The sequence below is a fragment of the Primulina tabacum genome, chromosome 1 (assembly GCF_025594145.1).
Source record: "Primulina tabacum isolate GXHZ01 chromosome 1, ASM2559414v2, whole genome shotgun sequence".
NCBI classification, from domain to species: Eukaryota; Viridiplantae; Streptophyta; class Magnoliopsida; order Lamiales; family Gesneriaceae; genus Primulina; species Primulina tabacum.
The window spans coordinates 36,260,470-36,332,558 of record NC_134550.1 but is presented as its reverse complement, the minus strand read 5'-3'; the positions used below and the strand labels follow the sequence as shown (position 1 = coordinate 36,332,558).

At 36.1% G+C, this 72,089-nt stretch overlaps 2 protein-coding genes, 2 long non-coding RNA genes and 1 pseudogene across 4 annotated transcripts; 3 read left to right on the top strand and 2 right to left on the bottom strand.

The window, feature by feature from the left end:
• Positions 1-13,058: 13,058 nt before the first annotated feature.
• LOC142508640 (uncharacterized) lies at positions 13,059-31,430 on the bottom strand (annotated as a pseudogene).
• Positions 31,431-39,896: 8,466 nt separating this feature from the next.
• Positions 39,897-41,710, top strand: LOC142518829 (uncharacterized). Its single transcript, XR_012813656.1, has 3 exons — positions 39,897-40,387; positions 40,470-40,545; positions 41,524-41,710. It is a non-coding gene; the product is annotated as an uncharacterized LOC142518829 (long non-coding RNA).
• An 18,943-nt stretch (positions 41,711-60,653) lies between these two features.
• Positions 60,654-62,265, top strand: LOC142543995 (sulfate transporter 1.3-like). Its single transcript, XM_075651167.1, has 6 exons — positions 60,654-60,933; positions 61,008-61,182; positions 61,351-61,416; positions 61,536-61,649; positions 61,731-61,847; positions 61,941-62,265. Exons 1-6 carry the CDS (start codon positions 60,761-60,763, stop codon positions 62,217-62,219), a joined length of 924 nt encoding a protein of 307 aa, XP_075507282.1. The 5' UTR covers positions 60,654-60,760; the 3' UTR covers positions 62,220-62,265.
• LOC142544011 (uncharacterized) lies at positions 61,021-65,130 on the bottom strand. The gene is made up of 4 exons (XR_012819984.1): positions 64,625-65,130; positions 63,493-63,874; positions 61,713-61,845; positions 61,021-61,156 (listed from the first exon to the last, which is right to left on the bottom strand). It is a non-coding gene; the product is annotated as an uncharacterized LOC142544011 (long non-coding RNA).
• Positions 62,458-63,498, top strand: LOC142520862 (high affinity sulfate transporter 1-like). The gene is made up of 3 exons (XM_075624015.1): positions 62,458-62,462; positions 62,608-62,980; positions 63,079-63,498. The coding sequence occupies exons 1-3, from the start codon at positions 62,458-62,460 to the stop codon at positions 63,298-63,300; spliced, it is 600 nt and encodes a 199-aa protein (XP_075480130.1). The 3' UTR covers positions 63,301-63,498.
• Positions 65,131-72,089: the final 6,959 nt, after the last annotated feature.

Sequence of the window (72,089 nt, the reverse complement as noted above, 5' to 3'; positions counted from 1 at the left end):
TGTGACTCAATCACACAAAGTCTTCAACATTAAAAATATTCTTCAGTAATCTCTGTAAAAGGACTATGCACTAAGTCCACGAAAAACCACGCAGAGATCACACACGAGAAAGCTCACGAAGACACAAAAGAACACTCTTCCTGCAACCCCACGAAAATCTTTTCTCTCTCAAAACTTCTTTTATCTCAAAAGCTCATTCTCTCTCCAAGAACTCTTAGTACGGCTGTAGGACTATTTATCTTTATATCAATGGCTTGACCTAAAAGATATTCTATAGAAGAGTCCTACAAAATATGGAAAAAGAATTTAATTGGATATAAAACTCTTTTTAACAAGGATAAAATATCTTGGAGATAAAAATCATATTAAAAACAAATCCTATAATATCTAAATATAAATCAAAATCTTATCATCTAAAAATAAATCAAGCAAAATATTATAATCTAGAAATAAATCAAATAAAATCTTTTAGTCTAGAAAGGCAAAATCTTAAATTGATATTATCAATTTAACAAAATAATAAAGGAATAAAATATTCCTTTCAATCTCCCCCTTTTTGCCTTTCTGGACAAAACATCCAAAAATGATAATCTTGGTAAGCATCGCAATCAGTTAAGCTTCCCCTGCATTAGAGTGTGTCTCCCCCTGAGTCAAAGTTCATCTCCCCCTGAATTGAACATGTTAGAGCACTGGTGTTGTTGACAGTGTTGTCAACACCATCATTAGAACACCTGAAAACATAAGGAGACATACGAAAGAAAAATTCAATAATCACGCAAACAAATATAAGAGAGACCCAACATTACAGACAGAACATAAGTATTCATCCTTTATCTTCTTATGTGTCATTTTTGGTTCTCCTACTCCCCCTTTTTGGCCAGAATGTAAGCCAACTTCCAAAAGCATCATCTACTCAGCCACTTGTAGAATATGAGAGAAAATTATAGAGGTATATCAGGAGTTACGCACAAAAACGCACAAAGAAATCACAAGAGTAAAAAAATTGCAAGGGTAAATGAGAACAAGCAAGAGTAATTACCAAAATCAAACAGTAAAATTGATTCAAACTCGTGTTACGAAGATTTCAAAAGAATATCCAGTAAAACCCACGTCGATTATAACTCACTGACACAAGTATACACATAAATTCAAAATCTAGGTAATCAAGGTTTTTATCAACTGTCATAGGTCAACACTGATATGTCACTGCACATGATGAATTCACGAAACAAAAATCAATATGCATGTCCTAAATATGCCTCCAATATGATGAATTATCAAAATGTCAAGCAATGTATAAACTGTGATGTGTCATAATTTGGTGTTGGCAACACCAAATTATGCCTTTTTCAACCAAATCTCGAATAAAGTGATGGCTTATGTCTATGTGTTTTGTTCGAGAGTGTTGAACAGGATTCGTAGAAATGTCTATAACACTTGAGTTATCACAATATACCATCATGTAATTGCTTAACTTGCAATCCAAGAAAGAAAGTTAGTTCTCCTACCATGCTCGTTTCGAATTGAGATGACATGCAATCCACAGAGTTATTCACAAGCATTTGAGATGAAGCACTGAAAATAATATCATCTACATACACTTGACAGATCAAAATATCATATTTCAGTTTTTGAATGAAAAGAGTTTTGTCAATCTCACCTTGTTTGAAGCCCAAGTTTATCAGATTGTCAGCTAACCTACCGTACCATGCCCGTGGAGCCTGTTTCACTTCATACAGGGCCTTCTTCAATTTGTAGACATGGTCCACGTGGTGAGGATCTTCAAATCCCTTAGGTTGACTGACATAGGCTTCCTCATTCAAAATGCCATTATTATTATTATTGGGTTCAATTTGAGACACAAAACACGAGTGACTTACCTGGGAAAACGTAGAGCTCATGCAGATTAGTCCAATCATCTTTCGGTAGTCAACCTTCTCTTTTTTTCTAGTTTGCACACCTTCATGTAGTTCACTAATGATTTGTGATGATGGGTGATTCTTCTGAATTTTGCTGGGAATTTCTTTTCCACCATTGATTACCACATCATCATCATCATCGTTATCATTATCCACAATTTCTGTTTGGTTCAGAGGCGGTGTTGTGCTTGGTGTTGCTTCACTGGTCTCAACACCAGACTCAACACTGTTTCTGGTCAAGTGCCTCACTTATATCCAGCAATTCTTCTACATCAGCCTCCGGTGTTTTAACTGTCAGATCTGCAAGATCATCAAACACAACGTTAATTGATTCCATTGTAGTCCTAGTTCTCAGATTAAATACACGATAAGCACGACCATTAGTAGAGTATCCAAGAAAAAGACATTTAACACTTTTTGAATCAAATTTAGCTAGATGATCTCTATCATTCAGCACATAACATACACATCCAAAAATATGAAAATATTTAAGGTTTGGTCTTCTTCCCATGATAATCTCATATGAAGTCATTGTAGAACCACTCCTTAAATAAACGCGGTTGGAAATGTGACATGCCGTATTTAAAGCTTCGGCCCAAAAACATTTTGACACATTCTTGGAACTAAGCATGATCCGAGCCATTTCTAGGAGGGTTCGATTTTTCCTTTCAGCTATGCCGATTTTTTGAGGGGTCTTCGGAGATGAATATTCATGAGTGATACCTTTCTTATGGCACAAAAAAATAAAATGAGAATTTTTGAACTCCTCACCATGATCGGTTCTTATTTTAACCACCCTCATATCATACAGATTTGTTATCCTAGCATGCAACTTCTTAAAAGCATCAAATGTATCAGATTTTTCTCTAAGAAAAATTACCCAAGTAAAATGCGAAAAATCATCAACACAAACAAACTGAATATTTCTTACCACCCAAGTTCTCAATTTCCATCTGACCCATTAGATCCATATGCAAGAGTTCAAGGCACCGTGTTGTCCCAAAGTGTTGCAACACCGGGTGCGCAACACGGATTTGTTTACCTTTCTGACATGGTCCACATACATAAGTATTAATTGAACTCAAATTTGGCATACCTCTCACAGCATCAAACTTACACAGATTTTTCAAAGTCTTGAAGCTCACATGTCCCAGTTTTTGATGCCATAGGTCTAAATCACTCACCTTGGCACTTAGGCAACCATCACCTTCTCCCAATTGATAGCGATTGTCAGCAGAGCGAGTACCTGACATTACACAAACATTGACATCATTTAAAACTTCACAATTATTTTTATTGAACTTAACATGGAAATCATTGTCACAAAGTTGACTTATGCTTATTAAGTTTGAGTTAAGTCCTTCAACGTGTATAACATTATGAAGTTCAGGAAGTCCGTCAACATTCAGGGTTCCTTTGCCTACAATTCTTCCTTTGGCACCACCACCATAGGTTACACGCCCACTTTTTACTTCAAGATAATCCGTGAGGTGTTCTTTAGATCCGGTCATGTGGTGCGAGCACCCACTGTCAAAGTACCATGCACCTGCAATGTTAGTTTTTAAAGAAGTATAAATTACATTGTAATGAATAACAGCTTTTGGTACCCAAACTTTCTTCACAGAGGTTTCTTGACTGTTGTGTTGCGCCTGGTGTTGGGCAACACCAGATTTGCATGCCAGTTCATATAGTCATTTCTCAGTTTAAAACAGAAAGGTCTGATGTGACCTGGCTTATGACAGTAGTGGCAAATAAAATGTCGCTTCCTTTGTTTCGGCTTTTGCATCTTGGTTGGGAGAGTTTTCACCACAAGATCAATCTTTGAAGGGATCGGATCGATTTTCCTTTCCCTATTGAAAGCAGTTGATTGTGATCCGGATTTGGAATTTCTCCATGTTCATATGTGTTTTTCACGTATCCAAGACCAGCTCTACTGTCATTTCCCATCATTAGCATCGAGTCAAGTTTTGTTGAACTGGAGTTCAATTTTCCAAGAGTTTTTGAGGCTTTCTCAAGATCATCCTTGACACTACGAAGCTCAAGATCCTTCTTTCTAAGCACAGCTTCAAGTCGAGACACACATTCTTTCAGATCTGTATTCTCCTTAGAGAGCATAGAATTTGTTTCATTTCTTTTGATCCAATCTTCGTATAGCTCTTCATACATAGCCTGCACACATTCAAATGTGAGTTCATCAGAATCAGTATCCTAGATTTCATGATTACCTGAGTCATTGTGAGATTTAGCATTGAAACACAAGGATTTTGAAGTGGTGTTGCGGCCCGGTGTTGCAACACCAGAGGCAACACTGTGCGGGTTGACTTGCAGCCAGCATTTTTCCTTCAAAACAGCAGTGTTTGTAGACAGTACGTCCATTGGGATTCTGTAAAATTTCCTGCAAACAAAAACAACAAAAAACCAGAATCAATCACTTAGTGTATCAAGCGTTGGCTCTGATACCACTTGAAAAGAATTGTTGCGCATAAACGTACAGGAAATTAATTAAACTATTATAATATGTGTATCAGAAGTTAGTGTTGTGTTCTGGTGTTGTTAACACAAGCACACAACATGCAGCGGAAATTAAGTATTTAACACACAAATATAACTTTAATAAATTAACACCAGATTTAAATTATGCACAAGTATGAATACTTGTGCGATGCCTCATGGCAAAAAATTCAATAGAAAAATTATGTAAATCGTTTACACCAAAACAATACTAGTGAGAAAACAAAACCAAATTCCTTGACACTCCAAGGAATTAAAAATGCATCAAAATAAACCACAGAAAAACTAGATGCATAAAACAAAAAGGCGTGTTGCTTAAAACCAAACGAAGACACTCTTCGATCAACACTCTGCGTCAGTGTTGTTCTTGAGTGTTGGCAACGCAATCGGCAACACGACAAAGTCTGTGACTCAATCACACAAAGTCTTCAACATTAAAAATATTCTTCAGTAATCTCTGTAAAAGTACTATGCACTAAGTCCACGAAAAACCACGCAGAGATCACACACGAGAAAGCTCACGAAGACACAAAAGAACACTCTTCCTGCAACCCCACGAAAATCTTTTCTCTCTCAAAACTTCTTTTCTCTCAAAAGCCCATTCTCTCTCCAAGAATTCTTAGTAACGGCTGTAGGACTATTTATTTTTATATCAATGGCTTGACCTAAAAGATATTCCATAGAAGAGTCCTACAAAATATGGAAAAAGAATTTAATTGGATATAAAACTCTTTTTAACAAGGATAAAATATCTTGGATATAAAAATCATATTAAAAACAAATCATATAATATCTAGATATAAATCAAGATCTTATCATGTAGAAATAAATCAAGCAAATCAAGTAAAATCTTTTAGTCTAGAAAGTCAAAATCTTAAACTGATATTATCAATTTAACAAAATAATAAATAAATAAAATATTCCTTTCGAAGCTATTTGTAGCTTTATATGTTCTGCGATGAAATTATGATTTTCAAAGCCCAACGGCATTTCACGATAATGCCATATTCACTCAACTTTCAAATTATTTAAGGACTTTGGAGTGTCATGTCTCCTGCATTGAGAATACTTTGAGCGAGGATGCAGTTGTTGGGATTCCTGAGCAATTCAAAGTTAAGCCATTTGAGGAACGGACCAAATCCCCTCCCAGGGATATGGTATCAAGTACTCCTACACAATCCTCTGTACATACTGCTACTGTTATTGCAATGAATAAGAAGATGTGATCAATTCCATAGCCCAAGAAGACTCTTCCCAAGTAACTACTGTTGATCCTGCTCTTACCTTGATTGAAACTTTAGAATCCATTGATTCATCCTCTGTTATTATTTCAAAAGAGAATATTGTTGTTGTGCTCACATTTCATCAGTCCACGAATCTGTGATTCCTGATCTTGAGATGTTCTAATTTGAACATCAACAAAAAATGGGGGAAATTTCGTTTTCCGTTCAGGAATCCAGTCAACTTGTGACTACTAAAATTGTTCCAATACTTTTTGAACTAGAACCTCTTATTGATCCATTTTCTGCACCGATTACATTTACTGGGAATTCGGTAGACATCTCAGCTGCTCAGACCGAATGTTTTGATCGACTTCTTCATATCAAAGATCTCATGAGAACAGAATCTCCTTTTGCTGAGATTCAATCAGTTTTAGAAGTTGGAATTGAAGAAGTACAATGTAGCTGCGCGAAACTGACAGAGATCACCTAAACTATATTTTTTTAACATACCGATACAAAAGCATTATTTGAATTATTTAAAGAATGTTTAATTGAATAAGTCATCCATAATTATGAGGATGTTTCTCGTATGTCTGTTCAGCTCACTCTTTGCAAAACTAACTTTGCATAGATATAGTCATGGGGATATCATTGTTTCTCAAACAGAACTGACCTCTTCTGCTAACACTCATGCTGACTCCTTTCGCTTCCTTAGTTCCAAAGTTGATTCTCTAGATGAATAAAGTGACTAATCAATCCCAATCTCGAGATTGGGACAATAAAGCTAGTAGCATTAACGAAAACTTGTCTGATTTCATTCATTGTGTTAAATCGTGTGCTGTCAAAAATGGGGAAGAAGATGTTAGGGAAAGAGCATAACCAAGCAATAGATAGATGCTATGGAAATATCATAACCAGGCAATAGATCAGAAGCAGTACCTTGAAGTGAATGTGATGAGATCAGAGAAATAAATATTGATGAGGAAGAGCACATAACAGAATCAGAACTCTTTTGATTTCCATATTTTATGAACTGATTTTGACAAAAAAATTGCTCTTATCTTAGTCTTAATGTTATTTACTTTGATTATCTATGCTCTTATGTTGTTTATCAGTTTTTCACTTTTCTGGTTTTGGCATCACAGAAAAGGAGAAATTTCTAGGAATGTCTTAATTCTGGTGATTTGAATGACTTAAGAAAAACTATAATTCTTTGATAACTTAAAAAAACAGAACATGTCAGAAGAATAAAATAATAGAATATTTCTGCATGCTTATGTTTCAGTAGTACTTAACCAGAAGAAACAGTAGTCCTTATGATGCTTATGTTTTAGTAGTACTTAATCAGAAGAAACATCAGCTGTAGATCCCAAATTCAGTACACGTAGAACCCATGCATTTATTAAATTGTCAAATTGTTTATTTAAGTTTAAAATGATTTATAGCGATGCATGATCTATTTAATTTGTATTATTTTAAATTATTTATGTTTATGTGATGCACGTTAAATGTTTTCTTGAGTTTCATGTTTTAGGCGATTATTCGATGCGGGATCGGGGAAAAGAGACCGGCGACGATTTTAGCAATTTTAAAATGTGGTATTTTATTTTTTTAGTTAGGGTTGGGGCATTTTAAAAGATTTATTAAATTTTTAGCACTTTAAAAGCCTAATTTATCTATTAGGTGATTTTTATGATTTTAAACTTTTAAAGATTTAGTACATGTGCATTTTATTTTAATTAAGGGATTTTTAGTAAAGTTAGGATTTGATTATCAATTAATTAGTGGTTAATTATGTAATTAAGCAAATTTTACTCTCCCTGATTACCTAACACACGCACACGCACACGCACACCCCTTACACACAGTACTTATCACGTTGCACACACACACACCTCACTTCCACTCCATTTTTTTTAAGTAAAAACCTAGGGTTCTTATTGCCAAGAGCAGCCGCCCCTTCCTCTGATTTTTTTTCAGCAAGTTTTCGTTGATCTCCTTGCAAGAAAATCGTTCCACGATCGTCCCGGATCAACCTCACTTCTTTCCCGCTTCGGTATCATCGGTTCGGTAAATTTTAATATCAAAAGGCATGTATATTCTTTCGTTTTTGCATTGATCTTGTCATAGTAATGATTTTTATGTTTATTATATGAAAAACATGTGTATGTTATGTAGAAGTTTGAGCAAATATGGTTGAATCACTTTTGAAACTGTTTTTGGATCTCAAAACACGAATTTGCTGTCATTTTAATTACTGTGATTTTTCGGTCGGTTTTCTGGAAAAACTTTCAATATATAAAACGTAGAAATTTTTGATATCTTCGATTTGTCAGTAAATTCGAAATATTTGGATAAGGATTGAGTGTTTTATGATTGTTCTCGTGGGACTGCTCAAACTGCGTTTTCTGATAAATGCGTTCTTGATGTGTTCTTGAAGTTTTATTGTCGCAGGCTTTGTTGGGGATCGGCGGGTGATCGCTGCTGCGTTTAGGTATATCGAGAATGATGTTGGGGTGATTGTTGGTGTTTCGATTAGTGTAGTTAGGCATTTGGTTGAATTAGAAATCGTAGGAATGGTTTTGGCATGCTTGTGATGCGTAGTTGTTTTGGGGCATTTGTATAGGCTTGATTCAGTGCTATAGTATCTAGGATGGGTCGCGAGGTGTCGATTCAAGGTCGTATTGATCGAGTTAGGGAGACTAAGTCACATGCACAAGAATTTTCGTTGGTTTGCTTCTCCCGCAGGTACACGGACCCGGGGCCGGACCCTTACACGGGGTCCGTGCCCTTGTTTCCTTCGAGGTGTCATAATGCAGAGACTACACGGACCCTTAGACGGTCCCTGAAACGGGGTCCATGTCCTTACTTCTTTTCGGGTATAGTGTTACAGAGCCTACACGGACCCATAGTCGGACCTGGGCACGGGGTCCGTGTACTTCTTTTTTTAGGAAAAATATTTTGTTGCTTTGGGATTCGATGTCTTTGTTTAGTGCGATGAGTAAACGAGGTCAAGTCCCGAGTGATCTAAAATGTTATAAGCTATTTATTTACTTCGGTAGTGAGCACGAGTACCTACGTCTAAGCTATGAAAGATAAGGATTTGAACTCATGTTAATATGCGCAGCAGTGGCCCCAAGCGAGATCCAACGAATCCCTCAACGCCATGTAAGTATGTTCGACGTGCAAAAAAAAAATACTTTTAAGTTTTTGAGATATGCTAAATGTCTTGTGACCAAATTATGAATGGGTTTGGAAGTCGATGAACGTGGTCGAGGACCTCTCTACCCCGGTAAAGCATGACCGAGTTTATATCAGGATTGGAAAGCGGTAAAGTATGACCAGGGACCAATCCACCCGTTAAAGCATGAACGGGGATCTCATGTATGTGGTAGTAGACTTTCCCTGCCAGCCCAGTACTGTGGTTTAGTCTGATCATGTGTATTTATGTATGGGTCACTTTCTTTGAAACATATCTCTACGCAAAATGATGAAGTTCATGTATGTTCAAGTATGTATGTTGCAAGCATGTTTCAGAAAAGTTTCACGTTATGGCACGTCTATGTTATGTATGTAAGTTCAAGCTTTTACAGGCATGTTCAAGTTTCAAATATGTACGCCCTATTTTAAAGATGCATGTGGTTTTATTACGTATTACTTGTTAATTCCAGTTTATGCATGTTGATTCTTTAGACTCACTAGACTTGATCGATGCAGGTGAGGATGAATTTGAGAGGAGACGAGGGGTGAGGACCAGTGAGCTGGCTTGGACTAAGCGGGAGGCTAAACTCGAGGACCGCCCATGTTTTTAAGATTTTATCACGACAATTTTTATTACTCTAATCTCATGTTATGGTTTACGATGATTAAACAAGAATTTTTATCAAACTTTATTCGCGATTTTTTTATTTCAATTATTTTTGGATGAACAATTTATTTTAAATCGAAGTGTGAAGGTTTATTTCTTAATTAAGAAAAATTTTATTTTTCCGCAAATTTCAAGTAGTTCAAAATACATTATGTTACATCAGCCATTATGATTAGAAAACAGAAGTATTAGTCATATTGGTTGTCGTTTATGATGACCCAGAGATTATACCAAATCTTATAATCGCTTTGTTCAGAGATTGTTTCTATTTATTACGACTATTTAAATCAATAGTACACTTCATTAAATGCTATTTAATGAACCTTACTGATCATTTATTACTTCTACCATATTTGGGTATAAAAAAAATAACAAGTTTAAAATTGATTCAAGTACTCTCAAAGGAAAATAGAGTCGTTCTTATCCGAATCTTGAAAGACTATATAAGTATTTTCGAGTGATTCACAAAGTGCAAGCTATCTATATGGTCTCTTTATCGAAAAGAAATTATTCAGTCACTCTCGTACTTGAGCCTTACATATATTCAATATCTGAAAATCCAGTATACGCTTAAAGTTTCTATCTGTTTCAGAAGATCACTTGTGCTATTATTGTTCACACTTATTCTTAATCATCTACTATAAAGTGTGAAACATTTGTAATATGTGGAAAGAATATTTACCATAACCATATTTTAATAACTGTTGAGTTGTAATACTAAGAGTTTCAATAGGCAAAGTTAAGTTATACTTAAGTGGTTTTGTACATGAGTGTATTAATCAAAGTCTTTTATTGATACCTTCTGGAAACACAAGAAGGGATACATAGAAGGGATTATCCTTCGAACGTCTAGAAACGAGCCTTATCTTTTTTTATTATCTACTGCTTTACTGTTTCACGAAGTGAAGTGGACTGTTTTCCCCACTTATAATAGTGTAATGCTGTAAGGCCCTGGCCCTGTCCTCAGACCCTGCAATCACAGTTCCTGGACACAGACCAGCAGCTCAAGTGGTTACCAGGATTGTAGCCAATATACCTATATGCCAGGAGGTTGAGGGGTCGAATCCTGGGAAGGCACAAACTCCACTTTCCTGGCGTGGAGAAGTCCGATGAGTAAGTGCAAGCTGGTCTGAGTTCAAGAACTGTGATTGCAGGGTCTGAGGACAGGTTCAGGGCCTTACAATAAAAGGCGTATGGCTGAACTTAATGGCCTATTATGATAACATAATAGACCAAAATCGTAAAATCTCATATACGGAAAATCAATTATCCCAATTTTTCGTGTAATATGTATGGCTGAACTTAATGGCCTCCACCCAACTCATTGAACTTGCAAGTCTTATTGCTTTCATGGTGGTCCTCAAGTGGTAGGCCAAAAATTTATATCAATTATTGATTTTTTGTATTTTAGGTAATTAACGGTTATGCTTTAAATTAATTTATACATGATTTTTTCTTTAAAAAATAAATTCGTGAACATATATTATATTGTGCTACTTTGAGAGAGAAAAACAACTTTCCCAATTTTTTTCGTGTCTGGATTGAATGACCAAAATTCTATTTCTGCAAGAATTTACACCGAAATAATCCAATTTATGAACCCGACACAAAATTGTTATTTTATTTTTACATTATTTAATTCAAAATAATTAATTCATGTCAGTTAAATGATAAAATAAATTTGCAATATAATTAATTTACTTTCTTAATTTAGTGATGTATTTAATTCAAGTCTTCCCTTTCAAATATTGTAAATAGGTCTGTCACACCATAAAACCACACCAGATATCATAATTTCATGCACTTATTTACAGTTTGATGTATATTTTCAGTCCCCATCCTCAATTAATTGCATGCAGTAATTATAAATTTAAACCAGGTGACTCATCAGCATCATTACAGTATTATTTTAATCAAAATATAGTGTTCAATTATCACTTTGATCTGTGAATATATAATGTTTTATTTTTCGAATTTATTTTAGGTTTGGTGAGATTTACATATTATTTTTCGAATTTATTTTACGTTTGGTGAGATTTACATATTATATATATAGTATAACATTTTGAAATATATGAATCTCATGTTCAATATGTGGGAGATCCATATATGAATCAGTAATATTTGCAGTATAGGACATATCACGACGAATATTGAAACTTCTACTGCTTAAAATTCTACCGAAATATGTTTTTTTTTTAAATGGTGACCAAAAGTACACACACACTCATAAACATTTAAATAAGTTAATCATGCGTTTTAAAATTCATCCAAACACTAAACAAAGAATAACTGTAATTACACGAAATCTTAAAATATGACATAATCGAGGAATTACTGTTTAACAAAAAGAACACCAACGAATATCTAAAATTATGGCCATCACCAAAGCAAAAAAGAAAATCATAAGCATGTGGAACTAATGTTTAAAACCCCTGACTCGTAAACATAATATGCGGAAGAATGCAAGGTCCTCGAATTACATGCGCCCCCCCAACTTCGTATACTCAGTCTTCAACGCCTCCAGTGTCCACATCCTCATGATCACCTGCATCGATCACACATAGTGAGTCTAAAGACTCAACACTCCTGAACCGTGATAACAAGTACATATACATATCAAGCAACAGTGAAAAAATACTGTAATGAACATAAGTTTCATGGTATTCAAAAGTATAAACATATGCGTAAACATATTTCTTTCAAATCATGTCATATCGTATCAACTTATATGTATTCATTTTTCCTTATTGAATTTAGATCATTAGTTGTGACTTTCGTATCAGCACTCGATGGATCCATCTACGTATAACCGCGATACCTTGCGGCAGGAACATCAGAGACAGTTTTACCCGTCCACTGAGCCTTGGCCTTACATATTCATGTTAGTGTTCGTATTAGTCACAACCAACTCACTTTCTTCAAAAACATGTCATCATAATCATCACTTGTAAAAGTCATACATACAATACATAAACATTTTCTTAAAACCAAGCATGCAACGTGTTTCTAACATTAACATAAAAATCCATGTTCAATATCAACATTTACATTTTAAATATGCATAAACAGCAGTTAGGGCACTGCCAAGACTGCTAACATACTCTGTTGCAAAAATGACATGTTCCCAATCACACTTATCGAACGCCTTAAAAACATATTTGTAACCATTTCTTAGACGTAAGCTCGAGCTCTAACCTTATCTTCTATAATTCGTTTAAAACTTAGACCGGAGTCCTCGTTTTAGTCTGAACTTATCCAAACTTAAACAATATTTCAAAGGCTCCTAACCAAACCCTGTATGACCCTATTAAACCATCAACTAACTTTAACAAATTGACATAACAACACCCAAAATGAACCATGCTCATCAAAATCAAAAACTCTTAAGTGCACGACTAGCGCCCAAAATCAAAAACTCTTAAGTGCAGGACAGCGCGGCGATGCCAATCCTGTGGGGACAAAGCCTACATTTTCACCTCGAAGCCAAGCCTTCCTACGCTCCCTCGGCCCGGACTAGGCTCGAACCAACCTATCCTAGACCACAACCAAACCTTCCTGCACTGACTTAGCCATGACCTTCAATCCAATGCTCCCGAATACACGTGAACCACCCGAACTCTCCCAAAGCGAGCACAACCATGAGAATCGATCGGCCTCATACCTAGAAACATTTCATATAAGGTCCAGGAAATTTAAAGTACGTAACCTCAATGCATGCAATCTATAGTTTTATTTAAATCCGGTATTTATTCATTTTATGCATTTAATTCATAATTATTGCACAATTAGGATTTATTTCACGATATTTTTAAAAGTTCACGCATTAGGGTTTCTAGATGCATTTCGTGCTCGGACGAGGAACGAAGATGTAACGTCCCGAAAATTTAAAGGTTCACGTAAACCACATGCATGCAATTATTAAATTCCCTTGTATTTTAGTTAATTGTTTTAATTGCATTAAATTAATTATGTTGTGCATATTTGTATGTTTAAAATATATTTTTCTTCATGGTTGCATTAAAATGTATTTTAAAAGGGATATTCGAGTTGCGATCGAGGAACGGAGATCGAGGGCTGAAAAATAGAAAATATTTTTATTGGTTATATGTTTTTAATTATTTAAAATATGGGTGATGCTTTTTCTTATTTTTGAAAATATGGGGTTTTGAGGTGATTTTATACTCCGGGACGTAAATTTTATCGTGGTTGGTTTTTCAACAAAAATTCAAACGTTTTAGCAACCCGGCTAATAAATTCACAAACTTATTTAAACAAAACTATTATCATATTTTAACTAAATCCTAATTAAACACTAATGGGCCTAATTATATGCTTAATGGGCCTAAGCCTAATTAGTTATTAATTAGCTATTATTTAAAGTTAAACCCCACCCCATAATCCCTAGAAACACACGCTCACCTCCCCCAATTATACAATCAAAACTCTCCCCTTCCCCACAAACCACACCACACGTTAATTTTCTAGGGAAGCCACTAAAATATTGAGGAAAATTCAGCAAGCCTCTCCGTCGTCGTCCCTCGAATCGCTGCAACGTTTTCGTGCGTATTATACGTAAAGGCACGCCATATTCTCCTTTTACTCATCTTTCACACCATATTATTTGTTTGATACATGATTGCATGCAAAACATGATACAACTTTTACATTTTCGTTTTTATGGTTATACATACAGTAATACGTCTTATTTAAAGATTAATTTAAAAGTCCTCGATTTATGCTAAATAAAAATATGAAAAAATTCAAGTAGGCTTATATAATTATTTGGGACATGTTATAGTCAATGAAATTAAGAAAAAGTCGAAAACGTAAAATTTCGAGCCCAGGGGTAAAACGATCTTTTCACACCTAGAAATTAGCATAGGTCATGGCAGTGCCCTAAATGCTATTTTTATGATATTATGATTATTTTTAAATGTTTATGAAATGTTCTTGATTAAATTATGATTTTTAAATGTTTAAGGGATTTTATGATTTAAGGAAGACATTTAAAAGACATATTGCATGCTTGGTTTCAAAAACAAAATGTTATGTCATGCATGATTTTTATAAAGTGGTGATAACGTAAATGTTGAAGGAAGTGAAGTGATTGTGACTAATTCGTTAATGATGGTGATGTCGTGAGGGTGATGGTCCCAGTGGGAGCCCGACGATCGTGTTTCCATTATTGCGAATATGAGTTTATGAGGATATGAGGTTTGAGTTAAGAATGGGAATGTCGTGAGGGGAGAAGGCCCCAGAGGGAGCCCATTTATGGGAGAAGGCCCCAGAGGGAGCCCCGACGATCGTATTTCTATTCGATCATGATAGGCCAAGGCTCAGTTGACCGGTGAGAGTGTCGCTGATGTCCCCGCCGCCCAGTACTGTGGTTATATGTAGATGGATCCATCGATTTTCATGTCATGTTGAGGAAAGTCACAATTAACGATCTGAATTCAACAAAGGAAAAAATGGAAATGTTCATGATTATGTTTAAGGTTTTATGTCATGTCATGTTGAGGAAAAGGAAATTCATGTTTGCATGTCATGAAAATGGTTATGTTTAAAGTTTTATGCATCATGAAAATGTTTACGAAAATGTTTATGCATCTTCATGAAAACGATATTTTAAGTACAAGTATTTTTCACCGTTATATGTTGACTGTATTACGTATTACTCGTTATAAAGATTATGGTGTGTTGAGTCTTTAGACTCACTAGGTGTGATGGATGCAGGTGAGTTTGAGGGAGGACTTGATGGGTGATTTGACTGGACTGAAGGCGCACACAACCCGAGGACCAGCGCTTCTACTTTTTCCACATTATGACTTTTGACTCATGCTTTATGATTAAAGATTTTTAAGATTATTTATTTATGCATTTGAGAGATTTTTGAGAGGTTTAGTATGAGCTATTCTTTTCAAATTATTGCTTTTTAGGTTTGGTAAAACAGTAGACGATTTCATTTTATGACTAGTGCACTTGATTTTAAAAATGCTAGTGGGTGATGTTTTATATGCAAAATATTTTATAAAAATATTTATATGTGAGGACCGAAAATTAGAAAAAAAAAATTCTAGTACTTTTAAAGCAATAAAAAGGGCAGGACGTTTCAGTTGGTATCAGAGCAAAGGTCCTGTAAAGGGTTGTGCCACCATCAGCGCCAGAAAGATCAGTCGTCAAGCCTCAAAGTTGTAAGTTTTTACATGCTTTATATGATTTATATGTTGTCACCTGCATGACGTTTCAGAAGATCTAGGATTATCAGGAAAAATACTTTTATTACATGAATAATTTTAATTAATTAATATGAGTTCTTTTTAAGGGTGTTTCCGAAAAATGGGCCTTTGTGGGTATTTTTACTCGTCATATTATATTTTTAACCGGTACACAAATTTTAACAATTCAGATGACTTTTTGAGGGCTCGGGCAATATTTTCAAAAACGTACCTAAACGAGATATTTTTCGGGAGTATGTCTGGATTTGATGCACTTATTTTTAAGCTTAATCAGCTCAAAACCCTTTTAATCCTTTTTTTAAATCAAATTTAGGGCTCATTAGCAATTGGATATCTATTTAAATACTTCAATAATCCACCCTAAACCTAACCGTAGACCTAGCAGCCGCCCACCCCTCTCCCTCAGTAGCATTCCACGTGAAATCCAGCAGAACCTTGCTGTAAAATTCGGGCCCTTCATTTTCTTTCAAGCAAGTTCCCTCCCCGCTCCTCCGGTGCTTCCCCGACGCGCTTTTCTTCAAGCTTTAGATCATAAAATCATCAAGGCACGCTATGTATCTTCTTTTTCAACATTAACGTCGTATTTATACGCTGTTGTGTGTGATTTTTATGTTTATTTCTCGGCCCCTGCATGTTCTCACGTTTATGTCTTCGATTTTTCATGGTTCACGCATGCATCTTTTTGGCATCTAACATTTTTGTTGCCTTGTGTAGGGAGGTGGCTAGGGTTCCTTGTTACTTCCGGGCGTTTGGGCGTGCAGGGTACGTCGTCTGGCTTAGGGTTGGTCCAGTGGGGGTCCTACGTGGTTGGTCTTGGTCCTAGGGTAGGCTGGTTCGATGCTGGTCCAGCGTCGTGTGGGCTAGGGTCGAAAGTCGATGGGCTAAGGCGCTAGGGTTTGTGTAGCGGCTAGGGAAAAATATTTCATTGATGGTTTGGGGCTGTTCGAGGGACATAAACGATCTGGTCTTTGTTGTTTAGGGGTTGGTGGGGTAGGTTTAAGTCATATTCTAAGTTGAGAAAAGTTTGGTAGAAATTCGGGTTGATTCGGGTTAAAATCGAGACACCGGTCCAAGTTTTAAAACGAATCGTCTAAGTTTTGAAACGAGCTCCAATTTAAGTCTACGAAATAATTATAAATATTTGGGATGTTTTAAGGAGTTCGGTAAGCTTCGAATCGAAATTTAGAGATCCAGGGGTAAAATGGTCATTTTGGGTTTCAGGGGCAAAATGACCATTTTGCACTTGAGTTGAGATTTTAGTCCTGACAGCGCCCTACGCACGATTTTACATGTCTTTAAATGGTTATGCATCATGTATATGATTTTTACGTAATTATGAAAAATACGGTGTATGCTTGGTTTTAAGGCAAATTTACGTATATTCATATTTTTATCATGTGATGAATATGATGACACGTTTTGAAGGATGGAGTTGGTTGTGACTAATATGATTATATGAGATATTATGAGCTGAAGCAAAGGCTCAGTGGACGGGTAATGATAACGCTGATGTCCTACCACTTGGTGCCGCGGTTGTATTATATGGATCCATCGAATAGGGCTGATACGAATGTCACAACTAATGAACTGAATTTAAATAAAATAAAATGTATAAATATATGATGATATGTTGAGGCATGTTGACACGTTATGATATTATACGACACGTTTACGTTTATGCTTTTAGGATCATGAAATATATGTTGATTACAGTATTTTTCACTGCTGTGTGCTATGTATATGTATTTGTTATCACAATACATATGTGTTGAGTCTTTAGACTCACTATGCATATGTGATGGAGGTGAGCATTTGGATGAAGAGACTGGAGGTGCCGAACTCTGAGTAGGCAGAGCTGCATGTGTGCAGACGACCCGAGCACCACACTTTTCCGCACATCGCGATTTTATGATCTTTAAGTAGACACGATCAGTTTTACACGTTATTATGATGATGTGGATTTTCAGTATTTTACTCGATTTAATTTCGTTCATGCATAGTTAAGGGCCGAGTTGGAAAATTTTAAACTACAGTATTTCATTTGTCGATTGTTTACGACTATTTTTAAATGAAATATTTTCAGTAGGGTTGCATGCATGCAAAATATTTGAATTTTTATTTTCAAAAAAAAATAAAATTAACAGCATTTTAAATTAGTAGACGTTACAGTTCATTTTGCCCCTGAGTTGTGATTTTAGTCCTCTCAGCGCCTGAAGCACGATTTTCCATGTCTTTAAATGGTTATGAATCATGTATATGATTTTTACTTAATTATGAAAAATTCGGTGAATGATTGGTTTTAAGAAAAATTTACCTGTATGCATATTTGTATCAAGTGATGAATATGATAAAACGTTTTGAAGGATGAGAGTTGGTTGTGACTAATATGATTATATGAGATATTATGAGCTGAGGCCAAGGCTTAGTGGCCAGGTAATGATGTCGCTGATGTCCCCGCCGCCAGGTACAGCGGTTATATCATATGGATCCATCGAATAGAACTGATACGATAGAGCTGATACGAAACTCACAACTAATGAATTGAATTCAAATGAAATAAAATGTATACGTATAAGATGATTTGTTGAGATATGTTGACACGTTATGATATTGTACGACACGTTTACGTTTATGCTTTTAAGATCATGAAATGTATGTTGATTACATTATATTTCACTGTTGTGTGCTATGTATATGTATTTGTTATCACGGTACAGATGTGTTGAGTCTTTAGACTCACTAGGCGTGTGTGATGCAGGTGAACATTTGGATGAGGAGACTGGAGGTGCCAAACTCTGAGTAGGCAGGGTTGGATGTGCGCACACGACCCAAGGACCACACTTTTCTGCAAATCACGATTTTATGAGCTTTGAGTAGACATGATCAATTTTACACGTTATTATGTTATGATGTGGATTTTCAGTATTTTACTCGTTTTAATTTCGTTCATGCATGGTTAAGAGTCGAGTTGGCAAATTTTAAACTACAGTATTTCATTTGTCGATTATTTACGACTATTTTTAAATGACATATTTTTAGTAGGGTTGCATGCATGCAAAATATTTGAATGTTTATTTTTGAAAAAAATTATCTTGTAAAAAAAATTAGCAGCATTTTAAATTAGTAGACGTTTAAGTTTGTATCAGAGCAAGGGTCTTGCATAGGGTTGTGCCACCGCCATCTACTGCAGCTCAGTTTTAACGCCTCAACTTTGTAAGATTTTATGTTTTAAATGAATTACTGCTATCACCTGCATGTTTACATGATATACGTTTTGCAATGATTTACGTTGAATGTTTAGCTACTTTCATGGTTAAATATTTTAAAAACTAGATTAATTTGCATGAGGGGTCACGTTTAGAATTTGGACTGTATTCAGATATCATGCCTCCTAGACGCGACCTCAGCGTAGGAAGACAGGACGATATTCCTGCAGGTGGCAGAAGCCCTCCACCACCACCATGGCCTATGGATGCAGCTACCCATGTACTGAAGGTTATGACTAGGATATTGGAGCAAGTGTAGCAGGCTCCCCGACCTCAGACCGATATTCTTGAGCAGTATATACGGCTCAACCCGAAGGAGTTCGAGGGTACCACAGATCCATTCTTGACAGAGGGATGGATTCGATCGCTGGAGCTGTATTTTGAGTATTTGCATATGAGAGATAACGACCGGGTCAGGTGCGCCACATATATTTTGAGGGATGATACAACCCTATGGTGGGAGGGAGCCGCGCATGCCGTGGACTTGGCTCTTCTCACCTGAGACAAGTTCAAAGAGGTATTCTACTACAAGTGTTTTCCAGCTGATTTCAGGGGCCGCATGACGAGGGAGTTCATGAGTCTCCGACAGAGGGACTTATATGTGGCGGAGTGTTGCGACTTTGATTGTTGCACTCCCAAGAGCAGGTTGTCCACAAGTAGTATAATTCGATGAGTTCGAATATCGTATCCACGAGGAAGCTAAGGTAATTACAAGTCCACTACAATGTCTTTTTATTTTTATTTTTTTTAGTTGTTTGAATCTTTAATTGGTAATTTTTAATTGTTCAAATTTTAATTAAGTAGTTGAGATTAAATGATCCACTTTTGGTATTTTAATAAAGTTAACATTAACGAACATTATTGAAATCCACTTAATAAAATGGTTCCAATTTATTAAATAATCAAATTTATATTATGTTATATATTATTATCTTATAAGTATATAATATATACCAAAACTTATAAATGTGTCAAAGTATTTATTGTGCTATATATATATTTGTAAACACTAAATCAAGGTTCCAACTTTAAATGGTTGGTAAAACCAAACTAACATTTAAATGGTACCAAGAAATTAATATTATGATATATTTATATATAGTAAATCAAGGTTCCCACTTTAAATGGTTGGTAAAACCAAACAAACATTTAAATGGTTCCAAGAATTTAATATTATAATATATTCATATATAAAAAATCAAGGCATCCACTTTAAATGGTTGGTAATACCAAACTAACATTTAAATGGTTCCAAGGATTTAGTGTAACATATAGCTACAATAAATCAAAACTCCCACTTATAAGTAGGGTATAAAAATGCTTAAATAAATAAATATAACATAAACAATAAATAATGATTAAATAATATAAAACATAGATTCTTACCTTTTAGTAACTTTATTATCATGCCAAGAGGTTCACCTTTTCATCTCAACTTTAGGAAGTTAGCTATTCATTATTCAAAGTGTAAAACTTTGAATATGAAATTAACATGCTAATTATATTTAAATGAAGAAATAAAGGAAAAATATAGAGAGAAATATTATGAACTCAAAGGTTTGTTCATAGAATGAGGGATATCTCAATACATTACAATGCACCCCTATTTATAGCCAAATTTGGGGAGACAAACACAAATAAAATATTATTTTTTTACACATAAGTCTTCATTAGTGTTCCAAGACATTATATTATATTACACATCACTTTTGAAAATCTTCTTCTCCGAATTTGCTTCTACACATAAAAAGAAACATGTGGATAATTGAGTTGTCTAGTTGTGGTATTTTTTTCAAACCATTGGACCAAGTAATTTGAGAGATATGGTAAAAATACTAGAGCATGGTAAAATTGTCACTCCTTTGGTAACTTTATTTGTTGCTTAATTTGATCCCAATTGTGAGAGGATTTTTATCTCATGCTTGCCACCAATATTTTAGATATTAACATCAACTTTCTACAGGTCCAAGAATCATCTTAATCTCATTTGCAACGCCAAGTTTATTATTGTTTTATCGAACCTGTAAAAAATATTAAAAACTTGTAATTACACAACAACTTATATTTTATACAATTTATTATAAAACATATAATATTTAAACATTTAATAAAGCAAAAACTATATATTTATATTATAAAACATTTAATTAATGTACAATTTTTATGTTTATCACACCTCCCAACCAGCTTATTGCTAGTCCCTAGCAATTTAAGCGTTAATAGCAATACAAAACATATTGATTAATTTAAATAGAAATGTAATCAAAACTATCTAAGTGTTTAAATTAAATTTGAAAACTGTCAAGGTTATATCAAGATCATCATAATTATAATTTATGAAATAATTTGAGATGATCAATTCAAAGCTTATTTCAGGTAGTTAAATGTACACGGCCTTCAGAAATTCCTAGTAAGAGTTTCAACTTCATATCCTCACATGTTAATAAATGTTTCAATTTATGGCAACGATTTCTCTCATGGAGTTGGAATACAGATAAATGCTCAGGAAAAATGGTTTACAGAATGCAGACAGACAAACAAGCCAAACTAATCAAAAGATAGAAAATCCATTGATTCAAAATCTAGTTGTTCTTATTATATATTTTTTCCTATTATATATTTCATAACATCATGGAATCAGACTAAGTTTATGCTTCTTGACCACATATTTATTTAATTTGTACAATAAATTTCTCTCTTTTTTTTTTTATGAGAGATATATGGGTCGTAGCATATAACTTAAAAATTACATAGATCTTCAATATCTTTCTTTTTGTATTTTTCTCCCTTTTTTTTCAGGAAATATCATTTTTTTTTTTCAAAATAAGAACTCAAGATCTAAACAATAGATAGTCTCTCTCATGATCAATAAAGGCTCGAAGGCTGTTTTCTCAGTCCTCTCCACTCATTCACAAAATATGTGTGAGTTTAAAATTTTAGGCACTCTTATAAGGTATATCTTGGGCCATATACTTTAATACCTGATTTTATCACAATGGTTACTCACTGAAAAGGATTTCATAAATCATATTTTTATATTGATCAGAATATTAAAATTGAATTTTTTTTCAAATAAAAATTTAAACATTCTTAAATAGATTAATGCATGTTCTAATTTAAATCTTTCAAACATGTAATGTATGACATTTTTGCAAAAATTACTAAGATACAAACAATAAACATGATTTTATTTTAAATTTTTTAAATTTTTTATTTTAAATTTTTTTAATTTTTTTTATAAGTTTGTTCTCCCCCCAATCAGAATATGACATTGTCCCTAATGTCAAAATAACTATTAATAAAGAGTACATAATGAAAGAGATATCATCTGGAATTTTATTGAAGATAACAAAATAAAACAAACGCAAACCAATCCACGACTTTTGAATCAATGATCCAACTTCTTTTTCTTACTGCTTGATTGCGACCAATTGATCTTTGTTATCATCGGATCAGGCTTATGAACAAAAGCTTCCAAATCATCAATTAATTGGTCGGCAGTCGAAGCACAGATGAGCATCCGTCGTGAATTTTCTGAAATGAAATTCTGTTCCACAGCTTTATCAAGAAATGTCAACAAACTGTCATAATAATTATTGATATTCAACAAGCCCACAGGTTTATTATGGATATTAAGTTGTGCCCAAGAAACAGTGTGAAAAATTTCTTATAATGTACCAAAACCACCTGGTAGTGCGATAAAAACATCAGAATTTTCAATCATTTTGGTGATTCTTTCATATATAGAAAAAACTTTTAATTCATCCCCAATCGTAACACCTGTAATATTTCCTTCAGCTAAAGCTGTAGGAATAATACCCAAAACCTGACTACCTCCAAGATGAGCAGATGTTGAAACAGATCCCATTAACCCGATATTACCTCCCCCATATACCAAGTGAATTTTTATCTCAGCCAATATCTTTCCAAGATTATTCGCTGCTTCTACAAACACTTCATTTTTTCCAGGACTCGACCCACAAAATACATAAATATTTTTCAATGTTTGTGCAGATGATCCAGCCATGTTTTTATTTTCTTTTTTTTGTCTGCGAAAATAGAGAGAAAGATGAGAGATTTTATAGGGGTAATATGTTATCATGACAAAACTATGAGTCACAGCTGTAAACAGAATAAATAGTAAAAACAATAATGACACACATGCATATAAACAGTAGTGTGATTGTGGCTCACAATTTTCCTCTGGTTTTACGTCCAGAAACGGCTTCAACGCCTTCTATGAATCGAGGATATGCTTCCCATCCAGTTTTCTTATAAATTGGCAAACAGGGTCTTTTTTAGTCGGATTCCCAAGACTATGACGCTCATCTTGGAATTGTTTCCATAAACGGAGAAGTTCAATATGCACATGTCCACTAGAATGCGTCTCAAGAGTCAATAAGATGTTATCTAAAGACTCCTTACTCAGCCCATTCTTAATGAAACAATTTTATCTTCTCTGTTATTGGAAACACATCCCAAAGATCTGCATCGTTTGTCACAAGTCCATCTTGCACACTTATGACAAACCCCTAAAATTTTGGCCCTTCGTTTTTTCACATAAGTACTTTTTCCTAATCCAGGAAAATACGGAATGAGCAATGATTGTGGAAATTCTCCTCCTAATCGGACCTTAGCTTCTATTACAAGACGAATATTTTCTGGAATTTGTTTTTGCATTAGCAATCTCAATCTTTCACATCTTCCTGCATGAATTTTTCTTAGAACATTTTCAGAAACAGAGGGAAAATATTTACAAATTTTTGAGAGAATTTCATCCATTTTGAAAAGAAAAGAAATGATTTTTTTTATTTTTGTATCAGCAATTGTGGGAAACTGATTTAACCGACTATGAGAGTCACGGAGTACCGTTATCCGTCATTTAACCGGAAAAATAAAAAGATTAAGAAAACCTGAAATAAAAACAAACAAACTTAAATGCAACACCAAAAAAATAAAAAAATCAAGGATCAGAAAGGTAAATAAACTCTTCTTGAAAGATTTCATTTTCTAAAAATGGTTTAAGCCTTTGTCCATTTACTTTAAAAATATCACCATTTTTAAGATTTTCAATATCCACAGCTCCATAAGTATACACATGCTTTACAACATATGGGCCTGTCCATCTTGATCGTAATTTTCCTGGAAATATGTGAAGTCGAGAATTATAAAGCAAAACTTTTTTACCAATCTCAAAAGATTTTCTAAGAATTGTTTTATCATGAAATGATTTGATTTTTGCTTTATAAATCCTTGAATTCTCATACGCGTCATTTCTGAGTTCATCAAGTTCATTAAGTTGCAATTTACGCAATTTTTTGGCATCATCCATGCTTAAATTTAAAGTTTTGATCGCCCAATAAGCTTTATATTACAATTCCACAGGCAAATGACAATGTTTTCCATAAACCAACCTATAGGGAGACATATTCAACTATGTATTAAAAGCTGTTCGATATGCCCAAAGTGCATCATTAAGTCGGAGAGACCAATCTTTTCTATTCGAGTTAACAGTTTTTTCTAAAATTTGCTTTATCTCCCTATTAGCTAATTCAACTTGTCCATTTGTTTGAGGATGATAAGGAGTAGTTACTTTATGAGTAATACCATATTTTTTCATTAATGAAGCAAATTGTTTATTAACAAAGTGAGTTCCCTCATCACTTATCATGGCTCGAGGAATTCCAAATCTACTAAAAATATTTTCTTTTAAAAATTTGATGACGATTTTATGATCATTTGTTCGACATGGAATTGCCTTTATCCATTTGGAAACATAATCAACTGCAACTAAAATATACAAGTATCCAAACGACGGTGGAAAAGGTCCCATAAAATCTATTCCTCAACAATCAAAGATTTCAATTTCAATAATAGGATTCAAAGGCATCATGTTTCTTTTTGAAATCGCACTCAATTTTTGACAATTTTCACAGATCTTGCAGATTTCGTGGGTGTCTTTAAACAAAGTGGGTCAATAAAATCCACACTGCAAGATTTTTGCAGTTGTTTTCTTTGAAGAAAAATGTCCTCCGCATGCTTCTGAATGACAAAATTTAATGACACTACTTACCTCATTGTCGGGTATGCAACGTCGAAAAATTTGATCCGGACAATACTTGAACAGATACGGATCATCCCAATAAAAGTTTTTTACCTCATTCAAAAATTTTCTTTTATCTTGAGAACTCCATTGCGGTGGCATTTTTTCTGTCACAAGAAAATTTACTATGTTAGCAAACCAAGGTGTAGTAGTAACTGAAAATAGATGTTCATCAGGAAAATTATCGTTAATTGGTGTCATTTCACAAGATGATCTTGTTACTAGTCTCGATAAATGATCGGCTACGACGTTCTCGGTTCCTTTTTTATCTTTGATCACAATTTCAAATTCTTGGAGCATCAAAATCCATCGTATCAGTCGTGGCTTTGCATCCTGTTTGGTCAAAAAATATCTAATAGTAGAATGATCAGTAAACACAATAGTCGTTGATCCAATCAAATAAGAACAAAATTTATCTAATGCAAATATTACAGCAAGTAGTTCTTTTTCAGTTGTGGAGTAATTTATTTGAGCATTGTTTAAAGTTCTACTTGCATAATATATCACATAAGGCTTACCATTTCTTCTTTGACCCAATACTGCACCGATTGCATAATCACTCGCATCGCACATGATTTCAAATGGTAAAGACCAATCAGGAGGTTGCATGATAGGAGCTGATGTTAAATGTCGAATGATTTTATCAAAAGCATTTTGACATTCTTGAGTCCACTCAAATGCAGTGTCTTTTGTTAAGAGGTTACAAATGGGTTTAGAGATTAAACTAAAGTCCTTTATAAACCTCCTATAAAATACAGCATGTCCCAAAAATGAGCGAATTTCTTTAATGGTTTTTGGATGGGGTAAATTGGCAATGACATCAACTTTTGCTTTATCAACTTCAATTCCATGAGATGACACGACATGTCGCAAAACAATTCCAGAAGTAATCATGTAATGACATTTTTTCCAATTTAAAATAAGACCTTTTTCCTCGCATCTTTTTAAAACTTTTTCCAAATTTTCAAGACAATTATCAAATGTATTCCCAAAGACAGTTAAATCATCCATGAAAATTTCCAAACAATTTTCAACCATGTCGCAAAAAATGCTTAGCATACATCTTTGAAATGTTGCTGGGGCATTGCATAATCCAAATGGCATCCTTCTAAATGCAAATGTTCCAAAAATATATGTGAATGTAGTTTTATCTTGATCTTCGAGTGCAATGGGAATTTGATAATAACCTGAATATCCATCAAGAAAACAGTAGTATGGATGACCTGCTACTCTTTCTAAAATTTGATCCAAAAATGGTAATGGAAATGATCTTTTCTAGTGGCGTCATTTAATTTTCTATAATTAATACACATCCGCCAACTAGATGGGACTCGACTTGTTAACAATTTACCTTTTTCATTTTTTATCACTGTGATGCCAGATTTTTTTGGAACTACTTGTGTTGGGCTTACCCACTTACTATCAGAAATAGGGTAGATAATCCCAACATCAAGTAGTTTGAGAACTTCAGTTTTCACAACATCTTTCATGTGTGGATTTAATCTCCTTTGTGGTTGTTGAGATGTTTTAGCATTTTCTTCTAAATGAATTTTGTGTGTGCAAATTAGTGGATTAAAGCCCTTGAGATCTTTTAGTGTCCAACCAATTGCATTTTTATGTCTTTTAAGCATATCAACTAATTTACCTTCTTGATCACTTTCTAGTTTGGAAGAAATTACCACCAGATATGTTTCATCTTCTCCAAGAAATGCATACTTCAATTCTTCTGGCAAGGGTTTTAACTCCAATATGGGTGGTTCGTCTTTGTTCTCATATTTTGCATCAAATTCTTTCTCTGATCCTGGTAACGAGTGATACCTGATAAAATCATCAAGATCAATTTCAATATTTTCTTTAACAGTTTCAATTGAACAAATATCTAATTGATCACGAGTACTCCCTTCTTGAATGTTTTCTTCCAAAAGAGTTTCAATAAGATTTTCATCTTCACTTTCATCTCCTTTGTCATGTGGTTGCTTACAAAGATTAAAAACATTGAGCTCTAAGGTCATGTTACCAAATGACAACTTCAGTATTCCATTCCTGCAATTTATAAGAGCATTAGAAGTTGCTAAAAATGGACGACCCAGAATTACAAGAATTGCATTACAAGCTTCGATAGGTTGTGTATCTAAAACTATGAAATCGACAGGATATACAAAGTTATCAACTTGGACCAATACGTCTTCTACCATACCTCTTGGCACCTTAACAGATCTATCGGCAAGTAAAAGTGTTACCGAAGTAGGTTTTAACTAGCCTAGATTGAGTTCTTGATAAACTGAATATGGAAGTAAATTCACATAGCTCCAAGATCAAGCAAAGCTTTTTTAATCTTTCGGTCTCCAATAATGCATGAAATAGTAGGACAACCAGGGTATTTGTATTTCAAAGTATTATTATTTTGAATGATTGCACATACTTGTTCGGCTAAAAATGCTTTCTTTTTCACATTCAATTTTCTTTTCACAGTGCACAAGTCTTTCAAAAATTTGGCATATGATGGTACCTGTTTTATTGCATCTAATAAAGGAATATTAACTTTTACTTGTTTAAAAATATCATATATATCAGAATTCAAATCTGATTTTTTTGTATTTTTCAATGCATGAGGGAATGGTGGTGACACTGTCTGTTGAACCTCCTCTTCGCAAGTTATGGGTTCCACTTCCTTACCCTTTGGAGTTGATTTATCATCATCTTCACAAGGTTCAAGAATGGATTTTTCCACAACCTTACCACTTCGACGGGTAATAACAGATTTTACCTGATCCATCGGTTGAGTTCCAGAAGTTCCAGTTTGTGAATGATGATCCTTGGGATTAGGCAGAGGTTGTGAAGGAAATTTACCTTTTTCATGAACATTAAATGCAGATGCAAATTTAGCAAGAGTATCTTTCAAATCTGTCATGGTTTGAGCAGTTTGAGTATTGATAGACTCTTGCTTTGCAATGAAAGAATTCAATGTATCTTCCAAATTTCTTTTAGGTGGAGGAACATAAGGTGCATAATTTTGAAAATTTTGTTGATTTTGGAAATATGGTTGTGAAAATTGTGCAGCATTATCATTCCTCCAACTAAAATTTGGATGATTTCGCCAACCTGGATTGTAATTTTGAGAAAATGGTTCAAAATTTGGCCTTTTGAAATTGTTCAAAACATTGGCTTGTTCATGGAGACATTCTTTAAAAGAGGGAAAAGTGGGACAATCTTTTGTAAAATGATCACTTGTATCACAGATGTGACACGCATTTTCTTGAACAGATTTTAATTGACCATTCTTTTTCAATTCAAGTGCCTCAACTTTTCTTGCCAAAGAAGTAAATCTAGCTTGAAGATCATGTTCATCTTTGAGAGTGTACATACCTCCACCACATGTAGGAGATTGAATCTTGTTTGATGGTTCGATTGTACCTATAGTGTCCCAATTTTGAGCATTTTCAGCTAATGAATCGAGATACTCAATTGCCTCGTTTGGATCTTTATCTTCAAATGTTCCATTACACATAAATTCAACCATTTGCCTATCTTTAGGTGTTAAGCCTTCATAAAATTGAGAAACAACTCTCCAAATTTCAAAGCCATGATGTGGACAAAGATTAAGCAATTCTTTGTATCTATCCCAACACTGATAAAAAGTTTCTCCTTGTTTTTGAGTGAAAGTGATGATTTGCCTTTTGAAAGAATTTGTTCTATGAGATGGAAAAAATTTTTTCAAAAATTGTTGTTGCAATTCATCCCAAGTTCGAATGGATCCCGATCTAAGATTTTGTAACCAAGTTTTAGCTTTATCTTTTAAAGAAAAAGGAAAAAACTTAATTCGAATGGTGTTCATGCTACAATTTAGATCATTATATGTGTTGCACACTTCTTCAAATTCTCGTAAATGCATGTATGGATTTTCAGAATTTAAGCCATGAAAATTGGGTAAAAGTTGGATAATACCAGGCTTAAAATTGAAATGAGATGCATCAGGGGGAAAAACTAGACATGAAGGTGCACTAGTACGTGTAGGATTCATGTGATCTCTAAGTGTTCTTCGTCTATCATGATCATGTTGAGATTAAATTTCATCTTCATTTTCTTGGATGGGTTCTTCCGCCATGTTTTGTAAAAATAAAGGGTTATTTCGAATGAGACGACCACTAAGTGTACGTGACCAAATGCTCATGCAAATGCAAATGCAAATGCAAAAGAATAAAAACACACAAAAGCAATAAAAATTCAAATAAAGAAAAATAAACTATAAACAAAATTAAATAGACTTGAAATTAAATTATACTTCCCCGGCAACGGAGCCAAAAACTTGTTGCGACTTTGATTGTTGCACTCCCAAGAGCAAGTTGTCCACAAGTAGTATAATTCGATGAGTTCGAATATCGTATCCACGAGGAAGCTAAGGTAATTACAAGTCCACTACAATGTCTTTTTATTTTTATTTTTTTTTTAGTTGTTTGAATATTTAATTGGTAATTTTTAATTGTTCAAATTTTAATTAAGTAGTTGAGATTAAATGATCCACTCTTGGTATTTTAATAAAGCTAACATTAACGAATATTATTGAAATCCACTTAATAAAACGGTTCCAATATATTAAATAATCATATTTATATTATGTTATATATTATTATCTTATAAGTATATAATATATACCAACACTTATAAATGTGTCAAAGTATTTATTGTGCTATATATATATTTGTAAACACTAAATCAAGGTTCCCACTTTAAATGGTTAGTAAAACCAAACTAACATTTAAATGGTACCAAGAAATTAATATTATGATATATTTATATATAGTAAATCAAGGTTCCCACTTTAAATGGTTGGTAAAACCAAACAAACATTTAAATGGTTCCAAAAATTTAATATTATAATATATTCATATATAATAAATCAAGGCATCCATTTTAAATGGTTGGTAATACCAAACTAACATTTAAATGGTTCCATGAATTTAGTGTAACATATAGCAACAATAAATCAAAACTCCCACTTATAAGTAGGGTATAAAAATGCTTAAAGAAATAAATATAACATAAACAATAAATAATGATTAAATAATATAAAACATAGATTCTTACCTTTTAGTAACTTTATTATCATGCCAAGAGTTTCACATTTTCATCTCAACTTTAGGAAGTTAGCTATTCATTATTCAAAGTGTAAAACTTTGAATATGAAATTAACATGCTAATTATATTTAAATGAAAAATAAAGGAAAAATATAGAGAGAAATATTATGAACTCAAAGGTTTGTTCATAGAATGAGGGATATCTCAATACATTACAATGCACCCCTATTTATAGCCAAATTTGGGGAGACAACCACAAATAAAATATTATTTTTTTTACACATAAGTCTTCATTGGTGTTCCAAGATATTATATTATATTACACATCACTTTTGAAAATCTTCTTCTCCGAATTTGCTTCTTCACATAAAAAGAAACATGTGGATAATTGAGTTGTCTAGTTGTGATATTTTTTTCAAACCATTTGACCAAGTAATTTGAGAGATATGGTCAAAATACTAGAGCATGGTAAAACTTCCACTCCTTTGGTAACTTTATTTGTTGCTTAATTTGATCTCAATTGTGAGAGGATTTTTATCTCATGCTTGCCGCCAATATTGTAGATATTAACATCAACTTTCTACAGGTCCAAGAATCATCTTAATCCCATTTGCAACGCCAAATTTATTCTTATTTTATCGAACCTGTAAAAAATAGTAAAAACTTGTCATACACAACAACTTATAATTTATACAATTTATTTTAAAACATATAATATTTAAACATTTAATAAAACAAAAACTATATATTTATATTATAAAACATTTAATTAATGTACAATTTTTATGTGTATCACGGAGTTTATCCGGAAGTTTGACAGGGGCTGCCATTTCGTGCCCATGGTCGCTAGAGATGCCGCTCAGAATTTGAGGCATTTTATGGACGGATTGAGACCCACCCTGCGCCGAGATGTTATGCTGATGAAACCGGTGAGCTATAATGAGGCCACAACCTGTGCTTTTCAGGCGGAGCAGGCGCTACGAGACATCGATTTTTGAGATACATTGGAAGAGACAGCAGACTCAGTCTAGTTCCCAGCCGAGGCAGCAGGGGCAGTTTACTCGGCCACCGAGGCAGCAGGAAGCAGCAGAAGCCCCAGGGACAGGTTAGGAGGCCCTAGCAGCAGAGACTCCCTGGCGCCAAAGCCAGAGGAGGGACAACCTTGCAGACAATGTAACAGGTTCAATTTCCGCAAGTGCATGTGGGGAACCTTTAAATGCTTCATTTACGGACAAGAGGGCCATAAGGCATCAGAGTGCCCTAGGAACAAGGGCCCCACTACTGGCCGAGCATATGTGATGCATGGTGAGGAGGCCGAGGCAGAGCCAGATTCGATCCTGATTACTGGAATGATATATATTTCAGGTGTAGCAACGCATACATTGCTAGATTCAAGGGCAAAACATTCGTTTATATCCGAGTCTTTTTTCAACGACTAGGAATCATACGAGTGGTGCTGGGTTGAGGGTTCAGAGTATCGATTCCATCCAGAGATCAAATGTTCACTTCTCAGATAGTGAAGGGATTGGAGCTTCGGTTACAGAAATATATGGTGCATGCAGATTTGATAGAGCTACCATTGCCGGAGTTCGATATTATTTTGGGTATGGACAGGTTTTCGTTGAACGGAGCTGTCATAGATTTTTGACACAGATCAGTATCTGTCCGAACTCCCAGCAGTAAGCCGTTCATTTTTGTGGTAGCGAGACATCAGCAGATGTCCCACATCATTTCTTGCATGTGTGCGATGAAGCTTATGAAGAGAGGCTGCCAGGAGTTTTTGGCCAGTATTGTATCAGTGTCTGAGCCAGATAGTCAGAGGCTAGAGGACGTTGATGTGGTCAAAGAGTTCTCCATTGTTCTTCCTAACGATGGTTCAGGCATGCCACCAGACAGAGAGGTGGAATTTTCTACTGAGCTCGTGCTAGGTACAATGCCGATTTCTAAGGCACCCTACTATCTAGCATCGGCTGAGATGAAAGAACTGATTGCTAGATAAGGGATTCATTTGCTCTAGCTTTTCTCCATGGGGCGCTCCAGTACTATTCGCTAAAAAGAAGGATGGCAGGATGAGGATTTGCATTGACTACCGAGAACTGAACAAGGTCACAGTCAAGAACAAGTATCTGTTGCCGAGGATCGAGTATTTGTTTGATCAGCTTCAGGGAGCATCAGCGTTCTCGAAGATAGACTTTCGATCCGGATACCATCAGCTGAAGGTGAGAGAGTCTGATGTGCATAAGATAGCCTTCCGGACGCGTTATGGGTACTATGAGTTTTTGGTGATGCCCTTCGGTTTGACGAACGCGTCAGCGATCTTCATGGATCTCATGAATTGCATGTTTCGGCCTTATTTAGATCATTTCAGCATAGTTTTCATTGAAGATATCCTGATCTATTCGAAGATCAGGGAGGAGCACAGTCAGCATCTGAGGACCGTACTGCAGATTCTACAAGATAGACGGATGTATCCCACGTTGAGTAAGTGGGAGTTCTGGCTTGATAGAGTTGTATTCTTGGGCCTTATTGTATCTCGAGTTGGGATTGAGGTTAACCCCAGTAAGTTCGAGGCAGTCAGAGATTGGTCAGTGCCTAAGAGCATGACAAAGATCCGTAGCTTCTTGAGTTTGGCTGGGTACTACAAGAAATTCATTCAGGGCTTCTATTCCATTGCGATGCCTTTTACTGCCTTGACGAAGAAAAATGCCAAGTTTATTTGGGGATTTGAGTGCCAGGAGAGCTTTGAAAGATTGAAGCAAGAATTGACCAATGCACCAGTTCTAGCTGTGCCATCGGGGCAAGGAGAGTTCGTGGTTCATACAGATGCTTCAAAGCTCGGTTTGGTCGTGGTTCTGATGCAGCATGACAGAGTTATAGTTTATGCATCCAGAAAGCTTAAGTTCTATGAGAAGAATTATCTGACTCATGACCTCGAGCTAGCAGCAGTGGTATTTGTCCTGAAGATTTGAAGACACTATCTGTATGGGGAGAAGTGCATGATTTTTACTTATAACAAGAGCCTGAAGTACTTCTTCACATAGAAAGAGCTGAACATGAGACAGAAGAGATTACTAGAGATAGTGAAGGACTATGACTGTGACATTAGCTACCATCCGGGTAAGGCTAATGTGGTTGCAGACTCTCTGAGCAGGAAGCACGCAGTGATTGCTCATTTGTCGATACAGAGACCGCTACAGACGGAGATTCGGATATTTGATCTTGCAGTTTATGACAGGGGCGATGCCCCAAATCTTGCTACTCTGAGAGTACAGCCGACATTGAGAGATAGAATTCGGGTAGGGCAGATTTCTGACGAGCAATTGCAGAAGTGGAGACAGAGAGACGAGGCTAAGTGCCAGAGACTGTATACAGTTGTGGATGATATAGTCAGATATAGTGACAGTCTATGGGTTCTTGACAGTGATTCCCTTAGAGCAGATATCTTGAGCGAGGCCCACAGCACCCCGTACGCCATCCATCCTAGGAGTACGAAGATATATAAGGATCTGCAGACTCTTTATTGGTGGCCGGGCATGAAGCGAGATATTCTGCGATTCGTCTCTGAGTGTTTGACATGTCAACAGGTCAAGGAAGAGCATCAGAGACCTGCTGGGAAGCTGAGACCACTCCTTATTTCCGAGTGGAAATGAGAGAACATCACCATGGACTTTGTCACAAGGCTTCCGAGGACTACTGGGAATATAATGCCATTTGGGTGATAGTTGATCGACTCACTAAATCAGCTCACTTTCTACCGATCAAGAAGACTTTCACCATGACTCAGTGCGCAGAGCTGTACATCAGATAGATAGTCAGACTGCATGGGATTCCAGTGTCCATCGTGTCAGACATGGATCAGAGGTTCATGTCTACGTTCTAGAAGAGTCTATGCCAGACATTGGGTACTAAGATGTTGTTCAGCACTGCCTTTCATCCTCAAACAGATGGACAGTCAGAGAGGATGATTCAAATTCTGGAGGACCAACTCCGAGCTTGCATGATCGACTTCTAGGACAGCTGGGAGCCGAAGTTACCTCTTGTGGAGTTCACATACAACAACAGTTATCAGGCTTCGGTATTTTTGGCTCCATACGAGGCACTGTACAAAAGGAAGTATAGGTCGCCAATGTATTGGGATGAGGTAGGAGAGCGAGCAGAGTTGGGTCCGGATATTGTCAGGCAGACAACAAAGTTAGTGGTCAGGATTCGAGACATGATGAGGATCGCTCAGAGCCATCAAAAAAGTTATGTAGATAAGAGGCGCATAGATCTCGAGTTCGCAGTAGGGGATCACGATTTTGTGAAAGTCACGCCGATGAAGGGTGTGATGAGATTTGGGAAGAAGGACAAGCTTAGCCCTAGATTCATCGGACCATTCGAGATCCTAGAGAGAGTTGGGACACTCGCTTACAGAGTTGCCTTACCGTCGAATCTGACGAGAGTTCATAATGTGTTCCACGTCTCTATGATGCGGAAGTACATGTCGAATGCTTCACATGTGCTGAACTATGACTCACTTTAGCTGACACCGCATCGCGCCTGTCATTCGAGGAGAGACCCACTCAGATACTGGACAGACAGGAGAGGAGGCTCTGGAACAAGGTGATCTACATGGTCAAAGTCAAGTGGCTGAATCATTCCGAGGAGGAGGCTACTTGGGAAACTAAGGCCGAAATGAGGAGTCGCTACCCGGAGTTATTCGGTATGTTTTAAATTTCGAGGACAAAATTTTATTTTAAGGGGGGGAGAGTTGTATGTAAGGTCCAGGAAATTTAAAGTACGTAACCTGAATACATGCAATTTAGAGTTTTATTTAAATCAGGTGTTTATTTATTTTATGCATTTAATGCATAATTATTGAACGATTAGGATTTAGTTCACGATATTTTTTAAGTTTCACGCATTAGGGTTTCTAGATTCATATCGCGCTCGGACGAGAAACGAAAACCGGGGATTATCAGAAAAAATATTTTTATTACATGACTAATTTTAATTAATTAATATGAGTTTTTTTAAGGGTGTTTTTGAAAAATGGGCCTAGGTGGGTATTTTTACTCGCTGAATTATATTTTTAACCGGTAAACAAAATTTAACAATTCGGAGGACTTTTTGAGGGCTTGGCCAATATTTTCAAAAACGTACCTAAACGAAATATTTTTTGAGAGTGTGTTTGGACTTGATGGACTTATTTTTAAACTTAATGGGCTCAAAACCCTTTTAATCCTTTTTTAAATCAAATTTAGGGCTCATTAGCAATTGGATATCTATATAAATACTACAATATTCCACCCTAAACCTAACCTAAACCTAGCAGCCGCCCACCCCTCTCCCTCAGCAGCATTCCACGTGAAATCCAGCAGAACCTTGCTGTAAAATTTGGGCCCTTCATTCTCTTTCAAGCAAGTTCCCTCCCGGCTCCTCCGGTGCTTTCCCGACGCACTTTTCTTCAAGATTTCGATCATAAAACCATCAATGCACGCTATGTATCTTCGTTTCCAACATTCACGTCGTATTTATATGTTGTCGTGTGTGATTTGTATGTTTATTTCTCGGCCCCTGCATGTTCTCACGTTTATGGCTTTGATTTTTCATGGTTCACGCATGCATCTTTTTGACAGCTCACGTTTTTGTTAACTTGTATAAGGGGTTGCTGAACGAGGGTCCTAGAGGGCTGGATATGTCGGGAATTATGGTGTCACTAGGCTGGTCGTGAACGATGAAGGCCGAGAAGTGAAGGGAGGTGGCTAGGGTTTCTTGTTACTTCCGGGCGTGCAGGGTACGTCGTCTGGCTTAGGGTTGGTCCAGTGGGGGTCCTACGTGGTTGGTCTTGGTCCTAGGGTAGGCTGGTCCGATGCTGGTCCGACGTCATGTGGGCCAGGGTCGTAAAGCCATGGGCTAAGGCGCTAAGGTTTGTGTAGCGGCTAATGCAGAAAATTTAAGTGATGTTTCGGGGCTGTTCGAGGGACATAAACGATCTGGTCTTTGTTGTTTAGGGGCTGGTTGCATAGGTTTAAGTAATATTTTAAGTTGAGAAAAGTTTGGTTGAAATTCGAGTTGATTCGGGTTAAAACCGGGACACCGATCCAAGTTTTAAAACGAATCGTTTAAATATTGAAACAAGCTCGAGTTTACGTCTAAGAAATAGTTATAAATATGTTTTGGGATGTTTCAAGGAGTTCGGAAAGCTTCAGGTCGAAATTTAGAGGTCCAGGGGTAAAATTGTCATTTTGGGGTTCAGGTGCAAAAATTTTTGCACTTGAGTTGAGATTTTTAGTCCTGGCAGCGCCCTAAGCACAAATTTACATGTCTTTAAATAGTTATGCATCATGTATATGATTTTTACATAATTATGTAAAATACAGTGCATGCTTGGTTTTAAGAAAAATTTACGTATATGCATATTTTTATCAAGTGATGAATATGATGACGTTTTGAAGGATAAGATTTGGTTTTTTGATTAATACGATTATATGAGGTATTATGAGCTGAGGCCAAGGCTCAGTGGACGAGTAATTCTGTCGCTGATGTCCCCACCGTCGGGTATCGTGGCTATATTAGATGGATCCTTCGAATAGACCTGATACGATAGAGCTGATACAAAATTCACAACTAATGAACTTATGTTGAGGCATGTTGACACGTTAAGATATTATACGACACGTTTACGTTTATGCTTTTAAGATCATGAAATGTATGTTGATTACAATATTTTTCATTATGTGTGCTATGTATATGTATTTATTATCACGGTACAGCTGTTGAGTCTTTAGACTCATTAGGCATGTGTGATGTAGGTGAGCATTTGGATGAGGAGACTGGAGGTGCCGAACTCTGAGTAATCATGGTTGGATGTGCGCAGACGACCGGAGGACCACACTTTTTCGCACATCACGATTTTATGAGTTTTGAGTAGACATGATCAGTTTTGCACGTTATTATGTTATGATGTGGATTTTCGGTATTTTACTCGTTTTAATTTCGTTCATGCATGGTTAAGGGTCGAGTTGGCAAATTTTAAACTACAGTTTTTTTTTATTTGTCGATTGTGTCCGACTATTTTTAAATGAAATAATTTCAGCAGAGTTGCATGCATGCAAAATATTTGATTGTTTATTTTCGAAAAAAAATGTGCTTGTAAAAAAAATTAGCAGCATTTTCAATTAGTAGACGTTACATTCCAAGACCAAAATCTTCACCTAAACCTACTCCCAACCTCAAGAAAAATGTTCCCAACTTACAAGAACCGGCAGCCCCCTTCAACCATAACAAAACGCGAGTCAATATATCATAAAAACCAAGTTTTCTCATAATATACCCGGAAAAACGTGAAAGAGACATGAAATCTGCCATGGATCGTGCATAAACATTCAACAACACATATCATTGTGTGAAAGATGAGAAAGCAAATGTATAGGTTGTGCCTTTTGTATTTACGCCCAAAAAACTCAATTAACGAGGTGAGGGACGAACACTGGGGGAACGAGACGACTTTCTCTAAGAAAATTCTTGCAAAAACCCACTACAAATCTTCTGCTGGATGAGGAGAAGCTGTTGGAGAGGCTGCTAGGGTTGAGGGTGTCATTCATTTAGTGTAGAAGAAAAGAAAAATTTTAGGGTTTTGGGCTCAGGTTTAAACCAAAAAAAAGTGTAGGATTCTAGGTCGAAAGTATGTTAAAATAGGCCCATCAAGCCCAAAAACACGCTCGTAAAATGTTTCGTCTAAATTTGATTACAAAAATATTACCCAAACCCTCAAAAAGTCATCCGCTTTGACAAAAATCGCCTATCTGTTTAAAAAATATCTCAACATGTAAAAATACTGCAAATGGTCTATTTTCGAAATTTTCATATCAAATACATCATATATTAAATAATTATTTTTAATTATTTAATAAAAACATTGCTTCAAACTCTCCCCGGTCTCCATTCCTCGTTCGAACGTAAAATACTACTAAAAGCCTAATTAAATCCAATCCACTAATTCATGAAATAAAATCACATATTCATGTCATAAATATGCATTTAAAAATCATTAAATAAGCATTTTAATAAAACTCTAGATTCGCATGCAGTCAGGTTACGTCGTTTGAATTTCTGAACCTTACAAATATAATATATTTCTGGAAAAAATTTAAGTTAAAAATATACTAGATATTTTGATCATCCTGTTATATGAGTTTTGATATGATTCACATTCACTGTGCATATATATGTGAGCATCGAGAAGATATCACTTACCTATTGGATGTACAATTTTGATATGTATCATTATATCTTATAGTGAGTGTCACTCATTGATGTTCATATAAGTATACATGATGAACGTACAGTATAACAAAACTATCATTATATAATTAAAAATAATTATTTTTATTATCTCATAGTATCCTGCTATTTTGGGTAATCATGATGATGAAAATATCTTATAATACAAAAAATATCATATTTTTCAAATTTAATTGACAAATAATTTTTAAAACAAGATCTTATATTTACAAATTGTTAAAATATAAAAATTATTTAGAATAAATTGAATTAAACAAACTATTATTGAATGAACTTTTCCAATTCTAATTAATATGGTTGACTAGCTATCAGATAGAATCGCATTAACTTTGTATTTACTTAGGCTACGTTTGGTTGGAAGAATATGATAAACTAATGATTAGTATATAAATGATGAAGAAAATGATTGTGGTAGGATTGTAATATATGGTGTAAAATAATATTATGTTTGGTAAGATTTTTAAATGTAGGATAATTTTGAATTTTTTGATGAAAAGACAAAATTGCCCTTCCCCTTAACGGCGGCGGCGACGGCGACAGTGGCGGCGAGGGCTGGCGGCCGGCCGGCCGGAAACGGCTGACGGGGGCGGCGGCCGGAAACGGCCAGCCGGAAAAATCGGCCGGCGCCGGTGGGTGGCCGTCGGCGGCGGTCGGTGGCGGAAAGTGGTGGTGAGTTTGAATATAATAGAGGGGTAAAATTGAAAAAATAGGAGGTATTAAGAGTTGAATAAATAATCCTAGGGGGTGAGGAGGTATTATTTTAACCTACCTAATATAACATAATCATTCATAGGAGGGATTGACTTGGTTAAATAATCACGCGTACCAAACAACTGATTAGGCAGGATAAAAAAAATAATACCCCCTGATCCTGCCAAACAAACACTCCCTTATGGGGGGCAATCACATATTTGAATAAAATATCTTCAATTTTAATTTATATTTACACTTTTTAAATACTTTGCAAAAAAAAATAATAATAATAATAATAACTCGTGCCATTCTTTTATATATATAAATATATATATATATATATATATATATGATAGTTTGTAAATATATTTTCTATTCCACTTAGCTTTACTTTTTTGACAAAAATTTGTGTGAAACGATCGGATCGTATTTTGTGAGACGAATCTCTTATTTGGATCATCCATGAAAAAATATTATTTTTTATGCTAAGAGTATTACTTTTTATTGTGAATATCGGTAGGATTGACCCGTCTCACAGATACAGATTCGTGAGACCGTCTCACAAAAAACATACTCTTCTTTTTTTTCTTTCTAATTTCTTGTTAAGATATATTAATTTAAATATAATTTATTAGAATAATTTAAAAAAAATAGCATTTCTCCACCACAACACCCGTACAAAAGACCATATAATTGGGCAATCGCTTTATTCGAAAGAATTTTAACAAGCATTCGTACCCTCAAACAATTACTACTTTCAATAATTCTCCGACAAATTCCTCTACAAATACACCACATCACCAGACAAAATCACACTCATTGGCCTAAAAGACGACGAGCAAAAAGTACTCTGACCTGAAAACTTGCGAATTCGTGTATATATTCGGATAAACATACAAGAAAAAGAGAGAAAGAATGGTCACAAACATGAAGAAAATGAAGGGTTTCATGTGCCATACTCCAGCTTCCACCGCAGTGTGCATGGCTCACGATTATCGGTCCGTAAGCCTCCCCCGGAGACCGGACACGTCGCTGTTCCCTCAACCAAGACCGATCAACCATTCGAAATACATCCGACTTGGTGGAAAACAGGCTATTTCGGCTGCTGTAAGATCATATCCCGTTTCATCTGTGAAAAAAGATATAAAAAACCGGACCGATCAAGTTATACAATCTCTTGCATTATCTGATCAAGTGTTCCAGGTTTAATTATTATTATTATAATTATTATTATTTGGGATGAGTACCGGACGAGGACTTTAAGGTTTGATTTTGGTGACAGCAGGTAGTTGTAATGAGAGTGTCTCTTCACTGTCAAGCTTGTGCTGGTAAAGTGAAGAAACATCTAGCAAAAATGGAAGGTAATTTCTTTGATTATGGCTAATTAATTAAAATTACTTCTCATTATGGTAATTTCTTTGATTATGACTTTTAAATGGAAAAAAAGTCTCACCAACACATCACTGACGGGCTAAGCATTAATTAAGAGTACAGATATAATTTTCGATTATAATTTCTACTCGATTACATATTATTTGGAGAAAAAAAAAATGTTCCATTTAGTTAAATATACAAAAAATATTAAAATCAATTTCATGTTTTTCTTTTACAAAAGTATCTTTCATATGGACAATATATTGAAGAAAAGTTCGATAAAATAGTTTTATTCGAATGTGTATAATAATATATTAGTTTAAAATAGCATTGATCGAAATAAATTAGTTTTTTTTAAGAATAAATAAAGATTATGTGAGATAAATTGATTCGAATGTGTATAATAATATCTAATCTTCCAATTAATCAATTTTGAAAGCCAAATATAAATTCTATTGTCAACTATAAATTTGATTTTTTTTTTTATAAACTTTAATATACTTATTACCTAAAACAAATAATTACAGATGCAATCATTATTAGTTGGAGATGGTTATTTTAATTTATAGTTATATATTAAAATTCCCTCATTATAATTTGTTTTGAAAAAAATATAAATAAAAAGTCTCAATTATAGTAATAGAAAAGCGCAATTTTGAATATACTCCAATTTTAAAATAAATACATTCAAATTCAATTACAAATTACAAGACAATATGAAAAATTTGAAAGTAGTGTATAATTAAATGGAAATAAAAATAATAAATAACTCTCTTTTTTTGTTTAGCAAAAATATCTACAATAATTAATTCCAACTTTTGCAAAGTTAAAACCGTTTAAATAGTACACAAATATTTTAATATGATAAATAAATCGTAAAATTATTATAATATGTCCGATGAGTTTTATAAAATTATATTTAAATTAAATAAAAGAATAATATCACTCAAAGATGGTTGCCGCAGGGGTGACGTCATTCAGCATCGATCTTGAGGCCAAGAGAGTTACTGTCATGGGACACGTGTCACCATCTTGTGTGCTGGAGAGCATAGCAAAAGTGAAGAAGGCGGAATTTTGGCCTGATTGTTGAGGCTTAATTGTTGTAATTGAAATTATAATTCTCCGATCGTACTTAATTTACCATTTGCTAAAGAAATATGTATTAAATTATTACATATATAGTCAGAACAAGTCGAAATGGGTCATATGTTGGGAATGACCCTGAAGCGATGCAGATTACAATGATAATATAGTACCAAAAAAATTGCGGAATAAGATAACCAACAAGAACACAAAGATTTACGTGGTTCACCCAATATAGGCTACGTCCACGGAGCACTGCAACTTTTATAACCGGAAAAAATATTACAACAAGTTTATACACCAATACACTTAATATTTCTCACACTCCCAAACCCGAGTATACCGAGAAAATAATTTCTCTAATTCACACAAGAGAATTCTCGCACTCAATAAAAAAATACTCTTTTTTTTTATGCACTCTTTTTATCAAAGCTGAAAAGCTTTTGATTTTGGTATACAATAACTGAAGGAGTTGAGCTCTATTTATAACTAATTCTTTCATTCAGTTTTATAAGTTTTCTGATGTGGGATATGATTTTCTGAATTTTTAATTCAGCGTGGGCCCCACTTCATTAAAAATCTCACCTAACAATTCTCTCACTTGAAGACTTGATTTCAATCATGTCTTCACACCATCATTGCAGCAGCTCATATATCTCCATTTATACTTGCAGTCCGACTGAAGTTGAACACAACTTCAGTTTGTCAATGGTTACTGTCTTTGTGAGAATATCGGCTGGATTCTTACTTCCAGGAATCTTCTCCAGCATCAAGATTCCATCTTCCAGCACTGATCTGATGAAATGGTACCTAACCTGTATATGCTTTGTCCTAGCATGATAAACAGGATTTTTCGCTAAATGAATAGCACTCTGACTGTCACAATGTAATGTGCTATCTTCAAGCTTCTGACCCAATTCTTCTAGAAAGGATTTCAACCATATCATCTCCTTGCTAGCTTCTGTTACAGCAACGTACTCAGCCTCAGTAGTTGAAAGCGCAACTATCTTTTTCAGTTTAGACACCCAGCTTACGACTGTACCACCTAATGTGAACACATACCCAGTAGTACTTTTTCTGCCATCCAGGTCACCACCCATGTCGGCATCGACAAAACCTTGTAAGCCCAAAATTGACCTTCTGAAGCACAAAGATAAACTAGCAGTACCTTTCAAATACCTCATAATCCATTTAACTACTTCCCAGTGATGTTTCCCTGGATTGTTCATAAACCTGCTCACAACTCCCACTGCATGTTCTGTGTCTGGTCTACTGCACATCATTGCATACATGAGGCTTCCGACAGCAGAAGCATAAGGAACCTTATTCATATAAGCCTGCTCCTGCTCCGTCGATGGTGATTGTGCTTTGGTTAGTTTGAAATGACTAGCCAAAGGAGTACTCACAGATTTAGCTTCATCCATATTAAATCTGCTAACCACCTTTTTCACGTACTCTTCTTGAGATAACTTCAAGAATCCATTCACCCGGTCTCTTAAGATCCTCATTCCAAGGATTTGCTTTGCAGCACCCAAATCCTTCATGACAAATTCATTTGATAAATCTTTCTTCAGTTTATCAATTTCTTCCAGACAAGCTCCAGCTATCAGCATATCATCTACATATAGCAGTAGTATGATATAAGAACCGTCAAACTTTTTCACATAACAGCAGTGATCAGCTTGACATCTTAGGAAACCATTATTACTCATTAATCCGTCAACCTTCTTGTACCACTGTCTTGGAGCTTGTTTGAGACCATACAAGCTCTTCTGAAGTTTGCACACCATTTTTTTTTTCCCCGTACTTCAAATCCCTGTGGCTGCTTCATATAAATTTCTTCATCTAGATCACCATGAAGAAACGCAGTCTTTACATCCAACTGCTCCAAATGTAAGTCTTCCTTCGCCACTAGTCCAAGTACAGTCCTGATAGTGGTTTATTTAACCACCGGAGAGAAAATCTCGGTGTAATCAATTCCTTCTCTTTGTTGGAAGCCTTTTACAACAAGTCTTGCCTTGTACCACTTGCTACCATCATGCTCTTCTTTTAATCGGTACACCCACTTGTTATGTAACACCTTTTTGCCTTGCGGAAGTTCTGTCAACTCCCACGTCTGATTGGATGACAGTGAATCCATCTCATCTTTCATGGCCAACTCCCACTTGGTTGAATCATCATTTTGCATTGCCTCTTCATAGGTCTCCGGTTCACCTTTGTCTGTCAGCAAAATATAGTGAAGTGCGGGGAGAGTATCTTTCAGGTGGTCTAATGGTTCTCAAAGATCTCCCGAGTTCAATCACCGGAGTTTGTGGGTCATCATCTTGTGCAATTTCTTCTTCATCTTCATGGTTACTGATTTTCGATTCATTCACAGGAATATGTGTCAATGTCACTTCATCAGTCTTCTCGACTTCAGGACATTCATCTCCAGTTCCAATGTCTGCTTTGTCCTTTGTGGGGACCCGAACCTAATCCATCTTCTTAATCATTATTAGGATCATTTAATTAATTTGGGTCTAAATTTTTTTTTTAAATACAAATGCGGAAACGTAAAGAAATCAATCTGATATAAATATCAACATAAAGTTCAAATCATGTACAACATATGTTTATCGCAACTAGAGTTCAGCCACTACATCAAGTACTGAAAGTCAAGCTATTCTAAGTCCGGATCTCCACGCTAATCCTGAATCTCTCATTCTCTTCATGACCCTGATCCTGTCCCACCTGTTGTCATGCACACATACAAACAAGACAACAGCCGGATAACTCCGGTGAGAAATACATCCCAGTATAAACAATGAATACATGCAATCATATAACAAATATAAAAGCATGAAACAAATATCAATAGCATGTATCAAATTTGAAAAACATGTATCGATATAAAGCTATAAATACAACTCTGGACTCGTCATGTCAGACTCGACTCATTTCTAATCTAGGGATCTCGGTTGAATAAGAACGCAACGTTCTCCCACCTGTTTTCCCCAGCCAGATGGTGGTACGTTCTTATTCCCAGACTTTGGCTATCTATATCGAATACCTGCAATAGAAATCGATCTACTCTTAAGCACATCGATATGTACCCAAAAGTCCAGTGACTTGGCGGTTTTGCCAAAGACCAGGCATATCTGCCCAAGACACTATCTTATGCTTTGCTATAAATCAATAGAATAAGCATATCAATATCAAGAATTGCAAATATCAATGCAATAATCATTCAGTATGTGATTTTGGGAAACTCAAGTTAATCTAACTCGAGTTGTGCAATTCCGAATCAACATTGATTTATATATTTCTTTCTTTCAATCTGAATCTGTCGAAGTCTCGGAATCAAATCTGTCAATACTCAATCTGGCAATGACAATAACGAGGGTATTGTATCAATATGCACTCAAAGCACTACTAGATATAATCAGAACTGAATCAAATTCTGTTTCAACAGCATAACTGTACATTCTCAATATACCCAGCAATACAATCAATAGATATCAATTCCCACAACTCATAATCATTAACGACACAATTCTGATATCATCTCTCAATCCAATCAACTCTGAATATCATAACAATTCTATACGGTATCTGTTCTTCAATCCGGTTTCGATTATACGATGTCTAATACATCAAGAACATCATATATGAATCATATCTGATTCCTTCAATATCACAATTTCAAACGGTATCAAAACATAAGAAAACTTACGTCCAGTTGAAGCTCTCGTCGATAGAAACACAGTACTGAAGTCGGATTACAAATTAGATGGACGGATTGAAATATAAAAGCGTAAGGATTTCTGAAGCTTTTCCTTGTTTTTTCCTTTCTTCGTTTCTGTATTTCTGAATGAAGGAACATATATGTGAGGCCCGGGGCCGAAGAGGGCGGGGGGTGATCGCCGGTGCCATCAGTTGCACGGACAATGAGCGGCTCCTGGCAAGCTTCTAGGTGGAGGGAACATGAATGAACCGATCCCACACCGGAATGAGAGATTCCGAGACTGTTCAATGTAATGGACTGCACAGTTGAAGAGGGCTTAAAAGATTTGATTGGTACTACTCATATCACGAAGGTGCATCTTCTTTTCGATAGCTCATCACATAAAAACTCCAAAACTTAAGCGTGCTTGACTTGGGGCAATTTTGGGATAGGTGACCTCCTGGGAAGTTTCCTAGGGTGCGTGTGAGTGAGGACATAAGCACGCTGGAAAGACTCGTCTTGGTACAGTGAGGACAGTCGTCGAATCTGGGGCGTTACAGTTGGTATCAGAGCCGACCTCTCTTAGTACGGTATGGTTCGGGGACGAACCAAGCGGAAGCTGGTGGGCATGTGAGGCCCGGGGTCGAAGAGGGCGGGGGGTGATCGCCGGTGCCATCAGTTGCACAGACAATGAGCGGCTCCTGGCAGGCTTCTAGGTGGAGAGAACATGAATGAACTGATCCCACACCGGAATGAGAGAGATTCCGAGACTGTTCAATGTAATGGACTGCACAGTTGAAGAGGGCTTAAAAGATTTGATTTGTACTACTCATATCACGAAGGTGCATCTTCTTTTCGGTGGCTCATCACATAAAAACTCCAAAAGTTAAGCGTGCTTGACTTGGGGCAATTTTGGGATGGGTGACCTCCTGAGAAGTTTCCTAGGGTGCGTGTGAGTGAGGACATAAGCACGCTGGAAAGACTCGTCTTGGTACAGTGAGGACAGTCGTCGAATCTGGGGCGTTACAATATATATATCTCAACTTGCATGTAAAGAAACGTGTCTCATTCTTCTTTCATCTCAATCGGCGCTCGGCGATCGAGAATTACCGCCCGGGCGCGGAATGTTCTGCCCAAGCTCTTTCGGATTGTACATTGGCGCTCGGGGGGTCACAAACTACCGCCCGGGCGCCGCACCTTCTGCCTGAACACTTAACTTGTTATGCACTGGCGCTCGTGTTGTAAAAAACTACCGCTCGGGTGCCAGACTCTCAGTCCAAAATCCATTCTTGTGATGCATTGGCGCTCGGGCGGCCCTTTTCTACCGCTCGGGCGCCAACAGTTCTGTACAAAATATGCACCCTTCATATGCTTTGGCCAATCTGGTATCGGAATAGCCCGTCTATAATCATATCAGTTCAAAATCAATCATATCAGATTACAGTAATCAAATTCTCGGGCATTACATCCTTGTACAAAAGTTTCTCATTAAAGATTACATCACTGCTCCGAATGATCTTCCTTTAATCCTGGTAGCTTTCCTTTTGACACCAACATCTTCATTCCCTTCTCACTCATATTTCCAAGTCTATAATGCCATAGACTTGAATTGGCTCCAGCATCCACAGATGCTAATGTGTCTCTGCAACGGGAAGTCATATACAATGTTCCAGTTTTCTTTCCTCGAGCAACAATCATGGCTCCTTTGTTCACTTTCCAGGAACCATCACCGAAGGTCACATTGTGGCCTTCATCATCGAGCTGTCCCACCGAGATCAGATTGCGTGTCAATTTTGATACATGCCTGACTTTGTTGATTTTCCAGACAGATCCATTTGACATCTTCATCCGTACATCACCCATACCAACAATTTCCAAGGGTTTTCCATCAGCCAGGAAAACTTTTCCGTAATCGCCAGCGATGTAATTATCAAATACATCGCGGTCACCAGTGGTATGAAACGAAGCTCCCGAGTCTATAACCCAAGAATCAACAGGGCTTTCCATGGATAATAGCAGAGCATCATGTACTTCCTCAGTGACAGCATTGGCATTATTCTTCATTGATCTGCAGTTCTTTTTCATGTGACTAGTCTCACCACAACTCCAGCACTTCATATTCTTTTCAAGGATGTTTTTGTCTTTTTCATTTCTTGATTTGGATCTACCGCGCCATCGGTTAGAACTCTTTTCGCCACTCCTGCCTCTTCCTCTGTTCTCGAGATTTAGTGCGGATCTCGATGATGTTCCTTCACCGGAATCCATCTTGCGAACTTATTCAGCAAGAATTTGATCTCTGACATCATTGAATTGTAGCTTTCTTTTTCCAACAAAGTTGCTAACCGCTGCCCGCATTGGTTCCCAAACATTTGGTAAAGACACCAAAAGAATAAGTGCACGAATCTCATCATCAAAATTAATTTCAACCGATGTTAGCTGAGAAACAATCGTGTTGAACTCATTGATGTGTTTAGCCACCGAAGCACCTTCTCCCATTTTCAAGTTGAATAACTTTTTCATGAGATGCACTTTGTTGTTTGCCGATGACTTCTCGTACATGTCCGTTAAAATGGACATCATCTCTTCTGTGGTTTGAGCCTCCGCCACGTTATGTGCCACATTCTTTGTTAGGGTCAGTCGTATCACACCTAACATCTGTCGGTCAAGGAGCTCCCAATCATCATCCTCCATCTTTTCCGGTTTCTTTTCTGATAGAGGTTGATGCAACTTCTTACTGTACATATAATCTCTTATCTGTAACCGCCAGAACGAAAAATCTGTTCCGTCGAACTTGTTGATTCCCGGTCCCGATCCATCATCTCCGGCCATCACTTCTCTAGCCTTAGCAAAAAATTTAAAAAATCTTTTCTGATGTGGAAGATCAGACAAAGCTGCAACCACAGAGCATACTCAGAATTCTTAAGAATTTTCACAATAAGGCTCTGATACCAGTTGTTGGGGAATTACCCCGAAGCGATGCCAATCACAATGATAATATAGTACCCAAAAAATTGCGGAATAAGATAACCAACAAGGACACAAAGATTTACGTGGTTCACCCAATATAGGCTACGTCCACGGAGCACTGCAACTTTTATAACCGGAAAAAATATTACAACAAGTGTATATACCAATACACTCAATATTTCTCACACTCCCAAACCCGAGTATACCGAGAAAATAATTTCTCTGACTCACACAAGAGAATTCTCGCACTCAAGAAAAAAATACACTCTTTTTTTCTATGCACTCTCTTTTTATCAAAGATGAAAATCTTTTGATTTTGGGATACAATAACTGAAGGAATTGAGCTATATTTATAACTAATTCTTTTAATCAGTTTTATAAGTTTTCCGATGTGGGATATGATTTTCTGAATTTTTAATTCAGCATGGACCCCACCTCATTAAAAATCTCACCTAACATCATATTAGTTAATATAACTAACAAGAAAAATTATTTAATGAAATTATATTTTGGTCTTACATCTTCATATCTTTACAATTTTGGTTTTTTTTTTTAAAAAAAATTTCAAATTTAGTCTGTTATCTTTTTTTTTTTTGGTTAATTTTAATCCTTTCTTCGATCTGACACAAATGCAGAGCTCATGTAACGCTTACGTGTGTAGTGAAACCTCAGGACTTTCAATAAAAAATTGGTTAAAATTACCAAAGATTGAAATAGACAAGACTAAGACTGAAATTCGATAATATAGAAGATTAAAAATGAAATTCTACAAGATTAAGACTAAAATTCGATACTAATTTATTATGTTTATCCATTTTAATTTGTACTCGACGTTTTCTCATGATTTCAAACTCATCGATGATTGAGTTGGAACTGAAAGTTTGAACAATCTCTTTTTCGATGCACATCAACAACGAACTTCCCAAAAATAATCTTTTATCTTATTCTATAATCACATCTTGACAATCTTCATTGATGAAAATACACGCTTTGAGATTGTAGTTAAAACTTGCAGACTCAAAATGAAACTTTTACTAACTTAAAATGCGAAAAAATATATATATATTTTAAAGCTAACATTTTTCGAAATATGCACTTGAACATTTTTGCATGCATGCAACCCTACTGAAAAATATGTCACTTAAAAATATCGTAAATGTTTATCAACTTAAAACAGTGCAGTTAAAATAGTCAAACTCGACCAACAAAAAAGGCGTAACATAAGGAGTAAAAATCCTAATACCAGCAACGTAACCCTTATTGGACGATTTTGCCCGTTTAAAGTTATCTAATTTTTTAAAATAGCCGTTTCACTAAATTTTTTACAATATCGTATTGCATAATTAAAAATCCTAAAGTGCCATTTTTTTTTTACCTTTTTCTCCATCTAAATTCAGTAATACATGTAAAAAAAAATTAGATTTCATTCTAAAAAAAATATAATTATTGAAATATAATCTAATATTTTTCACTTAAATTTAGAAAACACAGATATAATAATAATAATAATAATAATAATAATAATAATAAAATTATAGTTATTGATGGGCTGTTATTGAAATACTAAAAAATTTAAAGAAAAAGAGTTAAAAACCTAAAATATTGATACAATTATTGACTATCGGGAATGCGGAGACACAACTTTATTTTCTTATACTGCAGCAATGCAGAACATCATACTAAGTAATAGGTCGACATGAGGAGTTAGCACCACCAATTTGGGTGTCAATGCTTCGACCTATTAGACCATGAGTTTGAAGAAAAGCGTGTCTTACCGCTTGTGTTGTCTCATATCACTTAAAGATCAATCTTATCTCACCTTGCTACTATAGTGCTATCACCACCGGATAATATTAGACTTGTATATCCATCAAGATGGGGTATCTATCTCTTTTTACGTTTCACGCAGACAATTAGATAATGCAGCAACATTAACAGCTTGACACAATCTACTACAATGGCTTTCTAGTAGGTTACTCATGTCAATATTTTTCTCATTCAAGTATGCTTAACCCAACAAACAAAATATTAGTTTTCATGTTGAAACAAATATACATTATGACATCCTTTATTTCGTCCCACATTTGACAGGGTTTTATAATAATAAGAGTTAAAATAATTCTTGATGGGTATAAACTAAATTAATTTTGTACCCAATTTCTATTATTTTGTTTAAACTAGGTCCATAAAAGGCCCAAGCCCATAAACCATAAAAACACTATATAAATAATTCAAAGTGGTTTCATTGCAGGATAGTCGATAGACTCTCGTTCCCTCATTAAAATGCTCTCTTATTTTGGGCAGGCGCTAGCTTGAACGTCGGAAAAATCCGATGTCTATGATACTTTGTTTGTGTCGAATGTTACGATCCACTACATCCCTCGTTGGATTCATAGTAGTGTCAACCGCGCACCTTAATCCAACATTCTAGTATTTGTCTTAATCTTCCTGATTCAGGTAACACATTTAATTAGCTACATCAATTCTAATATTCATTTTCATCAAAATAAAAAATTTATATTATTAATAATTTTCAATTTATTATATGAAATATGCATATTATGCATAATTTATCATCACGTCACATTAACCAAGTGAGGTTATATTATAATATACCAAAATAACATTAAAATATTCATGCATAATTTCAATTTGTCTTACTGTGTTGGATATATGCTTTCTTAACAGAAATATAGTATATAAAGGAAAGTTATTTTAATATATTTGATATATTTAAACAAGTTGTTTTTTGTCTTTGATTCTTTTTAAAATTTCAACCGGCACAGCACGGCAGAAAACTAAACGTGGAAAAAAGACAAGTTGCTCTTTGAAAAAGTCACCTGACCAATTATTTGATCAAACATATATAATCTGTATACTCAATTTTTTCCTTATTTCTAAAAATAACTATATTTTTTTTAGTAAAAAATAACTATATTTTTGTCCCCATCACATAAAAGGGACAAATATAAATATAAAAGAAAATAGGAATAAAAATTGTAATTATCGCGATCAAGGAAATACCAAATTAAAGGGAAATTTGGGTTAATACGTGCATCTACGCAGACTATAATTTTTTATGATTTGAGAACCTACCGTTACTATCTTCTGATGTGCATTAGGTTAACTTCCGAGCTAATACATTGTCTGAAAACAATGTAATTGAGGTAAATCATACTAGGTAAGCTCTGTGAGATAGAATCGTGCCAAATGGTATTGGTTGAAAAAATCGAACTCACGATCATTGACTAAATGCTCACCAACTCAGACATCACTTTGAAACCAGACATACTATCTTTTGTTAGTGTTTTAAGATTATTTTAACATTGTTGGCCAAAAACGTCCCAAATGGTAACACCGTTTTTGGCAAAATTTTGAATTTGAAAGAATCTTGCGTAATCTTTTTAGCCAAGTATATGTGAAGAAATCTTTTTAGACTGGTTGTCTTACATTTTATATACGACAACTCACAAAATGAAAATCATATACCCCCGTAAAAGTTATAACATCGACTAACAAAATCAAAATTGAGGGGATTATTCCTTATTCTCTTGTACAAACCACTAAATCCATTTTTCAAAAGTGAAATATTATTTGTTTAAGTTGTGAATTGAAGTGTATCCAATATGATTTCGAAATCATTTTCAATCTTATTCGAATTTAATATGATTTCAAATTCTTTAACTCACGTGTAAGTAAAAGTAACCTTGTCTACTTACTTATATATTGCAACAAAAAATATGGTTATGTTTATTTTCACCCCTCAAAAAGAAGAAAATGGGATCAAAGATTTCTCTGTAGAGTTGAAATATATAATTATTTTAGATATCAATTTAATGAAATTTGTTAAAAAGTTTCCAAAACTAAAAAAATTGGAACTATGGAATTTAGAGATCACATCAAAAATTAAATATTTTGGAGATTGCGCTTCAATTTTTCTTAAGAAATAAAATATGCATTTAACTACTTTGTTCAAAGATAAACCTCTATTCCTTTTATGTATACTAGTAGCTTTATATATACATTTTTTTTGTTACAAGGGAGGGGGGACACCCACAATGAATATCTAACATAATATTACTCTTCTACAAGAGCCAATTCTCATCTTGTCTTCGTCGATGTCTTGTAAACCTGTGGGGGGATTCCATATGGTTTTGTAACCCCTTTTTTATTTCAATGCTTCCGAAACTAGAAAGTCGGCAGCCTTATTTTGTTCTCTGTAGATGTGGTTGACTCTTACTTTCCAATTCCTGGCAATGAGGCCGAGACAAGTAGTGATCAAGTTAACTAAGGATGAACTTGGCGTTTCTTCTTTTTTGAGCCACTTCACTACTATCTCTGAATCGATCCCAAGAGAGATCTTCTTGTTTCCTGAGTTCCAGGCTAGCTCGAGCCCCTTGCAGACTGCCCAGAGCTCTGCCTCCTCAATTGAGCACCAGCCAGTGTTGTACATGAATCCCATTATCCAATCGCTGAGATCGAACCGCAGTATACCTCCTCCACCTGCTTTACGAGCCTTCTGCTTACAGCTACTATCTACGTCCAGTGAAGTCCATCCTGTAGGTTGAGGGCTCCATCGGATGATACAATTGGTGTGACCCGTATTGTAGCTTGGCATAACATTCTTTGAAGCAAAGGCAGATTTAATTTGAAATAGATGATCTTTGATCCGCTGCTCTTTGAGATCCACGTCCAATTTCTTGTCGTTGAAGACAAAGTTGTTTCGCCAACGCCAAATACACCAAAGCGTAATGGCAAAGAGTATATTTCAATCCAGATTTTTGGAGGTCTTCGATTTATGTCCTAAGTTTCTCATAAGCCATGCATCAAAGGATGGATTGAGAGAAGTTTTGAACGCCTTAGTAGGCATAAGTCTGCGCCAAATTTTCTTAGCTTCTTCGCATTTTCGGAAGAAGTGATCAACGTCTTCCAATTCATAGTGATATAAAGCACATGATCCGTTAGTGGTGAAGCCTCATTTCAGTCTTTCGGTGTTACTCATAATCTTCCCATGTCTTACTAACCAAATAAAGTCTCTTATTCGATAAGGAACCTCCAGCTTCCAAATGGTTCTTCAAGAGTTGTCCCTTTCCTGTTCATACAAATTCAGTATTAGCTCATAGGCCGAGCTAACAGAGAATTTACACGTGCTTGTGTTTCCCCATCATCTGATGTCCTATATGGCCTGATCTTCACTTAGAATATAGGTCGCCAATGTATTTTCCACATCGGTTGGTAGTAACCCGGATACAGCCCCCCAATCCCAACCTTCACCTTTGATCCAATAATCGTGAACTTTTTTTTGAATGTCAACTTGATCAATGCTCTTGAGTAACAATGTGCACAGTGGAGCATTTTCTATCCATTTGTCTGTCCAAAAGTAAGTAGATGCCCCATTGCGTGCTAAAAATTTTGTCCCTTTTTTCCACGTACTGCATGATCTTGGAAATACCTTGCCACACCTTAGATGAACCGTGTCTAGATATGAAGCTCCTACTGTCAGTGTTCATGCATGTGTATTTTCCTTTCAGTACTTGTGTCCAGAGGCCATCTTTTTCTATCATTAGTCTCCAACCAAGCTTTGTCAATAAAGATTGGTTCATATGATACTTTCTTTTAATGCCTAGCCCACATATAGATTTGGGGGAAGATACTACATCCCATTTAACCAGGTGGCATTTTCGTTCCCCAATCTTCCCTCCCCATATAAAATTCCGGATGATTTTCTCAATTTTGGAGCATATTCCTATGGGTAATAGGTTTGTCTGCATAGAGTAAAGTGGGATTGCATTGAGTACCGATTGAACTAATACTTTTCGTCCTGCAAAGCTCAAGTACTTGGTTTTCCATCCCTCAAGCCTCGATTTGACTATGTCTAGCACTTTCTTGAACAGGTTGTTGGTGACTCTTCTGTGTATAGATGACACTCCTAGATATCTGCCTAGTTTTGTCGTTAGTGGGATCCCTGAAATAGAGGACAAGCCATTCGCCACTGTAGCACTCACATTTCTAGAAATGAAGATATGAGGTTTTTGGAAATTAACACTTTGGCCAAAGCTTAATTAGAATTTGTTCAAGCAATCCATGATAATGTGCAGCTGGTCGGTTGAAACTTCAGCAAAAAGAACCATATCATTAGAAAAGAGCAAGTGTGATATGAGAGGATCATTTCTAGATAGCCGGATGGCTTTCGAGGATCCATTGTTCACGGCCTGGCAAATAATGTGGCTAAGACGCTCAATACAAAGAACAAAGATATATGGAGATATTGAGTCCCCTTTTCTAATTCCTCTGTGAGGTTTGATCCAGTCCATTTTTTCCCCATTCCACAAGATAGACAGCCTGGGAGTTGTGATGCAATTCATGATGTTTCTGATCCATTGCATGTTGAGACCCACGTCAGTAAGTGTTTCCCGTATAAAGACCCATGAAAGTCTATCAAAGGCTTTCTCTAAGTCAATTTTTATGGCCATATACCCTTTAGCACCAGATTTTTTCCTCATGGAGTGGAGCACCTCTTGATACACAATGATATTGTCTGAAATCTGGCGACCTTGGACGAAGCTGCTCTGGTATGGCCCAATGAGATCAGGCATAACAGTCTTTAGCCGATTGGTCATGGTTTTGGTGAGGATTTTATAGCACACATTGCAGAGGCTAATTTGTAAAAATTGGGTTACGAATTCCGGGTTTGGGACTTTCGGGACCAATGTGAGGAAAGTATCATTTGTTCCCAACGGAATTTCCCCTGATTCAAAGAAATTATGAGCAAAATCGCATATAGATTTACCAACGATGTGCCACATTTTCTGATAGAATCCGCCAGGAATGCCATCTGGTCTGGGAGCTTTGAAAGGAGACATGTCAAAGAGAGCACGCTTAACCTCGTCTTGTGAAAAAGGTGTATGTAAAGCGAGAGAATGAGGTTCTGTCAGTGGTGGGAAACAACATCTTCCCACCGGGGAGGATGCACAGGTCTGGTCTGAGGTGTACAGAGAGGAGTAGAAATCTCTGATTTTGTCTTTAAGTTGGTCCATATTTGTTATCCAAGTTTCATTATCATTCTTGAGGGCTTCGATCTTACTTCTACTTCTACTTCTTTTGACCATGGTAGAAGCATGGTAGAATTTGGTGTTTCCATCACCGGAGACTATCCACAGTCCACTCCTCCCTAGATTTTTGAAACCACAAGAGTTCTTCATGTTCTAGGACTTTATCTAATTCTCTTCGCAATTTAGCTTCAAGTTTAAAAAGACTACGTCGCGCCCTCTATTCTTGCCACTAACTTCCACTTTCGATGGTGGATATTTTCAAATGTTGAGAAGTTCCAACTGGATAGTATATTGGCCATTTTTGAAACATTATCACTGAGCGTATGTTGGTCATGCCATTCATTTCGAACTACTTTGTGAAAATCTTCGTGGGTGAGCTAGGCTGCCTGGAAACGAAAGGGGACTTTGTATTTGTAGTTTGAGTTTCCAGCAAGTCTAACGAGCAATGGAGCATGATCTGATTGTATGATGGGTAGGTGGGTCACCCTCGCTTCTGGGAATAGCTCGCTCATTCTATCGTACACACTCCCCTATCCAGACGGGCTTCTTTGAAGGTTGCGCTACTAAGACCTCTTACCCAAGTGAATCTGGATCCGGAAAAACCAATATCTATAATATAATGGCCCGAAAATTCATGTTTGAAAATTTGCGAAAAAATTTAAAATTTTCTTTTTAAAATAATTAAGATGCCTCATTCACAAAATAAACTGATAAATCAAGTTTAATGTATAAAAATAGCAGCGGAAGAAATTATTACTCACAAAATAACAAGTAAAGTAATCCAACAACTGATAAAAAAAAATGTTTGAGCATAAAAAAAAAATGGCAAGTGCTGTAAATGAGGTCCTCGGGTTCCACTACTGCCGACCCAAGCTAGCTCACTGGTCCCCGCCCTTGGCCCCGACATCATCAGCACCTACAACAATCAAGTCTAGTGAGCCTAAAGACTCAGCATGCATATATCGTAAATAACGAGTAAATAATATAGTAAAATTGCATGGGAGTAAAAATATCATGTCATGAGGCATAATGTGAAAATAACTTGTCATGAGCGATTATAATACGTGCATAACTGAACTGAAAATCACAGTGAAAATGTTTGCTCCTTGGAGCCCTGTAATAAAATAGCATAAATTTTCTGTTGAGATTATGGTCTACGCAAGTGGCCCCTACACTGAACTGAACTGAACTGACCGGTAACTGGCGACCGGGTGAAATAATGAACGTCTGATCAGACTAATGCCACAGTATACGGGTGGAACTGAACTGAACTGACCGGTAACTGGCGACCGGATAATACAATGCTCCCATGATAGTGAAATGGCCACAAGCAATATCGCATAAATCTCAAAAATGGATATTTTATATTTTTATGCACGTAATATAATTAAATGGTATAATTAAATATCCCGTATTATTTTACCACATGGATTGGATCGTTCCCAGGCTCGTTGCGACCTAAATTTATCATGAAAAATATGCAAATGATTTTCTTGACCAAACTTTGTAGTTGAATCCAAAAACGAGACAATTACACCCAACGACCTCATATTTAATCATGACTCCGTGCCAACTCGAACCAACACCAAACCCTCATTTAGTCATGATTAAAATACACTTAATATGATGAAGTAATGCTCCAAAAATGATAAGGGCCGAAATTTTGGTGAATGGAGGCCAAAACATGAAACGCTCTTTTGAGAGTCAATTTGGCACATCGCACCGTAATTTTTGGTACGCCCTCAAAAATGGTCCAATTCACAAACGGCCAAAAACATGACCTTCCCAACTCGATGAGGCACTGTCCAGTCTAAGGCCATAGGCTAAAAGCCAACCAAGAACTCAAACGAGCCACTGAACCGAAGCAGCAAGTTGCTGTCACAAAAATATAGCAGCTGTGCTTTGGTTTCCTTGCGTCGTTTGCAAGGCTAATGGCCATTGGGGCTTGAACCACCGACCAGAACCTCTTACCAACATCCTAAGGAATGATTTGAACCATGGCTAAGGGCCCTAGGCCAGCAACAATTCGAATCACACCAGAAACCAAACCATACGTCCCAACCGAGCACTAATTCTGCGCCTGGGATGTTGCCGTGGTTCTTGCTGTCATGGACCATTCCAGTGGCCATTTGGTTGACCATGGAATGATCTATACATCCAGAGGTAGGGTGTGAACCGTGGCTAAGGGCCATAGGCCAACCAAGATCCACACCATTTCACAAAACCCGAAACACACTTGCTGTAAAATGAGAAGGGCCGAAAGGGGAAGGGGCTGTTCTTGTGTTTTGATTTAAAAACCGATGCAACCATGGACCAAGCCTCAAAAGGGCGACTTGGTCACGTCTTAGACATGCTAGGGAGATGTTCTAACCATGGCTATAGGCCCCTAGGGCAGCCAAGATCAGACACTTCCCCTTGACAGCAACATGACAGAAAATCGAACACAATATGACACTCATGGGGAAGTTGCTGTCATTTCTGGATTCCAGTGGGTATGGGGCTAGAACCAATGGACAAATGTGTTCCTAACATGTTCTAGTACATGTCTAAATGCAGCTTAGGGAGCCTGGACATGAGCCATCCACCTGAAACACCAAAAACAAGTGAACCGTGAGTAGCACAATGAAGGGCCGAAAATCTGCATCTTGGATTTCGAAATGTTTTGTCATGTATTTCGGTTTTGGTTGAAAGATCATGATCATGTAGTGTTTAAAAATCATAATACGACTTGATTGAAGAGCAAAGAAAAACATATACATGCCTGGTTTCGTTTTGAAAAGAAAACGAACGAAACGCAACGACGCGACGCGGAGGAGACGAAGCGTTTTCTTACTTGCTTGCTACTCGAATTTTCCTCTTGTTATTAGCTATGAGGCTCACGATTTAAAACTCTGAAATGCTCTCAATTTCGGTGATGGGGGAGGGGAAATGGTGGTTAGGAGAGTGAGGGGAAGGGGTTGCAATATAAGAGGGATGGCAAGACCAAGTCTACCTCTTTTTGAAATTTGAATTTGTTTGATATCAAAATGCTTTGTTGGAGAGGGAAATGGATAGGGTGTGACCGATTCTACATGTCCTCACAAGGCTAAGATAATGATCTTATATTAAATAAATGGTGGTTAATAAATGAAAGGATTATCATGCCAAGAAATAATAAAGAAAGGGTCAAAGGTGAGTTGTCAAAGAATTTTTTACTCAACTAAGGGGTGGCCGAAAATTGAACAATTAAATGGAGGAGAAATATTGTTTAGTTAATAAATTTTTAAACCTTAAGAGCCTTACCTATCCTTTAAATAATTTAAGGAATTAACACCTTAATTATGGAATCTAATTGAACTTATTTCCTACTTACCTCAAGTTACTTAAATAATTCCTTAAACAATTTTAACTTAAATCAACTTATTAGCTAGCTAAAATAAACTCTGGGAATGATTTCTTAATTCTTAAATTCTATCTCAAAACTCCAACTCCAGTCCGGCCTCACTGAATTAACTGAAAGATAAAAATTTAAACTACTGCATAAAATAATTAACTTTAAAGAAAATCATTTAAATACTCATGCAATAAAATCATTTTAATTTAAAATACTAGAATTATGCATGACTTATACGTAGTCTAATTTACGGGTTCTACATACAAGGCCTTGATTGAAAAGCACGTAGTTGAATCCAGGACATCTATGTTGGGTTGCACCTTCGGTTGTACTAGTTTCGTGCTCGTAACACACAGAATTGTAGTCACCAATAGATAGCCATGGCCCTTGTATGTTAAGGTTTCCCTTGGTGAGATTTTGCCAAAATCTCTTTCGAAGAGTGGGATTAGGGCTTCCATAAACTATTGTAAGAAGCCAAGGAGCCGAATTGTTTGTCTCCAAAGCAACATGTATAATAAGAAGATTGAACTTCGATACTCGAGATGTAATTATGCAATTAAATCATCCAACCAAAAACGAAGAAAAAAGAAAATTCGAAGTTAAATATCTGAAAAATAAAAAATTTCACAAAATACGATATAACAGTAAAAACAATACATGTTAGTGGATTTACTAATCATATTTCCATTTAAATAGGATCTATACAACGAAATGTCATCGTCATTCGTTGGTTATTAGCGAAATCCCGAAAACATTCGGGATCAAAATATGATTTTCAAATTAAATTTCAAATTTGTGGATGCTGTCAAATAGAATGACGACACCAAGTTGAACCCTTGAGATTTAACCCTGGAATTAAACCATTCAACCAAATAAAAAAAAGAAAGAAAAGTAAAATTGAATAGGTAAATGACAAATAATCATAACATAATGCATACCAAAAGACAAATATAATGTATGAGAGCAATTTAGTTAAAAAATTAAAAAAAAAAAAACACACACATATATATATAAAAGCGCTCACAAAATTATTTCGCTTTCTTCAAGTAAAAGTTACATTTTTATGTACTTTATTTATATAAATTAGATATTGTTTATTATCCACATAAAAACATGACTACAATTCAGAAGTCATTTGTTGTTCTATTATAGTCCTTTTCAGGTGATTTCTAAATGTTGTCCAAATGGTATGGGTACATCCACTTGTTCCTAGGAAACAGGACACGATTTGATGAGGATATTTTCTGATTATACTTTGGTTTTTAGGCATTCTTATACCAATAAAGAAAAATTCGATGTTAGAATTAAGGGTCAGGATCTGACTAGATCAACAGTGACCCGACTTATAAATTACTGAAAATCATCAAAATGTACATCATTTTCGTCATCTTTTCTGCTTTTCCTGGTTGATTTTCTGTTTTTCCAGGAATAATGAGTGCCAATCGTATTGCAGACGAGGCGGATATTTCCAGCGCCGTTTCTTCGAGTGGTCATGCTGATAGCTTGCCTTATGTTCACAAGGTGGGAGTGCCTCCTAAGCAGAATCTGTTTAATGAAATCAAATTCACCTTCAAAGAGACCTTATTCCATGATGATCCCCTAAGATCTTTCAAGGACCAACCAATAGCAAGAAAACTTTTACTCGGGATTCAAGCTGTTTTCCCGATTCTCGACTGGGGAAGAAGGTATGATCTTTCCATGTTCAGAGCTGATCTCATTGCAGGACTCACCATTGCAAGTCTCTGCATACCTCAGGTATTTTGCATGCTCGAAACGTGTCGCCGCTGACTAGAATCCTTGGTCTTAATTCCTAACATGTCTCATCTTCACTATGTAGGACATTGCATACTCAAAACTTGCCAACTTGGATCCACAATATGGGCTGTGTAAGTTGCTCCACCGTATTTTCATGATGTCTCCACTCCTTTTGACATGCAAATGAGCTTTACTCGAGAAACTCTTCTCAATACTTTCCATCAAATTGTGCAGATAGTAGTTTTGTTCCACCCTTGATATATGCCTTAATGGGGAGCTTGAGATATATCGCAATCGGCCCCGTGGCAGTGGTGTCTCTCTTACTGGGAACATTGCTTCAGAAGGAATTTGACCCCGAACTCCAAAAAGTAGAGTACCAACGTCTTGCGTTTACTGCGACATTCTTCGCCGGAACCACTCAATTTGCACTCGGTTGCTTCCGGTATCGTTCTTGTAACATTAACATCTCTAAAAACTTCAAGTTTTTATCAACTCTTGTAAATGGTTCTGTTTCAGGTTGGGTTTCTTGATTGACTTCCTATCTTATGCTGGCGTTGTCGGGTTCAAGGCAGGAGCAGCCATTACCATTACCCTTCAGCAGCTTAGAGGTTTACTAGGAATGCAGAATTTCACTAAGAAAACTGGCATAATTCCCGTGATGAAATCTGTGTGGAGCAATGTGCATCATGGGGTGAGATTAGATTTTTCACACATCACCACATTTACCACAATCCCATGTCCAAATAATTTCAAAATCATACAAGTCTGCCTCTAAAATCGCGAATCGACATCTGTCGTTGGCCTGAACTTTCAAGTGTCTGTGATGTTATGAAGCTACATGTTTCAATTTGTACTGTAGTGGAACTGGGAGACAATCGTAATAGGAGTCACGTTCTTGGTTTTCCTACTACTTGCCAAGTATATGGTATGTTCCCCAATAAATTGTTCCTAGTATACATAATTTTCTTCATTTAACTTCTATATTTCTAGAGTTCTCTCGATTTTATCATAATATTAATTCCCAACAAAATTTTCTTGGCTCAGGGTAAAAAGAACAAGAAATTATTTATGATAGCTGCCATATCTCCATTGATTTCAGTTGTCATTTCGACTTTCTTTGTTTACATCACCCATGCAGAAAGGAAAGGAGTCCAAATTGTATGTATTTTGACGTCGTCAAATTTCATATAAATCAGACAAGCAAATATCTAACTCACCAACCTTCTATCCTTCCTGAAGGTGAACCACATTACAAAAGGCATCAACCCTTCATCCGTGCATCAAATCTATTTCGCCGGCAGCCATGTCGCCACAGGTTTCAGAATCGGTGCAGTGACAGGGATGGTTGCTCTCGCTGTAAGAAAAATATATATGCACAAAGACACAAAACACCTATTAAATTCGAATGTCAGAGCCGGACCTCATGGTAACTTGAATAACATATGGCAGGAAGCTGTAGCAATTGGCAGAAGTTTTGGAGCAAAGAAAGATCATCACATCGATGGAAATAGAGAAATGGTAGCATTAGGTTGCACGAATATCATTGGCTCCATGACATCTTGTTTCATAACAACAGGCAAGTCAAATACAAGAAACCACTGGTTCATAATACCTTATGATACACATACACAATCACAGTGTCGGACATGCAATGTGGCATGTCAAAAGAACATTGGACACAAGGATATTGTGGAGCCACAACGTGTAATAAAAAATCATTTTCTATAATTTCTTACTCCTTGTTTTATGTTAGGAGTGGAGATTTCAACCTTAAATCTTGAAATGGTATACACTTTTTAGTTTCTTAATTACAAATGTAAAATTAGATGGTTCATTCAATTTTAAAATTTGATAAAAAAAATTGAATATTAAAATATGTTCAACTTCATACTTCTTTTAAAAATTTTGATACATTTTCTCGATGTTATTGATTTTTATTTTCAATGCCAATAATATTTAGGTTTATATGCAGTATCTTCTGCATAGGATATCAGGTATTACCATAGCTATAGTTTTTTTTATACACTTTCTATCATGCATACCATTACTTATAATTTTTGGAATAAAGATGTTAAATCCTACACTAACTATATTTATAATTCAACACTAATCACAGGATCGTTCTCGCGTTCTGCTATAATTTTTGGAATAAAGATGTTAAATCCTACACTAACTATATTTATAATTCAACACTAATCACAGGATCGTTCTCGCGTTCTGCTATAAATTATATGGCTGGATGCAAAACGGCTATGTCAAACATCATAATCTCGTGTGTCGTGTGCCTGACTCTACTTGTGATCACTCCATTATTCAAGTACACCCCAAATGCCATTTTGGCTTCCATCATAATATCCGCTGTCTTAGGATTAGTAGATTATGAAGCCATGATTTTAATATGGAAGACTGATAAATTCGATTTTATCGCTTGTATGGGAGCATTTCTTGGCGTCATTTTCTCCTCAATTGAGATAGGCCTTCTCGTAGCGGTTGGTGCAAACAGCTAATGTTCCATATATGTATATTTTTTGTTTTTCTTCTTCGAGTTCATTCAATCATAGGAATTTTTTTAATGTCAATACAACAGGTTTGTATCTCTTTTGCAAAGATATTTCTCCAAGTTACCAGGCCAAGAATTGTTGTACTAGGTAAAATTCCAAGAACTACAGTTTACAGAAATATGGAGCAATACACAGAAGCAACAAAAGTTCCTGGTGTTCTGATTGTGAGAGTTGATTCTGCCATCTATTTTTCCAACTCCAATTATATAAAGGAAAGGTATAGATCCTTCCTACCCTCTTACAACTGATTTCGAATCTCACGAAAATATACGTATATTTTAGTAAATATCATGTATCTGCTGCTCGAGCGAGAAAAACCATCTGTCATGATTTATTTTGCAGGGTAATTAAATTGCTAGCAGATGAAGAGGAAAAGCTTCAAGGAAAGAACCAACAGAGGATTCAATACTTGATAATCGAAATGTCATGTAAGAAACAACCTTTCTGCGTTGTTCTTGCGATTTTTCCAATCAATAAGTCCAGCATATCATATAAATTATCTTAAGGCAAACACTTCTTCCATCTAAACTTTCAGCTGTAGTAGATATAGATACCAGTGGCATTCATTCCATGGAAGATCTGTTCAAAACTCTACAAAAGAGAGACATACATGTAAGTCAATGATGATATCAAGGCGACGGCCAGATCATTTAAAACTTAACATGTAATCCAAGTATTCTTGTTTACTTATGTATGCCCAGCTTGTTCTTGTGAATCCCGGACAGTCCGTTCTTCTCAAGCTTCATGCATCAGGCTTAGCAAAAACAGTTGGAGATGATAATGTTTTTCTCACAGTCGAAGATGCTGTCACGACTTTGGCTCCTAAGATGGAACCATAGATCATTCTAAATGGGGCCAGGGAATCAGGGGATAGGAAAATCATATCTACATGCATAACTATGAATGTATGTGTATGTCTAAATGTCGCTACGAGAGACGTTTTCAATTGTGGTCCATATATTTTATTAAGGTAAATATATGAGATTTCACATATTTAAAAAGAAGATAAATCAAAATATTATCTCGATCAGATGATAAATATTTTGATATTTGATTATCATATTTCGGATAAATATCGTCAAGATAAGTCAATCAATTCAAACTATCTCGATGATGGTTAGAAAATATCTATAAACAGTGACTACAAGATCTTTAAATCTGTACAGTTATTCAAAAATACAACATCTAATATATTGCATAAAGAATTAGAAGATATATGTTTTCGGTGTTCGTAGGATCTTGTTAGTTGCAATCTCAAATTCAACATCAATGGCAGATGTTGAATCACATTTTTAAATTTAATTTTTTCAGATATTGATCTTCACGTATTATGTTGTTCGTATATAGATCGAATTTAGTCAAGTGTTATGTAATATTTTTAACAAGTGATATAAGAGATGTTTTAGTTCCATCTTGATATTTTTTATAATTTTAAATTGGGCAAAAATTTTGGAAAATTATATTGATGCAATTTAAATTTGTATCATTAATTTTTAAATAATTTTCGAGCAAAAAAATCCAATTTTTGGTGTAATTTTCGAAAATTAAATAAGGTGGACAAGAAACCCTAACCTTATAATTGGTGAAATCATCAACTTAACTCCGGCGAATAATATTACTAAACGAAAGCCCACGTCGGGACGACCCTTTCTACACCGCGAAGATGAGCCATTTTTTTCTGGTGTCATGCCTCGATTTCCGACCATCCAATCAGCGGCTATGGAGGAAAAAGGTCGGTGTGCTCAACATGTTGAAGATGACAACCGACCAGAACTCGCCATCATTTGGACAGATTTACGAAAATCTCGATCGACTACCACTACTGCGCGAATTCAAACCTATTTTTTTTCAGTCAATAGCACGACGACAAGGAGCGGGAGTGGTCAGCAGAGGTCGACCGTCCATGGGTAATGGTCGACCGTCCATGGGTAATGGTCGATGGCCAATGATTTTGCCTGAGAGGGTGGCGTGACTGCCAATCGATTTTTGGGGGCTAAGGTTAGGTTTTCGAAATTACGGTTTCAATTTGAGAATTTTTCTTGGAAAATTTGACACTCAATTTTCAGCCTAGAATAATATCAAATTATGAATTTTCAAATATTTGGATTTTTTTATTTATAGGCATGTTTGTATTGCTAATTTATGAAAATTCTAACACTTGATTTTAGAAATATTGTCCTTAAAATCATGAGTATGGACATGTTGGGAGATTATTTGTATGAAATATTATATGCTAAATTGTGTGTAATTATTGTCTAGTTATTATAGAAAATTTACTATTATGATTTATCATAATAATAATACATGCAAATAAATTTTAATAATGTTCATATTAATATTCATATCTATTGGAACTTTTCAAGTTCGCAATCTTAATTTTGATGATAACAAAACTTGTTAATTGTGTTACTAATAATCTACCTTAGTGTGCAGCATCTAGGATCACTCACGAGCTATTTACATCGCAAACTGAAGACCCAACTGATCGCTCAAAATGAATCAGTCTAACTGTTACGTCAATTGAGCAGTCTAGCTGATAGTCCAGTTGATAGGTGGTTCAGAAGGAGAATCTCAGAAGCCTGGCCATCCCGAAGGAGTGTTCAACTGATTACTAGCCCAACTGAGATCAGTTCAACTGAACAAGAGTGAAATCAGTTCAACTGACGAGTCAACGGATTTCACCAGCTCAACTGAAGATCAGTTCAACTGACCAGTTCGAAGCATCAGTCAGAATATTTCAGTTATGGATGAAGACAAACTCTTTCAGTGGAATCCAGCTGTACGTGAAGGTACAAAGCCATTATCCAGTCAAATAACAATAATGGACGTTGCATCAGAGCATTAAAGACAGAGTTTCAGAAGGGTAGTCGAAAAGTCGATATACAAAGTCCAAGAAACGAATTCAAGATGCAACGGATACAACAAATGAGTCTCACTGTACGTTCAGTTTTTCCGCCTATATAAAGAGAAGATCAGTGAAGACTTAACAATAAAAATAACAACAAAAAGAAGAAGAGTGAGCAAAAAGAAGCTTTGAAGCATATTCGAGAGAAAAGAAAGGGCACGCTCATTGCACATCAGCTTTCAGAAGCAATCAGCTCAGAGGAAACTCTTCACAATTATATCAGCTTAGATTAGAAGCTTATTTCCCTCAGTGTGTGAGAACATCCTTGTTCAGTTCTCACACACACAAACACTCTCAATCACTAAAATACAGTCTTGCACAAAGACGTTAAACTTGTGTATGTAGTCTTTCTCACATAGACATTAAAGAAGTGTTGGCTGAAAGGTGCTGCCTTCAGTCTAGTCTAGGAGTTCAGTTTAGGCGGTAGTGTAAGTCCTAGCTGAGTGAGTTTGTACAAGGTTTTGTATAAATCAAAGTTTTCTAGTGGATCTTACCCGAGGAGGTAGAAGGGGTGACGTAGGAGCAGTTGAAGTCTTCGAACATCCATAAACATATCTTGTGTATTTAATTGTTTAACTTATGTTTTCAAACTGTTTGGATCAGTTAGAGTATCTGTCAGTTCAGTTGTCACCATAACTGAACTGATGAATGCAAAAACTAATCTACCCTCTTTCGGTTAATCAGTTTACATAAGATAAAATGTTCTCTAATATAAAAGTCTTTTTCACGAATGATTACTTCGAGTTTCTTCCGCTTGGTTTTAAACCAAACTCGATTTAATTTATCGGTGTTAATATTCTTAGAACACGAACTATTGCAGCTCATTGGAGAATATTTTGTTGAAGCATTCGAAAGATTCTCAGCAACCGTTCCTTCAATATCTTATTCATATTAATTATTTATTTTGTTTCACATAATTTTATATAAACACATTAAGTTAAAATCATAAATAATAAAGTTAGCAAATAAATAAAAAAAATCGCCATATAAAGATCCATAATATGGATAATTAAGTGTTAATAATTTTTAAATATAGAACATAATCTGGGAGTTCTCCAGAGGCCGATTTAAATTATCTTGACTTGCCACTAGTCTCTCTGAGGAATGTTGCTTCGTCTAGGAGTTAAGTATTTGAAATGCCTTAACTGTTAAAGAATTACTATTACCTAGAATTTTGGTGATTGGCAAAATCAAAACAGCACTTAACTGTTTCAGGAAACAACTGCAATCTTCTGTGTATAACAGGAACCAGTACAACCGTCTAAACATACAACCGCCAAGTCTTCAACCGCTTGAATTTCATACCGCCTACCATTCAACCGTTTGAAGCAGAAGAAGTTCAAACTTTTAAAGAACTTCCCAACCGGCTGTTCGAAGACTTTAAATCATATCAGAGCATAGCTGAGAATGATCGATTGAGTCTTGTGTACACGTAATATGCACAAATGAATGGTGTGTTTGTGTTTGATTTATTTGTCTTACTTGCTCTTACTTGCTGTAATTTGAGTAAGTTGTTGATGAGATTAATGATATGAGATGATGATGATGTGTAATTGATATTTATTTGTGATATTCATCCTTTGATTTGTAGATGTATCCCACAAATGAAAATGCGAGTAGCAGTACTGAGAGGATGGTTGGACATTTCGAAGGAATGTCCATGGATTTAGTGATGGCTCGATTCCAGGATCTGAAACCACCGAGGTTCTTTGGTATTGAGAGTGCAGAAAGAGCGGAGGCCTGGTTGAAGGACACGAGCACTTGTTTAATATTGTTGAATATTCTAAACCTCGGAGACTGAAGCTTGCCATTTATCAATTGAAGGACCGAGCAAAATCTTGGTGGGAAGCCGTTGAGATTGGACTGAAAGAGGCCGAGATTGAACTCACATGGAATGTCTTCAAGCCCAGTTTTTGGAGCAGTATTTCCCTCCTTATTATATTGCTCAAGAGAATGAATTCAATAGTCTGCAATAGGGAACAATGACTGTTGCTGAATATGCTTCAAAATTTTATACTTTGTTGAAATATGCGCCTCATGTAGCGGCAAATGCAAAAGCGAAATATAACAGGTTTGTAGATAGATTGCATCCTGCTATATATACTTTTGTCATTTCAGGGTTGCCTACGAGCTACACAGAGGCAGTTGAACGAGCCAACGCCACCGAAGCTGGACTGAGGCAAGGAGGTCCTCAGTACACTCCTTCACCTCCAGTATCAGCTCAGCAGCCTACTTTGCGTCCAAGAGGTAAGAAGTTCAAGAAGACTGGTTCTGCTTTTTCATCTTTTTCGAGTTCAAGTGGATCCCAGCGAGGGGAGTCATGTGATTGCTCCTTATTGTAGCCATTGTGGAGGCAAACATACTATCGAGCAGTGTCGAGGTATGTTTGGTACTTGTTATCATTGTGAACAGGAAGGCCATTTCTCTCGAGTATGTCCGAATAGAGGTATGACTTCTCCAACCCCAGCCAAGATTTCGAGGTGGCCCCAGTATGATGAGACCTGTTGTCCCTGGTCCCTATTTTCAGCAGTCGAATGTTCCACAATATCGAGGACCTGATAGTCAGACTGTCCAAGGCCCTCCTCAAGTTCGAGTATATGCTATGACTGAGGATCAGGCAAAAGAAGCTCCTGGTGGTGTGATTGCAGGTATTTGCATCTTTGCGATTATCCTGCATGTGTTTTGTTTGATACAGGAGCATCTCATTCATTCATATCTCATGCATTTGTTGCATCTCATGGTATTGAGTGTATTTCATTGTATGATACCTTATCGATAGCCATGCTAGCAGGAAAGATTATTTTGTCTGATAAAGTTGTGCATAATTTTGTATTGATATACGAGGATAATGTGATATTCCTGAATTTCATTGTCCTCCCAATGCACGACTTTGATTATATTGTTGGCATGGATATTTTGACAACAAATCGAGATACTGTTGATTGTTTTCATGGAGTGGTTCGATTTCGACCTGTTGATGGACCCAAGTGGAATTTTTATGGCAAGGGTTCCCAAGCTAAATTTTCATTGGTATCCTATCTGGAAATGTCTCAAATTTTGACTAGCGGAGATGAGGGTTATTTTATCGACGCTATTGATGTCTCTAAGAAAGAGCCTTCTTTATCTGATATTCTTGTTGCCAAAGAGTTTACGGATGTATTTTCCGATGAGATTCCTGATTTTCCACCTCATCGATAAGTTGAATTTAGTATTGATCTTGTACCGGGAACTGCACCTATTTCGAAAGCTCCTTATCGCATGACACCATTGGAATTGAAGGAATTGAAAGAACAATTACATGATCTTCTCGATAAGGGATATATTCGATCGAGTGTATCACCTTGGGGAGCTCCAGTTTTATTTGTTCGAAAGAAAGACGGTACTATGCGAATGTGTATCGATTATAGACATCTGAATCAGGCTACTATGAAAAATAAGTACCCACTTCCTCGTATTGATGACTTATTTGATCAGCTTTAGGGTACTTCTGTTTACTCGAAGATTGATCTTCGTTCTGGTTATCATCAAGTACGGGTTCGAGAAAAAGATGTGCCTAAGACTGCTTTTCATATCAGGTATGGCCACTATGAGTTCTTGGTTATGCCTTTCGGTCTCACAAATGCTCCTGCTGTATTTATGGATCTAATGAATCGTGTCTTTCGAGATTTTTTTGACCGATTCGTTATCGTATTTATTGATGATATTCTTGTCTATTCGAAATCAAAAAAAGAGCATGCTGAACATCTGAGACTGGTACTACAAACTCTTCGCAATGGACATTTATATGCTAAATTGTCCAAATGTGAATTCTGGATGGATAAAGTAGTATTTTTAGGCCACGTCATTTCGAGACATGGCATATCTGTTGATCCTGCTGAGGTCGAAGCTGTATTGAATTGGCCGAGACCTACGAATGTTCCTGAGATCCGTAGCTTCATGGGTTTAGCGGGTTATTATCGTCGCTTTATTGAAGGATTTTCGAAAAAAGCTAAACCTATTACTCAACTGACACAGAAGAATCAGAGATTCATTTGGTCAGATGAATGTGAAGCTAGCTTTCTTGAATTGAAGACGAGATTAACCACAGCACCTGTGCTTACTATTCCCTCAGATACCGGAGGATTTGTAGTGTGTACAGATGCATCTGCTAAAAGTTTGGGCTGTGTTCTGATGCAACATGGCAAGGTGGTTGTTTATGCGTCTCATCAATTAAAATCTCATGAAACTCGTTACCCTATTCATGATCTGGAATTGGCCGCCATTGTGTTTGCTCTGAAGATTTGGCGCCATTATTTGTATAGGGAAAAATTTGTTATCTATTCATACCATAAGAATCTGAAGTATCTCTTTTCTCAATCTGATTTGAATATGAGGCAACGCAGGTGGATGGATCTCCTGAAAGATTTTGATTGTGAGATTCAGTATCACCCTGGATCGGTGAATGTTACTGCGGATGCCCTTAGCCCTAAAGTTCATGATTCTGTTTTAGCTTCTGTTAATGTCGCCAAAATACATGAGGATATATGTACTCCTGGCTGATGGAATTCTGTCACTGTCTCGGCGTTACAAATTGGGCCGAATTTGATATCTAAAATACGAAAGGCCCAACGAAGTGATGCTCAGATCCAGAAGTCGAAAGAACTTGTATCTACAGGAAATTAGTCTGGATTTCTGATTTCTTCTTATGGTTCTTTACGACTTAATGGTCGGCTGGTAGTTCCTGATAATGTTGATTTGAAATCTGCCCTTCTTCGTAAAGCTCATTGTAGCAAATACAGTATTCACCCTGGAGGCCGAAAAATGTATTTGACATTGAGACCTTAATTCTGGTGGAAACGTATGAAGTAGGACATCGCTGAATTTATTTCAAAATGTCTTGTATGCCAGCAGGTGAAAGCCGAGAGAATGAAACCTGGAGGATTACTCCATAGTCTTGAAATCCCAAAATAGAACTGGGAACATATTGCTATGGACTTTGGGACTCATTTACCTCGTTCACCCAAGGGCTGTGATGCTATTTGTGTTATTATTGATCGGCTTTCGAAATCTGCACATTTCATTCCATATGAGCGGACTTATCCTTATAAGAGAATGACCCGTTTATACATCGAGAATATTGTGAGACTGCACGGTGTTCCAGTCTCAATTGTATCTGATCGTGATCCCAGATTTGCTTCTAAATTCTGGGGTAGTTTCAAGAAACGATGGGTACGCGTTTGGCTATGAGTACTGATTATCATCCTAAAACTGATGGCCAGACCGAGCGTACAATTCAAACGTTAGAAGATATATTACGTGCGATTGTGATGGATTTCAGAATGGGGTGTCAAGATGCCTTACCATTGGTGAAATTTTCTTATTATAATAGCTTCCGAACGAGTATTGGTATGGTACCGTTTGAAGCTTTATATGGAAGACAATGTAGAACACCGTTATTCTGGGATGAAATTGGTGAGAGACAGTTGACTGGACCTGAAATTATGTAGGAAATGAATGATAAGGTTCAGTTGATTCGACAGCGAATGAAAACTGCTCAGGATCGTCAAACCAATTATGCGAATAAACGAAGACGACCCTTAGAATTCCAGAAAGGTGATAAAGTGTTTTTGAAAATATCTCCTTTTAGAGGAAACGTTCGATTTGGCATGCGAAGGAAATTATCTACTCGATATGTTGGTCCATACGAGATTCTTGATCGAGTTGGGGATCTTGCTTATCGGTTGGCATTTCCACCAGCTTTATCTGTCATTCACGATGTGTTTCATGTTTTTATGATGAGGAAATATGAACCAGATCCCTCACATGTACTTCTACCTGATGAGGTTGAGCTTGATCCTTCACTTTCCTATGTTGAACAACCTGTTCGCATTATGGATCGAAAGGAGAAGATATTAGGTAACAAATCGATTCCATTAGTTCGAGTACAATGGACACAAAATGGTGTTGAAGAGTCAACGTGGGGATTGGAAAGCAAGATGCGAGAATCATATCCACATTTATTTGATTCTATTCCACCTGTTCCATTATATTCAATGTATAATGATCCATTTTGTAACGCCCCAGATTCGACGACTGTCCTCACTGTATCAAGACGAGTCTTTCCAGCGTGCTTATGTCCTCACTCACAGGAGG

Bases quoted from the DNA above. Each gene is read 5' to 3' on its own strand.
- LOC142543995 (XM_075651167.1), top strand. From the start codon at position 60,761: ATGGGGAGCTTGAGATATATCGCAATCGGCCCCGTGGCAGTGGTGTCT. The intron at 61,650-61,730 runs GTATGTATTTTG...TCCTTCCTGAAG, and splicing joins AAAGGAAAGGAGTCCAAATT to GTGAACCACATTACAAAAGG. The intron at 61,848-61,940 runs GTAAGAAAAATA...AACATATGGCAG, and splicing joins CAGGGATGGTTGCTCTCGCT to GAAGCTGTAGCAATTGGCAG.
- LOC142520862 (XM_075624015.1), top strand. The intron at 62,981-63,078 runs GTTGGTGCAAAC...TCAATACAACAG, and splicing joins AGATAGGCCTTCTCGTAGCG to GTTTGTATCTCTTTTGCAAA.